The 70884-nt window shown below is 45.3% G+C and overlaps 5 protein-coding genes across 5 annotated transcripts in view; all 5 read right to left on the bottom strand.

Annotated features, from left to right (window-relative positions):
• Window positions 1–1362, bottom strand: part of LOC100413399 (uncharacterized) — a 1672-nt gene extending 310 nt beyond the window's left edge. Inside the window, exons 1-2 of the mRNA XM_008984417.5 lie at window positions 1322–1362; window positions 1–289 (exon numbers count right to left, since the gene is read on the bottom strand). The exon at window positions 1–289 is cut by the window's left edge and continues 310 nt beyond it. Of these exons, the coding sequence (XP_008982665.1) occupies window positions 1–270 (270 nt within the window). The 5' untranslated portion in view covers window positions 271–289; window positions 1322–1362. The remainder of the gene's footprint in view (window positions 290–1321) is intronic.
• A 14067-nt stretch (window positions 1363–15429) lies between these two features.
• On the bottom strand, window positions 15430–17469 carry SPRR3 (small proline rich protein 3). The gene is made up of 2 exons (XM_002759963.7): window positions 17425–17469; window positions 15430–16202 (listed from the first exon to the last, which is right to left on the bottom strand). Exon 2 carries the CDS (start codon window positions 16181–16183, stop codon window positions 15743–15745), a length of 441 nt encoding a protein of 146 aa, XP_002760009.3. The 5' UTR covers window positions 16184–16202; window positions 17425–17469; the 3' UTR covers window positions 15430–15742.
• A 14281-nt stretch (window positions 17470–31750) lies between these two features.
• SPRR1A (small proline-rich protein 1A) lies at window positions 31751–33507 on the bottom strand. The gene is made up of 2 exons (XM_008984416.5): window positions 33463–33507; window positions 31751–32366 (listed from the first exon to the last, which is right to left on the bottom strand). Exon 2 carries the CDS (start codon window positions 32345–32347, stop codon window positions 32066–32068), a length of 282 nt encoding a protein of 93 aa, XP_008982664.1. The 5' UTR covers window positions 32348–32366; window positions 33463–33507; the 3' UTR covers window positions 31751–32065.
• Window positions 33508–46027: 12520 nt separating this feature from the next.
• On the bottom strand, window positions 46028–48450 carry SPRR4 (small proline rich protein 4). The gene is made up of 2 exons (XM_017966179.3): window positions 48409–48450; window positions 46028–46718 (listed from the first exon to the last, which is right to left on the bottom strand). The coding sequence occupies exon 2, from the start codon at window positions 46696–46698 to the stop codon at window positions 46465–46467; it is 234 nt and encodes a 77-aa protein (XP_017821668.3). The 5' UTR covers window positions 46699–46718; window positions 48409–48450; the 3' UTR covers window positions 46028–46464.
• Window positions 48451–70004: 21554 nt separating this feature from the next.
• Window positions 70005–70884, bottom strand: part of SPRR5 (small proline rich protein 5) — a 2087-nt gene continuing 1207 nt past the window's right edge. Inside the window, exon 2 of the mRNA XM_054247956.2 lies at window positions 70005–70745. Within this exon, the coding sequence (XP_054103931.1) occupies window positions 70380–70727 (348 nt within the window). The 5' untranslated portion in view covers window positions 70728–70745 and the 3' untranslated portion in view covers window positions 70005–70379. The remainder of the gene's footprint in view (window positions 70746–70884) is intronic.

Genomic DNA, 70884 nt, shown 5'->3' with positions numbered 1-70884 from the left:
GGCTGGTGCTGGAGTGACTGTTGAAGGGCAGGGCTCAGGCAGCTTGGTGGGGCAGGGCTCTGGAACCTTGGGCTGGCAGGGCTCAGGCAACTTAGGGTGGCAGGGCTCTGGAACCTTGGGCTGGCAGGGCTCAGGCACTTTGGGGTGGCAAGGCTCCTTGGTTTTGGGGATACTTGGTTCCTGGGGTGGAGGCTGGCAAGGCTGTTTCACCTGCTGTTGCTGGAGCTGAGGGGGTGGGGCGCAGGGCTGCTTCTGCTGCTGGGAGCTCATGCTTCAACAGTGGCTGGTCCTAGAAAAAGAACCGATGATTTAAATGGAGAACAACTAGGGAAGAAGCCATGGTAAATAGCACTTCAGGACCCTTAAAAAGCAAATGTTCTTTCTTTCCCCTTCTTGACCACAAAGAATACTTGATTAATTTCTGAGTCTTTGAAAAAGAGGAACTTAAAGATGATTTGCTCCTATTCCACTGGAGCAGGGCCTCTCCTGGTGCCCTTTTTCTTCCTACACAGCACAACAACAGGCTTCTAGCAGGAATATGAAATGCTGGATCATTGGAAATGTGAGGTTATTTAAAAAAAAAATAAATTCAATCTACCCACTCATTTCTGAAACATAGCATGGCTTATCACCTATTGTATAACTCTGACCTCTCTAGGACCCCACACAATTCCACCTCTGGCCTGACTCAAGTGCTCCTCAGTCTTAAATGTTTTCCTTGTTCCTGCCTGTTCAAGGACTAACCAACCACCACATTATTTCATATGGGACTTTTAGTGGCTTCTCTAGAGAAAACCTTTCAGAAATCTCTGTATTCCCAAACTGTTACAGCACTTGCCCTGATCACCTGGCACTGATAAGTTACTATTACACATTGCATTTTAGCTCCCATTTGCTGAATGAATTGGAGTATCATAGAGAACATTTTCTGCTGCTTAAATTATTTATTTGTAACCAATTTGCCAAATATAACAAGCTCTCATTAAAGTGTCTGTTTAAAGAATAAAATTCTCTGTATTAAAATTATAAATAAGAAGAAATTATAATATCAGGGAAAATGCTGTGGACCTGGGTTCAACCCCCTGCTTGCTGACACAGAAAGAGGAATGAAGAACTGATATATCTGAAGTCTTTCAAGCCCACAGTATGATTACTTTTAAAACAAGGATATTCCTAGAGGTTATAATTCAACTGAACAGCCTGCATGGCTATGACCAAATTCAATAATGAGGGAAAAAAAGATACAAGAATGCCAACGAGACACTATTAGAAATTAAATACCTAGAATGGAAGGTAAAGAGTTCCAAGTAAAGAGACTCACCTGGTGTGCAGAGAGGAATAGTCCGTATGCCCCTCAACGCTGGAATGGTGTTCCCAGCCAACTGGCTTTTTATGCAGGGAGCAAACCCTGCCTCAAGGAAACAGGATCTGTCTGGGCTGCTGTGCCTTCATTCTTCACCTGTCAGACATGATTCACCCCTCTTCCCTCATCCACCTGTTGACTCAACTTTTGTGATGAAACTTGTGGCACTTGCTGTCTGACAAGGATGTCACCTGGGCTTTATCCCCCTGAGTACGCTTTGCTCCCAAGTGTAGTGTTTACAGGAAGGGTGTGGGCTGAAAGAGAGAGAAGGAAGACATTTTGGGACTGCTGGAACCAGAAACAGTCATATCTTCTGGAAGGGTCTAATCTTCAGCACAGGTGACACTTGTGGGGATATTTAATATTTGAAGTGGATGTAGAGATAAGCAATAGGTATTTCTGGGAGGCCAAGGGCATGGTGACCTGAATTGTCCCAGGTGTAAAAAAGTAATATTCTGTTACTCCATCGCTCAGTATACTCATGCCTGGCTGGGGAAAGGAGAAGCTAAAATGATTCTTTTGGTTCTAAAAAGCCTTTTCTCCAAGGAGGAACTCAGAGTAAACAGCATAAGGGCGGGCAGACCTCAATCCATGAATGAGAGTTCCAAGCAGTGAAACTCTGGGAAGAACAGTCACATTCGGAAGCTCTGGAGCAGCTTGGCCCTTTCAGCCCATCCATTTATTCTGTCAAATGTGACAGCAGGCCCTGAAGACCCTGGCTCTCATGGGAATCCTGCAGTCAACATGGGAACGAAGGAGCTGGAATTCCCTGAGCCCTTATATCAAAGTTTACTCTCCTCAAGATGAGATGAAACTTAGCTCACTGCCCGCAGTTTGCAACCTGTTGCAAGTATGGTCTTTGGAGAATCCAAACTATCCTTGAAATCCAGGTGTTGAGTGGTTCCTCCCTCATTATTTCCTCTTTTTTTTTTTTTTTGAGCTGGAGTTTCGCTCTGGTTACCCAGGCTGGAGTGCAATGGCACGATCTCAGCTCACCGCAACCTCCGCCTCCTGGGTTCAGGCAATACTCCTGCCTCAGCCTCCTGAGTAGCTGGGATTACAGGCACGCGCCACCATGCCCAGCTAATTTTTGTATTTTTAGTAGAGACGGGGTTTCACCATGTTGACCAGGATGGTCTCGATCTCTTGACCTCGTGATCCACCCACCTCAGCCTCCGAAAGTGCTAGGATTATAGGCGTGAGCCACCGCGCCCGGCCTCATTATTTCCTCTTACTTGAATGTTTGTAGAGCACCTGCTGGTTGCACAGCTGTGTCACTTCTAATAAACTTGAGCTCAGGACCAGCCAGCCACCACTAGAGGTTCCTCTGCTTAGCCTTGTTCTACCTTCCATCCTCACGTGATGCTTGGTGTGTGGTAGCTGCTCAGAGAATTGACAATTATAGAATAAATGAGTAAACAGAGGGATGGAGAGATGGACGGATGATGTTATTTGCAAACAGACACCAGAGGCTGCTTTGAGAACTAGCAGGAAATTTTTTATAGGGGAAATCCTTCCTTGCAGCAGGCTCATGAGAAAAAAGCTGAGAAAAGCTGTAAAAGCTTAGCAAGAGACAGATGTTTCTGATACTTTATCCATTATGATTTGGCCGTGTCCCCACCCAACTCTCATCTTTAATTCCAACATGTTGTGTGAGTGACCTGTGGGAGGTAATTGAATCATGGGGGCAGGTCTTTCCGGTGCTGTTCTCATGTTCTCATGATAGTGAATAAGTCTCATGAGATCTGATAGTTTTATTTATTTTTGATTTTTTTTGATCTGTTGGATTTAAAAAAGAGGAGTTCCCCTGTGCAAGCTCTCTCTTTGCCTACCGCCATCCATGTAACATGTGATGTGCACCCGGGCGCGATGGCTCATGCCTGTAATCCCAGCACTTTGGGAGGCTGAGACGGTTGGATCACGAGGTCAAGAGATCGAGACCATCCTGGTCAACAAGGTGAAACCCTGTCTCTACTAAAAATACAAAAAATTAGCTGGGCATTGTGGCTCACACCTGTAATCCCAGCTACTCAGGAGGCTGAGGCAGGAGAATTGCCTCAACTCAGGAGGCGGAGGTTGCGGTGAGCCGAGATCGCGCCATTGCACTCCAGCCTGGGTAACAAGAGCAAAACTCTGTCTCAAAAAAAAAAAAAAAAAGATGTGATGTGCTTCTCCTTGTCTTCTGCCATGATTGTGAGGCCTTTCCAGCCATGTGGAACTGCAAGTCTATTAAACCTCTTTCTTTTGTAAATTGCCCAGTCTCTGTTATGTCTTTGTCAGCAGCATGAAAATGAACAAATACATTCACTTATCTATTTCTCTCTCTGCTTGTTTAAATAGTCACCTCGCTTTGGTCTGTGGCCACCGCCATCACCATGCCACTTGCCTCAGTTGAGCTCTTCTTTAGACTTGGACACAAGCCTCTCCTCAAACCTGCTCCCTGGAGACCCTACTAAGGGAATGATAAGCATACCCTGTCTCCGATATGGTGGGATTATCAGGCCCAAGGCAACCTGCTTCTGCTTCTCAGTCCTCCATGCCAACAGGCCTGGGACCTAACTAACCTGAACCTCAGCTCTGAGGCTCTCATGTCTTTCCTAGATCCATATGTCTTGGAGGAACTTTCATTCAAGATGCCCTTTAGGTGTTGACCTGATGCACCCACTTGACTTATCTCCTCTCCCTCAGTCAGCACTGCTCTCATTCTAGCTTCTAGACCTTCTCATTTTACTCTTCTGCTGTTTTGTCTAAAGACCCCCACCCACACCATGCCCCCAGCCAGCTTTTTTTTTCTCACTCTACGAGAAAGCTCAATTTCCTCATCAGTACTGCTGAATCAGCCATGGATGTGCTGGGAAGCCATATGGCTGCTGATTGCAACTAATATCTCCCCATATGCCTCTGACTTTCATGTCTGTCCTTCTCAGGATGAGAGAATTCTGCTAATTGTTTTTATTAATAGCAAAGCCTGACCTTTCTTGGACTTGCTGATTAACTATACCTGACACCTCCTGGATATCCCTACAAGTTCTCTCTACCCTACCTGTTATTCATACACTGTCATATGGCCCTTTTCATGCAGGCTTGGATGGGATTTGTACAGGAGATACCTGGTAAAGTTGCTCTTCAGGACCATACTGCATACCTCTTTCTTTTTGGTCTGGGGCTCCTATGATACTGCAGTACAGGGCACTCATGGAATGCTTTTGTGTGTACAACTGGGAGGTGTAGGGGAGTCAATGCATATGGGTCCAGACTTGACAAATGACGATAGTGAAGGGAAGTGAAAGAAGACTATGGATAAATACTTCCTGCCTTCATCTCCAGGACAGAGAGTTCTGAGCCTACTTCTTAAAGATCACCAAGAAGTCCCATGGGCATTTTTTATGGCTGCATGCTATTATGACATATGTATATGTACCATGTTTTCTTTATTCAGTTCCACTGTTGCTGGGCATCTTCACTGACTTCATGTCCTTGCTAGAATATGTTTTGCAGTACAGATGAAGCTGAAGGCCATTATCCTACGTGAACTAATGCAAGACCAAAAACCAAATATGACCTGTTCTTACTTATAAGTGGTGAAGCATTGAATACACATGGACACAAAGGTGGGAACAATAGATACTCAGGATTACTTGGGGGAAAGGTGGAAGGTGGGAATGGGTTGGAAGGCTGTCAGGTACTGTGCTCACAACTTGGGTGATGGGTTCATTTGTACACCAACCCTGAGCACATGTAATTTATCCATCTAAGAAACCTGCATGTGTGCTTCTGGAACCTAAAATAGAAGAAGAAGGAGAGGAAGAAGAAGATGAAGAAGAAGAAAAAGGAGGATGAGGAGGAAAGAAGAAGAAAAAGAAGTAGAAGAGAAAAAGAAGGATAGAAGGAGGAGGAGGAGGAAGAGGGGGAGAGAAGAAGAAAAAGAAGAAGCAGAAGGAGGAGGAGGAGGGGGAGGAGGAGGAGGAGGAGCGAGAGGGGGAGGAGGAGGAGGAGGGGGAGGGGGAGGGGGAGGAGGAGGAGAAACTACTATATGACCCAATTAAAAAAATGGTAAGACACTAGTTTCAGCATTCAATTTGTAGTTTCAGTAAGAAAGTACGTAGTTAGAGGAACTAACCATTGTTGAGCTATGAGTAGAGCACCATATTAGGTACTTTATGTTTGAGAAGTGACTGTAAAATAATGGTTACAAGTGTGAACTCTGCAGCCAGACTTACTGAGTTCAGGTCCCAGCTGAGCCATTGCTGACTGTGGGCAAGTTATTACCCTAACCGGTGTTTTAATTTCTTTGCACATAAAATGAACAGTAGTCGCTATCTCACAGTGTTGCCGGGAGGGCTAACTAGGTTAATAAGAGTAGAATATTTATAAGAGTAGCCGGTACAGGGATTGTTCAATAATCATTAGCTGACATCATACATGCTCATTAAGTTACAAAGTCACTCTCTCTCCCTTTTCCCAACACCCAAGGTTGTATAAGGCAATGTCTTTGTAATTATAACTGACTAAGTGCTGAAATGAAAACAATTCTATTGTTACAGTCCTAAAATAAGTCAATAAATTTACTGAGTTGCTGTTAAAAAAAAAAAAGTCCCATGGACTTGACTGTCAGTCGTTCTTGCTGATGTGCAAACTGGTAATGCCTTCTTGAATGAACCTTCCTTCTCTAATTTTACTTTGCGCATTATTCCTCTTCCTTGGGATCACATTTCCAAATAAACTTCCTGCCCATGAGGCATGAGTGTCAGGCACAACTTACTGCAACAGTCAGGTTAAGACAACCATGAAAAAGGCACATAATTCAGGAAGTGGATAGATAAACAAAATCATTATAAGGATGGAGTCAATGCCCAGAGCACAGAAAGTTGGATAGATCACTGTAAGAAAGTTGAACTTCATCTAAGCTCCTTCTTTGGAGACTCTGGAAATGTTGATGTGACTGAGGCTGGTCCTTTCCTGGCTTACCCCTGGAATGTTGCATTACAATAAATTCAGGAAAGAATCCTTCTCTGTTCAGCCTCATCCCAGGGAGATCAGAAGAGGCCTTCTTTACCATTTCAGGCTTCGAAGAACATTTGATGGAGAGTCATAAAAGGGAAAATCCATTTGTCTTTGTGATGTTTTGGCCCTGCCAGCTTCTGAGACTGCTTTGGGGAATGTGTTGCTGTTGGCCAGATGAAAGAGGCTTCAGGCAGACTCTGTCTAGGTGGTTACTGAAGAGGTAGACACTGAGGAGAGATAGTGTGATGGTGGACAATGGTGAGGTGGGCTTTGTGGAAATGTGACAGGTGCTGGACACTTGAAGACTATGTCTCTAGACTCCACGAAGAACATGTCACAGGACATGCAGGTAAGATTATAGGAGCTGGCTGGCAAGGCTACTGCTAGAAGAACATTATTTTTGTTACTTAGCAATATCTGAAAGAGGTGAATATGTTGATAGAAGATCTCTCTTTCATGAGAAGAGGAAAGTGCTCACCTACTAAGCCAGGGAAGTACTTATTCGACCTGGGAAGATATTCAGGTTTAGCTCCTAAAACCATCATGATGACATCAATTGTTTCTGCTTCCTCCTTATTTAGCATTTTTCCTTTCTTTTTCTTTTTTTCTTTTTTCTTTTTTTTTGAGATGGAGTTTCACTCTTGTTACTCATGCTGGAGTGCAATGGCGCGATCTCGGCTCAATGTTCACCTACTAAGCCAGGGAAGTACTTATTCCACCTGGGAAGATATTCAGGTTTAGCTCCTAAAACCATCATTATGACATCAATTGTTTCTGCTTCCTCCTTATTTAGCATTTTTCCTTTCTTTTTCTTTTTTTCTTTTCTCTTTTTTTTTTGAGATGGAGTTTCACTCTTGTTACCCACGCTGGAGTGCAATGGCGCAATCTCGGCTCATCTCAACCTCCGCCTCCTGGGGCAGGCAATTCTCCTGCCTCAGCCTCCTGAGTAGCTGGGATTATAGGCACACGCCACCATGCTCAGCTAATTTTTTTTTTTTTTAATATTTTTAGTAGAGACGGGGTTTCGCCATGTTGACCAGGATGGTCTCGATCTCTTGACCTTGTGATCCACCCGCCTTGGCCTCCCAAAGTGCTGGGATTACAGGTTTGAGCCACCGTGCCCAGCCAGCATTTTTCCTTTCTAGAAATTTGTTTCACTACAAATACTTTGTATAATATTATTATATTTGCATAATATTATTCAAAGAAAATGTATGTTTTCTTATGCAATAAAAAATTGGATGAATTAAGAAAAAATATTAAGAAAGTCAGACCGAATTTTTGAAATTGTGATTACAAGAATTTTTTATTTCCCTTATCTACCAGGAAGTTCATTTTAACTAAACAGCCTCTGGTAATACGACAGGTGCTGCTAAGGGAGAATGACCAAATTTAATTCCCTCTTCTTTGAAATTAACATGGAGGAATTCTTTTTCAAATGGAGACTCTTTATTCTCCTTCATTTTGACATCATCGACCTTTCTTCTCTATGAGGATTTCAAAATGATGTGTTGTAAAACAAAGCAAAATCATCTTATAAAATATCTATACCTTCTCCCGCCACATGAGAAAAAGCACAAAAGCATCAAACCTTCTTCTTTTTTCAGATTCAAAACATAATCTTATTGTTCCAATATAGACGTGAATCTCAATAACTCAGGCTCAGCCACGTAGGAGATTGCATTCCCATATGGCGGAAAGTGGAGTTTTCCGAGAGTGAGCAGTATCAGTTATTTCTCAAGTTAAATATAAGTCACCTGAAATGACACATCACAAAACATCCGGTGATGATGTGTCCTGGAACTCCCTGCTGGAATATGTGCTCAGTGCTGAAGGACTTGCTTAACCTTACAGTGACAGCTGCTTGCTGGTGGTGGAAAATTTGAGGATTCTCCAGCTCTAGATAAAGATACTCCTTCAATTCATTCATTCCGCTGATTACTGAGTGCCTACAATATGTCATATCACATCCTAGACACTTGGGATGTGTCATGAACAATAACAAGTATCTCTGACCTTATGGAGCTTACATGCTATGGGGAGGATGGAAATAAAGAAACACAAAGACCGTGTAAATTATATATTAAATATACTATGAGAAAAGGAACAGTAGTGTAAGCAATTGGAGTACCAAAGAGGTGGGGGTGGTAGTTGCGGATTCTCTGTGAGAAACGATTTGACTGGAAACAAATTGGAAGCCTGCGAAATTTTTGATGAAATTGTTTTGTTTAAGAAACCATGAGCCCAGGCTACAAAAGAGTGCATTTCAAAGTCCTAAAGTGACATTGAGGCAGGAAGAACAGCCCAAATTTCACTGTTCCAGAGGAGGGCACACAACCTACTTCAGGGGAGGCTAATGAGAAAGGAACAAGCCTCGGGGAACAGGATCACCTTCCAGAGAGTAAATCAATATCATATCAAAGAATTTTCACCATATCAGATAAAAGGGTAGACTTCGGCCTGCCTTCTCAGAGGGATTTCAGAATCGCTGTAGATCAGATACTAGTTATCCCACCTTCTTCTATTTCTTTCTTTCTCTTTTTTTTTTGAGACGGAGTTTCGCTCTTGTTACCCAGGCTGGAGTGCAATGGCGCGATCTCGGCTCACTGCTACCTCCGCCTCCTGGGTTCAGGCAATTCTCCTGCCTCAGCCTCCCGAGTAGCTGGGATTACAGGCACGCACCACCGTGCCCAGCTAATTTTTTGTATTTTTAGTAGAGACGGGGTTTCACCATGTTACCAGGATGCGGTGGCTCAAGCCTGTAATCCCAGCACTTTGGGAGGCCGAGGCGGGTGGATCACGAGGTCAAGAGATCTATTTTCTCTTGGAAGTTTCTCCTGAGGTTACCCTGTTTCTGCTCCACTATTGCAAATTGGATTGTGGCAAGGATGAAAAGGATCGATCCTTTTACTAGTTTACTAGTCTAAGAATAGCCCACATGAAGAGAATATGATGGAGAGATTTGTATATCACCCAGAGATCCTGAACTTGGAAGTAGATGCAGTGACTGTGTTGGTCCTTGTGTTGTCTCTCTTGGGGAAGAGGTGAATGTGTCTGTGTGTAGAAAGAAGAAAGTAAATAGACTTTTAGCAAGCAGAAGGCTCAATGTGATAGAGAGGTGAGAGTTTGCAGACAACCGACTCTCATTTATTTCTGGCTGACATTTAGCTAATGTCACTGGAAATGCAGCGTGTTGTCTCCATATCCAGAAAGTTAAGAAACAGTGTGCTTGCCCCCACCTGCCATTTCTTTCCCTGCCTGCACAGTAGAATGCAGCAAGAGTGCCTGTTGATGGTGACGAGCCATGGAACTGAAGAAATCCAAGTCCCTGCCAACCCACAATAGACTATGGCACACACAAAACACAGAGTTCTATTGTTTGAAGTCACACACATTTCCGGGACTGTTGTCACAGAGGATAACACACCCTGACAAGCACATGTAACATGAGTAGTAAGTTTTGTTTGATTATTATGTATTTCTTTGTTTTTGGACCATTGCTTTCTAGGGTGTGATAAAAATGTTAAATTGAAAAATAATTATAGAAACTATAAGTCTATCACATTTCCTGAATTTTTTCTCTGTAGGAAACTGGTACAGGGGTCTTCTGTTTTCAATCCCTATTGTTTCCACAAAATTTATGTGGGCAATGGGCAAGCTCCAATTTAAGATCACTCCAGTTAGATTTGGGAGAGATAACCTGCCTTCAGGTTGCTTCCAGTCTTCTGGAAGATACAGGACACCTCCTTCCAAGGGAACTGCAGGTGTGGATAGGAAACAGCAGGTGCTTTGCTGTTATGAGCCTGCTGCTTTAGATTCATAGGGAGGAGAATGAGATTTGGGAACGATTAGGCTCAAGGCATTCCCAGAGGGCAGGTGGGTTCTGGGTTCAAAAAGTGTAGTGCAAATGTTCTCTGCAAATCCACTGCATTGTTCGGTGAAGGAATTATATAAAGCTCTCAACATCTCAGCCGACATTAAATGAGCTCCTATCATTTGGCAGGCAGAAGGCTGGGCACTGAGTCTACAGAGAAATTCTGAGGAAGACAGAGAAGTTTTTTTTTGTTTTTTGTTTTTGAGACGGAGTTTCGCTCTTGTTACCCAGGCTGGAGTGCAATGGCGCAATCTCGGCTCACTGCAACCTCCGCCTCCTGGGTTCAGGCAATTCTCCTGCCTCAGCCTCCTGAGTAGCTGGGATTACAGGCACGCACCACCATGCCCAGCTAATTTTTTGTATTTTTAGTAGAGATGGGGTTTCACCTTGTTGACCAGGATGGTCTCCATCTCTTGACCTCATGATCCACCCGCCTCTGCCTCCTAAAGTGCTGGGATTACAGGTTTGAGCCACTGTGCCCCGCCGACAGAGAAGGTTTTTTTTTTTTTTTTTTTTTTTTACCCTTGCATCCTTATAGCTTTGAAATCTATTTTATTAAGTGTGAGAATTGCAACTCCTGCTTTTTATTTATTTATTTTTGCTCTCCATTTGGTTGGTGAGTTTTTTTCCATCCCCTTGTTTTGAGTCTTTGTATATCTTTAGATATATCGTTAGATTTTGTGGATAATGTATATTTTGTGTGTTTAAAATGGAGAGCTCTATTGAGTTTATTTGTTCTGGATCTTAGTTCCAGTCCCGGATATCGTTATCAATTTTCTGTCTCGTTGAATCTAAATCTCATTATGGGTCTTATGTATCTGGGTGTTAAGATCTCTTATTATTACATTAATCCTTTTATCCTTGTAGCTTTGAAATCTATTTTGTCAAATGTGAAAATTGCAGCTCCTGCTTTTTATTTATTTATTTTTGCTCTCCATTTGGTTGGTACGTTTTTTTTCCCAACCCTTTATTTTGAGTCTATGTATATCTTTGGATATACCGTTAGATTTTGTCTGTATCTTTTGATTGGGAGATTTGGTCGATTTAAATTTAGGGTTGCTGCCGTTTGATATTAACTGGCTATTTTGTCCTTTCCTTGATGAAAATTCTTCTTTATGTTAATGCTCTTTACTTTTTGGTGTATTTTTAGAAAGGGTCATACTGGTTGTTCCTTTCTGTGTATAGTGCTTCTTTTAGAAGTTCTTGTAAAGCAGGCCTGGTGGTAATAAAATCTCTGAGTACTTGCTTGTTCCTAAAAAATTTTATTTTTCCTTCAAATGTAAAGCTTAAATTGGCAGGATATGAAATTCTGGGCTGAAAGTTCTGTTGATTAAGTATATTGAATATTGGCCCCCACTCTCTTCTAGCTTATAGGGTTTCCGTTGAGAGATCTGCTGTAAGCCTAATAGGCTTACCTTTATGGGTAACTTGATCTTTCTCTCTGGCTGCCCTTAATATTTTCTCCTTCGTTTCGATCTTGGTGAATCTAACGATTATGTGCCTTGGGGTTGGTCTTCTTGAGGAATATCTTTGTGGTGTTCTCTGTATTGCCTGGGGTTGAATAGTGTCCTGCTTTGCTAAATTAGGAAAATTTTCCTGGATAATGTCCTGGAGAGTATTTTCCAGCTTGAATTCATTCTCTCCGTCACATTCAGGTACACCAATCAAGCGTATATTAGGTCTTTTCACATAGTCCCATATTGCTTGGAGACTTTGCTCATTCCTTTTTATCCTTTTTTCTCTATTCTTGTCTTGTTGTTTTGTTTCATTAAGTTGATCTTCGACCGCTGATACCCTTTCTTCTGCTTGATCCAGAGAAGGTTTTTATCTTCATGCTTCATGGCCCAAAGTCAGATGTGAGTCCAGGGATCTTGGGTGTGATGGATACATGGTGTGGGAAGTGCAGGGCAGTTTGGCATAGGCCGCTGCACATCTGGCTAATTTCCTAGGTTTGCCAATTGGTGCTTACAGAGTATATGAGGTGGCAGGTGTGAGGTGGTAGATTGAATATAGAGCATAACAAAGAACAGGCAGATGAGATGGAATAAAAATGAGAAAATTAAGCTGGAGGCTGGCAAAGAATGAATTGGAAAAGTGGTTGACCTAGACCTGCCTTGAGAGTTTCCTCAGCCGGAAATATGAAAGTACAGGAATTCTCTTAATAGCTAGTTTTTATCTGAGCTAGAAAATTTTCCAGCAATTATGGAAGTCATAGCCTTAGGAGGAGGAAGAAACATGAAAGTATAAAAATTAAGGAAGAACATGAAGAGAAACCAAATGCATGTTTATTTATCTGCACAAATTGAGATCAGCAATTAGGATGTGAACCTGAAATTTGCCAAACTATGCATAGTCTTGACTTCTTCGGTTCTTCAGACCTTCACGAAGAAGCAGCATGCTGCTCCCTAAATGGCTGGATCAGTGGGATCCTGCCAAGCTACAGAGGAGGAGAAAAGATGAGATGAAAGAAGCAGCTAAGACAAGACATCTACTTGCAAAGTCAGTGGACAAGAGGTGACCTGGGCTGTCAGGGTGAATAGGATGTTGGGATATTCCAGGGACCCCAACAGAAGATCAGGCATTGGAATGGGATGTGTGGAGAGGAGAGACACCATAATCAACCTCAAGAAGGAAGAGGCCCACACCCTTAGGATGCTCATACAGGGCCTGTGCAGAGCCTCAGGAAGGTTTGTATTGGGTAGAAAACATATTTTTCCTCTAGCCCAGCAACATCTTGATTAAATTCTATTTTTTAATATTATAATAGATTTTATGAAAATAAAATACTATTATATAGCTGGATGTGGTGGCTTATGCCTGTAATGTCAGCAGTTTGGGAGGCTGAGGAGGGTGGATCACCTGAGATCAGGGGTTCGAGACCAGCCTGACTAACATGATGAAACCCCATCTCTAGTAAAAAATGTACAAAATTATTTGGGCATGGTGGTGCATGGCTGTAATCCCAGGTACTCTGGAGACTGAGGCCAGAGAATCGTTTAAGCCAGGAAGACGGAGGTTGTGGTGAGCCTAGATTGAGCTTGAGCCACTGCACTCCAGCCTGGCTGACAGAGCAAGACTCCATGCCCACCCCCAAAATTATATAATTCATAATGTGGAAAACAAAGAGCTATTAAAATGAGCACTAACATAAAACAGCCAGAAATAACCACTGTTGATACTTTGCTGTATTTAGTATCAGGATTTTTTTTTTTTTCAGATGGAGTTTCACTCTTGTTACCCAGGCTGGAGTGCAATGGCATGATCTTGGCTCACTGCAACCTCTGCTTCCTGAGTTCAGGCAATTCTCCTGCCTCAGCCTCCCGAGTAGCTGGGATTACAGGCATGCGCCACCATGCCCAGCTAATTTTTTGTATTTTTAGTAGAGACGGGGTTTCACCATTTTGACCAGGATGGTCTCGATCTCTTGACCTCGTGATCCACCTGCCTCAGCCTCCCAAAGTGCTGGGATTACAGGTGTGAGCCACTGCATCCGGCCAGTATCAGGATTTTTTTTATCTTCCATCAACCCACATGCATACACATGTATCTTAACAAAGGCACACAACATTGTAAATGGAATGAATACCAAAAAAGCACACAGAAAAATGCTTTAAATCACCATTTTTATGTGGGAGATATATTTTCCACAGTAAATATGTATTTTTAAAAAGCAGCTTCAAGCAACGGGAACAAACAAGTGCACGACTTCACATTCATAATAGCCGTGGATCACAGAGTCCACTTCCCCACCCAGAGTCAGCCTCCTTAGCTGTGATTGGTCCTGAAATTATCTCTAGCCTTTCTATCATAGAATCAGCAGTAATTTGAAGCCACCTCATCATGTGCATACCTAACAGACCCAAGTGACATCATTCTCTCCTGCCAGTTTGTCAACTTCTCATCACTTCGTAATGATTCTTTGGAAAATTTTTGTTTTATCATTTTCAAACATCTCTGAGGTCTTGCAAAACCTATTTGTAGTACCTGTGTATCATGCAGGCGCAACCTGTCACCTGCGTCACACTCCTTTGATATTACTCCGTGAAACTTCTCAAGAAATGGAGTTTGTTCCCCAGTGATTATTTTAACCCTTCAGAAGTTTTGTTATTCGTTTCGCTGTTAGAGATCATTCTGCAATGTCCCAGAGCCACTCAACACAGACCTGAAAACCTGTTGGTCATCCCCAGAATTAAAAAGACAAGGCTGCAGGAGAGAGGGGGGAGCTGGGAGTCTGAGGAATTATGCTCCAGGATGATGCAGAAACACAATTTTGGGGTTATTTTAATTAATTTTGGGAGCATCGATTTCCTTATTCAATAAATGGAGCAGCTCCACTGGGTGCTCTGTAAGTCTCCTTTCACTTCCGAGGTTTTCTAGCTCGATTACCTGCTCTTTCCTAACCTGGTGGCCAGTTACTCACCTGGCCTAGATTGTGTAATCCTAATGCCTGCTTAAAACCCATGTCTTGCTTGGAATTACTGCATAAGTCTGTTTCTGTGAGATTATTCTGGGGCAGAGAAAGAAAAAAAGGGATGGGGGAGAGAAAGAGAGAGAGACCGTATAGTGTGTATTTGTGTGAGAAAGATGCGAATGTCCTAACTTCCAGACAAGACTGCAAATCATGCGACGGGGCACTGTGTATCCTCCTCCCCTTTTGCTCCTGCAGCTTCAGACCTCCTTGCACATGGCAGATACCCAGAAAAAGGCAACATTGCCTTGACAGCTTGTGTGAGTGATTATGTGAGTATGTGAGTAAAATGAATCTCCCTCTAGTGAGTGTGTGTGTGTATGTCTGTATGTGGGGTAGCTGGAAGGTAAAATGAATAAAGAAAAGTAGAATATCAAGTTCAGCTTTCTAGGAACAGACAGGAAATTAGTGGGAAGGATACTAAGGATTAGAGGTGGCTTGGAGCAGGCACCACGGAACTCAGGCATAGCTCAGTTCAGTGCAAGAGGAGAGCCTATGGCTGCCCAAAGTGACACTCTCTATGCCCCATCACAGAATACCCATTGCTATTCCAGGAACAACCCCCAAGTGTACCCCCCCCACACACACACACGTAGAAACACACGGTACTGGGTTGAGATAGGTGACTTCTAACCAACTCCTCTCTGTCTATAGGTCCTGACTCACAATGAGGAAACAAGGAAGGAGGAAGATTCAGCCAATGACACACATAGCCAAGACTGGAATTAAAGGTGATTTAATGAGGACAGAGCAGGAAACATGCATTTCTTTTCATTCAAATCTTCAGATGGACTCTTAGCAGCTAAAGACCAGAAAAGCCACTAAGACTTTCTGCTTAATTCAGGGGCTTACAGGATTCTTCAGAGTGTGTGTGAACAAAAGCTTCCTAGTACATATTTTTAGGTTACAAATAAGAGGGAGACTACGACTCGGGGTGACAGTATACTGATTACAAGGTCTACAGAGAAGCAGATGGAAAGAGGGTGTCCAGTATCTGGTGGTCAGCTTCTCAAGGGCTTGCCTGTGCACCACATTACTTCTGCTTGGTCTTCTGCTGAGCTGGGCCTGGAGTGACCACTGAAGGATGTGGCTCAGGGACCTTGGTGCAGCCTGGCTCAGGGACCTTGGTGCAGCCTGGCTCAGGGACCTTGGTGCAGCCTGGCTCAGGGATCTTGGTGCAGCCTGGCTCAGGGACCTTGGTGCAGCCTGGCTCAGGGATCTTGGTGCAGCCTGGCTCAGGGACCTTGGTGCAGCCTGGCTCAGGGACCTTGGTGCAGCCTGGCTCAGGGACCTTGGTGCAGCCTGGCTCTGGAATCTTGGTGTTTCCAGGTTGCTGTGGAACCTTTGGGTGGCATGGCTCCTTGGTTACGGGAACAAATGGTTCCTGAGGTGGAGGCTGGCTGGGTTGTTTCACCTGCTGCTGTTGAAGCTGAGGGGGTGGGGTAAAGGTCTGCTTCTGCTGGTAAGAACTCATGCTTCAAAGGATGCTGGACCTAGAGACAAAACAGCTGATTCAGTGCTTTGATTAAGCAGAAATGAAGCCCAGTTTAATGACAAATATCTCTCATTTCATTCTCCTTCAGAGCTGAGAGCCTCTCTTTTCTTTCTTTTTCCCTGAATTTGAGATCATCGGATGCTTTGATGATCCCCGCATATCGTCCAGGGAAGCAGGTGAAGTTGATTTGTTCCACATCCTGTAAGTGGAGGCTTTCTCTGTGCTTCTTTTCTTCCTGGTACATCTAAAAACTCTATGTACAATGTGAAACACATGCAAATATGCAAATATATACTATGAAGCTTTCACTTACACACTCTCTGAAGAATCCTCTAAGCCCCTGAATTAAGCAGAAAGTCTTAGTGGCTTTTCTGATCTTCAGCTGCTCAGGGTTCACCTGAAGACTTGAGTGAAAAGAAATACCTGTTTCTTCCTCTGCTCTGATTAAAACCCATTTAATACCACTCTGGCTGTGTGTCATCGGTGAAATATTGACGTGAGACCTCAGGTTTTCAGTAATTTGGAAAGATGTTAAAGTCAGCGGTCTAGAATCTCCTCACTCATGTCTTCCTCATAGAGTGTCGTAGTTCTCCCAGGAAAACCCTTATGTAAACATCCCCCCAAGGCTCCCACAATGCCGCTCTGAGCCTCTGTTCACACCTTGCCCACTGCACCTCCTCTTTGACAGGCTCTCCACACCATCACTGCCTCTCCACATGCTCCCACCTCTCATGGCTGTCCTCCCTGATGCTCTCACCTTCCTCATCTGCCACAGCATAGAACCAGCTTTCCCTCTGTACTAATCCCTCCCCATGCTGTGAGTTTGCAAATTTTAGCCAAGTATATGTTTTCTGATGGATTATACATTCATAGAATAAAGAAAAACTTATCTTTTGATCATCAAAATTGCCAATGCAGTGTCTTCCCTATTAAAGATTTTCAATACTTATTGGAGAGAACAAAATGTCACTACAAGTACTCTTGAATGGAGACATATTGTCTTGCTAACTTAACAAATCTTTACAGAAATCACTCCCCTTTTCTGATCCCAAGTTCTACAGCTGTAACCTGAGTTGAAAGTCAAAATATGCATAAGGTCGCCTCATACAAAAGTTGTTACTGCATTGAAAATAAATATATTCATTGCATGGCTAAGAGGTCTCAATCAAAACGGAGTACTGATGGGAGACTATTAAAATGTTCCCCCTGGGGAGACTCACCTGCTGTGCAGAGAAGGTCAAGCTGGTCAGCTCCTGGGATCTGGTGAAGAGTCTCTTGTTAGCTGGCATTTTATACAGAAAATGAGCCCTGCCTTAAGGAAATTGGATTTTTTTAAAAGACTGCTCCACCTTCATTCCAGCTTTTGTGATAAGTATCTCTGGCTTAACATTTTTTGTCACTTAAGCTCTGACAGTGATATCACCTGGGCCTGACCCACTGTCTATTCTTTGTGGTGTGGTTGCTGTGGGCAGTGGACTTCTTGAATGATAATGGATTAAATCAGGGGGAAGTTCCAGACTGCTAGGACCAAAAACAGCCATACCTCTTTGCCTGGGCCCTGATCTTTAGCCAGATTAGTCTTATTGGGCTTCTTCATGATTGAGGTGGATGAATAAATAACAATAGACATTTCTGGTTCTTCTGGGAGGCCATGGGATGGTACAGAATAAGTGAATCATCTGAGTTTCAATCTCTTAGTGGATTCAGACCTGAGAGGGGCAATGGAAGGCAAAATGCCTGCTTTGGAAACATGTTGCTTTCACTCTGAAGGGAGCCTTAAGGTGCCGTGTTGACCAGGGATAGCAGATGTCGTTGGGATGGATGGGCAGGATTGACTGGATCTGTGTGACACTGTGGCTCAGCCCTGAAGACCCTGCATCTTGTGGTACCCTTCTTCTCCAGGGGTGACATAGTAACAGGAGAGTGCTGATTCCCTGGATTCACACACCAGCCATTTCCTCTGAGCACTATAGGATGAACCTCAGGTCATTAACTCAGAGTTGCCCTCAACAGACTCTCTCTTACTAGGTGTGGCCCTTGGGAAATCCAGACATCCTTAGATTTCAGGCATGTGAACAGCTCCTCCTTTCCCACTGCTCCACTGCTGTTACTCCCCTGAACCTGATGCTCAGGCAGAGCCTCCACCATCAGCTCCTTCCTCCAGAATCTACTTTAGCCTCACACACTGCCTGCTTGTCGTAGGTGTTAAGGCAGTGGATGGTCATTGGTTTCCTGAATAGAGCTGTAGGTTCATGGAAGAAAGAAAGGACGTGAGAAAGAAGCAGATAGAAAAAGAAGAAAGGAAGGAAGGAAAGAAGGAATAAAGAAAGAGAGACAGACAGAAAGAAAAGAAAGAGAGAGAGAAACAAAGAAGGAAAGAGAAAGAAAGAGGAGGAAAGGAAGGAAGGAAAGGAAAGGAAGGAAGAAAAAAAGGATAAAGGAAGAAGGCAAGGAAGGAATGGGAAAGATAGAAGGGGAGGGAGGAAGGAAAGCAGGAAGCCACAAGGCACCTTCTTGGACATGATTCACTGTCCTGTGCCAAGCCTCCTGGTGTAAGCTGAGAAGAGAGTGAGAATTCAGGAAGGAGAAGAGGCTTCCCCTCCCCTCCACACCCATCTCCTTCCCTCTCTGTTAGCCTTTGTTTGACCAGCCACCTCCCTCTGGGATGGGGCCAGGGCCACTGACATACCTAAGCTCTGGACTCTGGCATCACCTTAGCTCTTTTTCAGGGTTGGGTCCAAGTTCCTCACCTTAGCAAATCCACCTCTCAGGAGCCACAGACCCAGGAAGCTCTGGCCAGACCCTGCTGCTCCACCTGGGATTTTCCTCTCCAGAGGAAGCTACCTGCTGCTCCTCTATGAATCCGGGTCTCCCTCATGTTCTCCCTCGATTCTGCACCTTGGTTCTAGAGGAAATTCCTTTCTGATTTCCTGTGTCCCTTCCCTGGGCGGGTTCTCTCCTGCCCTTCTCTAACTGGTGCCTCATTCACCCCCACAAAAGCGTCTCTGCCATCAGCTTATTGAAGATCTCACTTAACCCAGCGCTGTTATTCCTGTTTAGTCAAACACACTCAGTGCCTGAACGTTAAGCCTCTTTCTGCCTGTCCGAGAAGCTTTGTCTTTTCATTAGCAGTGCGGGGTGTGCTGATACGTCTGGCCCTAGTGTTAGAGAGGGGACATTGAGTGGCTTCTGAAGGTGAGTCCCACCTCCCCAGGTACCTTAGTCTTTCCCACTGGCTCCTTCTCTGTTGGCAGGAGGCGGTGAGTCATTCAATCGCACTGTCTTGGCACTTGCTCAGGGCTTGTGGGTGGATGGTCCTGGGGGCCTGTTCGGCACTCTCCAGATCTGCTGGATCTTGCTCTGGTTTTCTACCATGGCTATGTGGAGCAGTCACACACACTGCCTAGGTTCCTGCCTCTCCTCTCCTCCTCTCCTGACCCGAGGGTCTCTGATGCCCCAGCATGAGCCATCTGTGAGACTCTGTAATGCATTTATGGGTATGCAAGCTTGAAGTTCAGTGTTAGCATCTAATAGCCACACAACCTATGGAGGACATGAGCTGGCAGACGATGCTCTCCTCTTTCATTTCTAGGGAAAACCCTTCTGTGACATAATTCCCTCTCAGCTCAGAACTTGGAGGTCAAGTTCCAGGTACCCTTACTGGTTGCCTACTTAGTAACATATTCTTTGTAGTATGTTGATTTTTCCTTTTGCTTAGCTTCACACCCCCTCCCTTTTATTTCATATTCCCCTTTTCTATCATTACATTCTCAAAGAAACTAGCTCCGCATAAGATATTGTCTTAGGCTCAGTTTTGGGGGAACCCAGGCTACGGCATATTATGAAGCAGATGCCCATTTAAGATACAGAAAAAGAAACACATTGCTCAGTGATGGAAATCACTGCCTAGGCCAAGGTCAGAGGAATCATCTGGCAGGTAAATGTAAGGAATTTGGAACTGATGTAAGGCCTGTCTTTGGAGACCGTGGAATCAAGCTGTGCGATAAAGTAGGCACTAGTCATATGTGAACACTCAAGTGTAAATGTGTTGATAGATATTTGGGATCTGGGTTGTGGAAGAACAGTGTGGCAAGACAAGATCTTGGCCACGCTGAGCAACTGGAACTCTGGTGTGGATCCTGTTATCGGATATTGATGAATGCTCCTCTAAACAGGATTTTCTGATTCTGATTTATTTTTGTGGAGTTAAAAACCCTGCCAGCTACTCAGGAGGCTGAGGCAGGAGAATTGCCTGAACCCAGGAGGCGGAGGTTGCGGTGAGCCGAGATTGCGCCATTGCACTCCAGCCTGGGTAACAAGAGCGAAACTCCATCTCAAAAAAAAAAAAAAAAAAAAAAAACAAACCCTGGAGTTAGCCTGGCAAAAGTAGTGCAAGTTGACATCATGATTTAAAGGAGATACGTGCACTGGCAACGTTAGGTCTGGGTTATGTGCAGATGCTCAGGCATGAGGCGAGCTCAGGGAGCTAAGCCTTGGCTCTCTGTCTCTGAAGCATGCTCTGTGGCCTAATATCAATATCCCTGTTACCATCAGCATCTCACTACTGTTCTTAGTGAAAATGGCTTCCACCACCCAGCAGGAATCTGATCACCAGTGCCTGGCTGCCCGGCAATGATGGATGCACAGCCTTTGTAAGGTGACGTGTCCACCAGGATCCCATGTTTCAGATGTTAGTGGAAATTGAACAGCATTTGATAACGAAGTGGATTATACAAGTAACTTTTTTTCTTTTTGAGACAGAATCTCACTGGAGTACAGTGGCATGATATCGGCTCACCGCACCCTCTGCCTTCTGGGTTCAAGTGATTCTCATGCCTCATCCTCTGGAGTAACTGGGATTACAGATGTCTGCCCCCATACTCAGCTAGTTTTTGTATTTTTGGTAGAAATGGGGTTTTACCATGTTTGCCAGGCTGGTCTTGAACTCCTGACCTCAACTAATCCACCCGCATTAGCCTCCCAAACTGCTGGGATTACAGGTGTGAGCCCAGCCTGTACCAATAACTTGAGTGCTTCCTGCACTGCTCACTCCGCAGGACTCGTAAATCAGATGTAGATGAAGTAACACCCTGCATTGTTTACTAGTACAGCTTCGTGTTAGTGCCTTGGTTCTTGCTAAAGTGCCGGATATTTGACTCCTTTCCCCCATTTATAGGGAGCCTTCTGTGCTATATGAGCAAAGTAAAAGACAGACTGTCTTATTGTTACCTTGTTGTCAGTCTTGATATCACAGCCTCCCTGAGAGGATCTCAAGGATCCCTGAAAGCCTGCAGACCACGCTTTGAAAAACACTGATCCAGCATAACAATGTCAGCGTGCCTAGATTTGTAAAATGAAGGCAATTCCGTTGTTGGCCCAGCCACACTGGACCTTGAGGCAAGGTAACATACAAAAATCTTGAGATGGGAAATACCTGAAAACTATACAATTACTGTCTCAATACTTTTTTTTTTTTTTTGAGACGGGGTTTCGCTCTTGTTACCCAGGCTGGAGTGCAATGGTGCAATCTCGGCTCACCGCAACCTCTGCCTCCTGGGTTCAAGCAATTCTCCTGCCTCAGCCTCCTGAGTAGCCGGGATTACAGGCACACGCCACCGTGCCCATACATACTAGAAATTTTTGTATTTCTAGTAGAGACGGGGTTTCACCATGTTGACCAGGATGGTCTCGATCTCTTGACCTCGTGATCCACCTGCCTCGGCCTCCCAAAGTGCTGGGATTACAGGCTTGAGCCACCACGCCCGGCCAATTACTGTCTCAATAAAGTAGCCTGCCTGGGTGTCTTACTCTGGAGAAGGATTAGGTAGAAGAAGGACTAAAATGACTACTGAGGATTTGAGAAATAAGACAAATTACAAAGAGAAAAAAGCTCATCTTATAATCCACTTGCATGCCCTGACCTCACAGATATTAGGAACTAGTTGTTTGTCATTTTTGAATGCAGAAATCTGATATCTACAAAAAAGCTCGCCGGGTGCGGTGGCTCAAGCCTGTAATCCCAGCACTTTGGGAGGCCGAGGTGAAACCCTGTCTCTACTAAAAATACAAAAAATTAGCTGGGCATGGTGGTGCGTGCCTGTAGTCCCAGCTACTCAGGAGGCTGAGGCAGGAGAATTGCCTGAACCCAGAAGGCGGAGGTTTCGGTGAGCCGAGATCACACCATTGCACTCCAGCCTGGGTAACAAGAGCGAAACTCCGTCTCAAAAAAAAAAAAAAAAAAAAGAGAGAGAGCTCATAACTGTAAATAGGCAAGGCAGCCTCAAAAAATACTGAATCTGAGAACCATAGAAACCCTCACTGTGGAAATCACTTTCCCTGTTCAATCTTCCTGTTTGAATTTTCAGTCATTGCAATTTTCATTCACTTATTTGCAGTTAAAATAATGTCAGTTCCAATTAAGAAAGTTTTTGAAAAGAGAGTAAAAGTCATTAAAAAAAATTCACCCTTTAGAAATGTTTTATCATCAAATGGAAAATACACATAAAGTTATTTTGCTGCATTTCAAAGTACAATGGCTGTCCCCAGAAAAAGCATTTGTGAGACTGAATTTTGATCTGAACTAGCTATTTTTTATAAAACGAAATTTTTACTTGAAAGAAGAACTGCCAGCAAACTGGGTTTACTCAGACTTGGGTATTTTGCAGACATTTCCTTGAAAATGAACTTCAAGGAAAACAACTGACAGTATTTGTGGCCGTGAGACCCTACGGGGGCCCCAGTGGCCTCCTTCCTGACATTTATGGTTTTATATCATCCTGTGTGTGATCTGCTTTTTTGTTTTGTTTTCTTTTCTTTTCTTTCAGACAAGGTCTTGCTGTCAGGCTGAGTGCAGTGGCTGGAGGGTAGGTCACGATCACAGCTCACTGAAGCTTTAAACTCCTGGGCTCAGGTTATCCTCCAGCCTCAGGCTCCTGAAGCGAGGGGGTTACAGGCGTGAACCACTGAGGCTGGCCTCCTTCTAATCAACAGGCTGTAACAAACGACAGGATGTCACTCCATGATTATGTTACCTAGGCAAGACTGACAGCAGGCAGGCTGGAGCCAGGGAGTCCCCTTGCAGGCTTGATGATATAAGGGCCATGGAGGAAATGTTTGCTTCACAAGGATTGTGGGCTGCCTCTAGGCACCGCGGGTGCATTCTGAACCTGAGGGAGGACTTTAGTGGGAAGCTGCAAAAAGTTGGAGCCCTTGGTCGTTGAGCTACAAGGAAATGAATTCAGGCAACAGCTTGAATGAACTTGGAAGTGGATTCTTCCCCAGTGAAGGGTCCAGATGAGAATGCAGCCAGGCTGACACCTTTATTGCATCCTTGTGAAGAACCCTGAGCCCCTGACCATGGAAACTATGAAATAATATGTGTTGTTTTAAGATGCTAAATTTGTGATAATTTATTATACAACAATAGAAAACTGGTACAATATTTATTCCCAGTGAAAGAATGCAAACTTTCAAACAAAAATTATAATTTTGAAAGACTCAATTAGTTCATTGCAAGTTTCACAGCTTCCCAATACAGAATTAATTTTCTTATGAGATTGGTGTTGGGTTAATGAATGTGATCTTTTTCTATTGTATAAATAAATGTGGCAACATTTGTGAGCTCTGTATAATTCAGTGAACCAATATTTTCAAAATGACCAATTCGTGATGCTACCAAATCAGGTATAGATGATAGGTAAAAGTGCAATATGGAGCAATTAACTAAAAAGCAACTGGAAAAATTTTATTTTGAAGTTTTATATTATTTCTACATTAATACCTCCTCTAATACTTTGTAATCAGTTTATTCAATTATTTTCCAGTTTTGCAGATCTCGTCAGTATTTTGCTAGATTCTTATGTCAGTTTCTGCATTCAATCTGTTGCTATAAGTATTTACTTTTAATTTTGAAGTAATTTTAGATTCATAAGAACGTACAAGAAACGTACGCCTTCACCCCACCTACTCATCTTGCTTAACTGTAGAGCACCACCAAACCCAGAAAATTAACATTGGTACAATTCATTGAGCCAACCAGACTTCACCAGTTATATATGTATGCTGTGTGTGTGTGTGTGTGTGTGTGTGTGTGTGTGTGTGTGTGTATGGCTCTGTGAAATTTTATCACATATGTAGCTTTGTGTAACCACCACCTTTATCATCACCTCTAAACTCCCTCATTTACCCTTTTACAGCCACAGGAGAAGGGGGACTCCTCCTGCATCTTGAAACACTAGCAACTAATAATCTGTTTCTCGTTTCTATAATTATGTTATTTCATGAATATTATATACATGGAATTGTGCAGTTTGTATCCTTTTGAAATTAGTGTTTTTCTCCACTCAGTATAATTTCCTTAAGGTTTATTCAAGCAGTCATTTATACCAATAGTTTGTTCTTTTTTGTTGTTAAATAGTATTTCGCGGTGTGGATGTACCACAGTTTGTTTAACCATTTCTCCTTTGAAGAACATTTGGCAAGGTTCCAGTTTCCAATGATTTCTTTCTTTTCTCTCTCTCTCTCTCTCTCTTTCTTTCTTTCTTTGACAGGCTCTCACTGCCACGCAGGCTGGAGGTGCAGTGGTGTGGTCATAGCTCACTGCAGACCTTCTGGGCTCAAATGACCTTCCTGTCACAGACCCCTGAGTAGCTGGGACCACACGTGTGCACCACTACACCAGGCTAATTTTTTAATTTTTCATAGAGATGAGGTCTCATTATATTGCCCAGGCTGGTCTCAAACTCGTGGGCTCAAGTGATCCTCCCACCTATGCCTCCTAAAGTGCTGGGATTATAGGCATGAATTATTATGCCCGATCCAGTTTGGGGTCATTTCTAATAAAGCTGCTTTGGACATTCATGTGCAATCTTGTATCTGAAAATAAATAAATTTTATTTCTTTGAAATATATGGCCAAGTGTGTAATTAATGGGTCATATACTATATGATAATTTTAAAAGCAACTGCAAAATTATTTTCCAGAGAGGTTGTACTATTTTATATCCCACAAACAATGTGTGAAAGACTGTTTTTCATGTCCTAACCATAATGTGTCATTGTGGTTTTAATGTATGATTTTTTTTTTATTTTTTTGAGACGGAGTTTCGCTCTTGTTACCCAGGCTGGAGTGCAATGGCGCCATCTCGGCTCACCGCAACCTCCACCTCCTGGGTTCAGGCAATTCTCCTGCCTCAGCCTCCTGAGTAGCTGGGATTACAGGTACGTGCCACCATGCCCAGCTAATTTTTTGTATTTTTAGTAGATACAGGGTTTCACCATGTTGACCAGGATGGTCTCAATCTCTTGACCTCATGATCCACCCGCCTCAGCCTCCCAAAGTGCTGGGATTACAGGCTTGAGCCACCGTGTTAATAATCTCTAAGAAACGATGTACTACTTGCTGAATTAGTCATAGTGTCAAAGAATATCCATAATTATACAAAAAGGTATTAATCTGTTTTTCAAACTTTATCTTTATTAGACCGGTTTTTCTTTATATACTTTAACCAAAATAACATATTACAACAGACTGGATACAGAAGATATAAAAATCCAACTAACATAACCTAAGGATGATGCCACCTCAGGCCATACCAGGCTTTGAAGGAAATGTGTTCATTTGGAACTCCCCCAAAGGCAAGCACCATTTATGTGTGTTGTGTTTTGGTTCTGCAAGCTTTTGAGGCTTTTCTTGCTTTTGGGAGGGCAGCTAAGCAGTTGAAGGTGCTTTCCCACTGGCTGGCACTGTGGGGGTGGGTACTGCTGGGTGAACACTGTGTGAGAAACAGTGGGGACATGAGCTCTTCAGAGTCAGGCTCTCCATAGGTGGACATCGAATGAACAAGTCCTGGCAGTGGCAAGGTGAGCTCCATGGAGGTGTGTCAGGTACTGGGCACAATGTCTCTAAGCACTGGAAGGGACCATGTAGGTAGAATTCCAGGTGGCAGTGGAAAGGGCTGTGCTGCCCCTACTTTTCCTCGAATTCAGGATATTCTCAAGGAAATAGGTGAAGGTGTTAGTAGAGGTAAGATAAATCAATGCTCATATAATGCTGGGAAATTCTCCAATCTAAGAGGATAGTCTAATCATCCCCAGATTTAGATAATCAGCTAAACAATGTAAATGCCAAGTAAGAAGTCAGCGCCGTTTATTATCATAATCACATATTTAATCACCTAATCATCTACCATAATCATCTAAATCTGTGATTGTGATGATAAATGCCTGTGACTTCTTAGTTGGCATTGTTTTTTCTTTTCAGCGATTTATTCTATGTTATAAAGATCCTCACCACTCTTATCCACCATTTAGAGGAAATTCTGATTTCCTGAAACAACAAATGTTGGTTCAAATTCTGGATTGTGTTAGGAAGAATTATTATCATTGTGTACCATGAAACTAAAGTGCTCTAGCAAATGGCTGGGCGCGGTGGCTCACGTCTGTAATCACAGCACTTTGGGAGGCCGAGGTGGGCGGATCACAAGGTCAGGAGTTCAAGATCAGCCTGGCCAACATGATGAAACCCCATCTCTACTAAAAATTCAAAAATTAGCTGGGTGTGGTAGTGTGCGCCTGTAATCCCAGCTACTTGGGAAGCTGAGACAGGAGAATTTCCTGAACCCTTGAGACGGAGATTGCAGTGAGCTGAGATCTCACCACTGCACTCCAGCCTGGTGACAGAGCAAGACTCCATCTCAAAAAAAGAAAAAAAAAAAAAAGGAAATGATTCAGATGCTGCCCCAGGATAACTTTCTTATCTCATATTCTGACCTTTTTTTTGTATGTTTTCTTTAAAAAAAAAAAAAGTACATAGGCTAGGCACGGTCTCACACCTGTAATCCCAGCACTTCAAGAGGTCAAGACAGGTACATCACTTGATGCCAGGAGTTTGAGACCAGTCTGGGTAACATGGTGAAATCCCATCTTTACTAAAAATACAAAAATTAACTGGGTGTGGTGGCACGTGCTTGTAATCTCAGCTATGTGGGAGGCTGAGGTGGGAGGAACACTTGAGCCCTGGAGGTGGAGGTTGCAGTGAGCTGTGATTGTGCCACTGCACTCCAGTCTGGGCAACAGAGGAAAACTTCATCTCAAAAACAAACAAAACAAAACAAGGCCAAAACAGACATGAATACCAAGAATTCTGACTTGCTTGCTTCTCTATTACAGATCTAGAATCTAATTTTAAAAGTGGCAGCTATGAGGAATATCCAGTTATAGGGTCAGGCAGCCTTGGTCATAAAGAAGTGAAATAGCCTGGGATTTCCTGACTAACGCAGAAACCCTCTGGAATTCCTAAAAGGATCAGGCAGCCACAATGCTACACTGGGGCAAAGGCTCAGGATCGGAGATCCCGCTTCCCCTGGCAATTTGAATTACTGTAGCAACTGGACATTAAAGATTCTTTAATTAGAGAATTCTTCAATTTCAGGTCAATGAAGTTCCCTTTTAGTGTGTTCATTTATAAAATTTTCTGTACATCCACAGTGTCCCACTAATTGGAATACGTGAGTGAAGAAAAACAACATTCCCTTTTCTCCTGGAGCTGAAATGCTAGTGGTAATGATAGAAGATTAAGTGGCAATAAATAATTACATGAAATTATAAAGCAAAAATATATATTACTGCTATGAAAAAGTAGTATGAGTAACTGCAAGAATGAAAATGGGTGGACTGGGTTGCTATGACTTGAATGTACTGTCAAGTTTGGCCTCCTTGAGAGGCTGACATTTTGGCAGAGAAAGGAAGTGGGGAAGTTGAGATATGTGGATGTTTGGACAAATAAATATTTAGTCGAAGAGAATTTCTAATAAAACAACCTGAAGGCAGAAGCATGCCCGGCATGTACAGAGGCCAGAGTGGAGAGACGGGAATGGGTGAAGGAGTGAAAGGGATAGGGAAGAATTCTGGGGTTTTACTCTAGAGGCTGAGGGTTCTGCGGTATCTGCCTGGCACAGGGAATATTCAATGATATCTCTCCTATGGATCCTGCTTTGAGCTGCTCAGTCTGCCGAAGCAATTAGCTCAAAGTAAAGTGCACTAAAGAATGTCTCTTCAGGCCAGGTGCAGTGGCTCATGCCTGTAATCACAGCACTTTGGGATTCATGAGGGCAGATCACGAGGTCAAGAGATCGAGACTATCCCAGCCAACATACTGAAACCCCTATGCTTTCGATTTCTTCAAAAATCTTTGTCCACACTAATGTCCTGTAGCATTTCCCCAATGCTTTCTTCTATCAGTTTCATAGTTTCAGGAATTGTATTAAAGCGTTTAATCCATCTTGAGTTGATTTTTGTATATGATGAAAGACAGGAATCTATTTTCATTTCTCTGCATATGGATGCTCCATTTCCCAGAACTATTTATTGAAGACATTGTCTTTTCCCCAGTTTATGTTCTTGGGGTCATTTTTGAAAATCAGTTAGCTGTGAATACGTGGATTTATTTCTGAGTGCTTTATCTGTTACACTGGTTTTCATGTTTTGTTTTTTCTTTCTGCCGATACCATGCCTTTTTTGTCACTGTTACTATAGCTTTGTAGTATATTTTGAAGTAAGGTAGTGTGAAGCTTCCAGGTTTCTGTTTGTTCTTTTTGTTCAAGATTGCTTTGACTATTATGTGTCTTTTGTAATTCCATGTGAATTTAAGGATTGTTTTTTCTATTTCTTTCAAAAAAACGTCATGGACATTTGAGAAGGATTGCATTGAATCAATTGATTGCTGTGGGTGATATGGTCATTTTAACAATATTAATTTTTCCAATCCATGAACATAAGACATCCTTCCATCTTTCTGTATCCACTCTCATTTCTTTCATCAGAGTAATGCAATTTTCATTTTATAGACCTTTCACTTCCTTTGTTAAATTTATTCCTAGGCATTTTTGGTGGCTATTTTAAACGGGATTGCTTTCTTGATTTATTTTCCAGGTGGCTCAGTATTGATGTATAGAAATGCTACCAATTTTGCACATTTATTTTATATCCTGTGACTTTACTTGTTCATTTATCAGTTCATAGAGTGTTTTGGTGGAATCTTTAGGTTTTTTTTACTAAGTATGATCATGTCATCTGCAAGCAGGGATAATCTAGCTTCTTTCTTTACATTTGGGATGTTTTTATTTCTTTCTCTTACCTCAGTGCTCTGGCTAGGGCTTCCAGTATTATGTCAAATAGAAGTGGTGAGGGTGGGCATTCTTGTCTTTTTCCAAATCCTAGAGAGAAAGCTTTCAGTTTTTCTCTATTCTGTATGATGTTAGCTGTGGGTTTGTCACATATGGGCTTTATACATTGAGGTATATACATTCTCTACCTAATTCGTTGAGAATTTTCATTGTGAAAGGATGCTGAATTTTGTGAAATTTTTTATGTGTCTATTGAAATGATCATATGGTTTTTGTCTTTCTTTCTGTTAATGTGATGTATTACATTTATTGCTTTGCATACGTTGAACCATCCTTGCATCCCTGGAATGAATCTCATTTTGATCATAGTAAATGATCTTTTTAGTGCGCTGTTGAATTTGGTTTGCTAGCATTTTTAGGGGACTTTTGCACCTATGTTCATTGAGGATTTTGGCCTGTAGTTTTCTCTTTTCTTCATGTTCTAGTCTTGTGTTCATATTGGTATAATGCTAGCCTTATGGAATGATTTTAGAAAAATTCTCTCTTCAATTTTCTGAAATAGCTTGAGAAGAATTAGTGTTAGTTCTTCTTTAAGTATTTGGTAGACTTCATCAGTAATTCCATCTATCACTGGGCTTTTCTTTGTTGTGAAACTTTTTAGAGCTGCTTCAATCTAATTACTCCTTATTGGTCTATTCAGGGTTTCTGTTTGATCTTGGTTCAATCTCGGTATGTTGCATGTGTCCAGAAATTTATTCATTTCCTCTAGGTTTTCCATTTGTTGGTGTGTTGTTGTTCATAATAGTCTCTTATGATGCTTTGTATCTCTGTGATATCAGTTGTAATAAATCTTTTATCAATTTTGATTTTATTTGAGTCTTCTCTCAAAAACCTCACCTTTATTTCATTAATCTTTTGTAAAGCTTTTTCGTTTTTATTTTATTTGTTTCTGCTCTATCTTTATTATTTCTTTCCTTACACTAATTTTGGGTTTGGTTTGTTTTTGCTTTGCCAGTTCTTCGGGATGCATATAAAGCTCTTCATTTAAAGTTGTTTTTGTTTTATGCAGGCATTTATTGCCAAAAAAACCCAAAACGAAACAAAGCAAAAAAGCCTTTTCTCTCACTATTGTTTTTGCTGTGCTCTATACGTTTTGATATCTTGTATTTCTATTTTTATTTGTTTCAAGAAATTTTTAATTTTTTAGTTTTAATTTTTTCTATTTCTTAATTGACCCATTGATCATTCAGGAGCATATTGTTTAATTTCCACATATTTGCACAGATTCTAAAGTTTTTTAAAAATTATTTATTGATTTCTAGTTTTATTTCATTGCTGTAAGAAAATATACTTGGTATGGTTTTGAGTTTTAAAATTTGTTGAGACTTGCTTGTGGTCTAATATATGGTCTGTAATATTTGATGTGCTGATGAGACAAATGTGTATCTTCTGCAGCTGGTGGATAAAATATTCAACTTTAATGTTTTACGTACAGAAGTATGTAAACATGAGTGTGTGCTCATGCATGTGTGTGTAGAGAGGGAAGAGTGTGTTTGTACTTTTTTGAGAGCTTATGTTTGTATGGGAAGGAGACTGATGGTCACCTCTCTTAGGCTTCTTCTGGGGCAGATGGTGTGGATTCAACTCTCCTTCCTGCCACGGCAACAGGCACCTTCACAGTGGGCACTCGATGAAAAAAACTAGGACTAAGATGGTTAAGTTAGAGCGGGGGAGAGAGAGAGAGAGAAAGAGAAAGAAGGAGAGAGAGGAAGGGAGAGAGAGAGAAAGAGAGAGAGAAGGGAGTGTATGTGTGTGTATGTCAGTGTTGGGTGGTTTGGGAGATCCAAATGTGTGAAGTGGTGTGTGTGTGTGAGATCTACGTGTGTGTGTCTGTGTATGGGAGTATTTCCTTGTGTGTGAGTGTGTGAGTGGATGTGTGTTTGTGGGTATGAGTGTGAGTGTTGAAGTGCTTGGCTCCATGTGTTGGGGGGGACTCAGAAAGGGAAGATGAGTGCAGAACAGATCACTAGGCTGGACTATGCACACACATTATTTCTCTGTAATCATTTTTAAAAAGGAATCCACTAAACAAAATGAAGATGATGATGGTTTGAAGCAGGTACTATCTACACCCAAGTGTGACTCACTGTAGATCATTAAGATATAAATGTTAGGATGAAAATTAAAAGCCTTGCTCTAGCTGTGCCTACCCAAAGTAACAGATTGGTTGGATGGTCCTCAATGTGCTCCCATTGCCAGCCCAGGAGTGTCCCGTGTGTACAGCAGCTATACACATTCACACACATTCTCAGTGTCGGGATTGGGCACCTTCCGACTACAGACCTCACAACCAGCCCTCAGAGTGTTCGTTCCGGTTCACTCTGAGAAAGCAACAGAGATTTAATCAACCAGTGACACACACAGTCAGTTAAAAGTTATTTATTGAGGGAAGACCAGGGATGGTTCACTTGTTCCCTCCCCAAATCCCTTCTCAAATGCACCCTGAGCAATCAGAAAACTAGCTCAGTCAGTGAGACTTTCAGCCTTGCTCAGAGGCTCAGGAGCCCTCCAGATTGAGGGTAAGGGACATCTTTTTAGAGGTGCAAAGGAGGGATTATGATTCAGGGTGACAGCATGCTAACTGCAGGGTCAATAGGCAAATGGGACTCATAAGCAGAATGGGGTAGGGTGTTTGGTATCCAGAGGCCGGCTCCTCCAGGGCATGGCTGGGGACCACATTACTTCTGCTTGGTCTTCTGCTGGGCTGGTGCTGGAGTGACTGTTGAAGGGCAGGGCTCAGGCAGCTTGGTGGGGCAGGGCTCTGGAACCTTGGGCTGGCAGGGCTCAGGCACTTTGGGGTGGCAAGGCTCCTTGGGGTGGCAAGGCTCCTTGGGGTGGCAAGGCTCCTTGGTTTTGGGAACGCATGGTTCCTGGGGTGGAGGCTGGCAAGGCTGTTTCACGTGCTGCTGCTGGAGCTGAGGGGGTGGGGCACAGGGCTGCTTCTGCTGCTGGGAATTCATATTTCAATTGTGTTTTTTTCTAGAGACAAAAAGTTGACACAGTGATTCAATTAAAGCAACATGGATACAAATTCAATGCCATGTAGATTTCATTTCAGGCCCTTCTAGAAGAGAAAGCCTTTCGTCTCCCCTAGCTCCCCCACTACATTTAAAAGTGAAATAAGCTTTGATAATTTTCAGGTCCTTTTAAGAGAAGGAGCTTTAAAGGCAATTTCTTCTGCTCCATTTCATTGGAGTCATTTTCTTGGCTCCCTTCCTACCCAAAGCCCCTTATATCTCTTCCAGAAAAATACCCTAAGAAAGCTGGCTTCTGAGGGATGTGAGGCGGGCCCACATATTAGGTCTTTTGGAAAGTGGCATCAGACCCCTGCAGTCTGTCCTCTCCTAGTACCGTGTAAAAAGCCCGCAACTTATAGGATGGCTTTATATCAATCTAAGCCCCTACGGTTTTGCTTCTCGTCATTGCTTACACAGTCCCTTCTGAATGCTTTTCTTCCCATCTCTGCTTGTCCAAATCCTCACCCATCACAGCTCACATCACTTGCCAACCCCCTAGGAGGCTGTTCTTGAGCAAGGTTCCCCGAAAGTGCACAGCCCTTCCCTGTCCCTCTCCCTCATACCGATTACCAACTATTTTGTATTTCATTTATTAATGTGCATGTATTACCTTCCTGCTAGGTTTTATGTTTGTTAAGTAAGTTCGTTAGGCATTGATTTTTCCAAAGTGCCTAGCGTACTGCCTTAAATGGAATAAATGCTCAGTAGAGATGCATCCAATAAATTAAGATTTCTATAAATAGCCTATCAGGGGAAATTGTGGTGTTACTGAGAGTGCTCTGGGCCTGAGCCCTAGTTCTGTTATGAACTTCTCATGGGTGCTTGAACAGTCTCCTCCCGGACTCCCAGGTCAATGACTATTTATTGAGGTGGCAGCCCTAATCCTATCTCTAAGGTCCCTTCAAATCCAAACTGTAATTTAACTTAAAGATATTCCACTGTTCTCTAACTCCCACTGAAACCCTGCATTAACCCTCTTACACATGCTTGACTTTGGCTAATTTCTAATAATGAAAAAATAAACTAGAATTCCCAATTTGTGGCAATCAGAGACTCACCTGGTTTACAGAGCAGACTGGGCTGTGTGGTCCCTTGGGTTTGGTGTGAAGGCAATAGCCAGCTGGCTTTTATAAGATGAATGGGCCCTGCCTCAAGGAAATAGAAGCTCCTGGGCGCTCTGTTTTCATTCCTCACCTGTCACACATGATTCACACTACCGTCCTCATCACCCGTTGGCTCAGCTTTTGTGATGAATACCACCTGATATTTTTTGGCACTCGCTGTCTAACAATGATGTCACCAGCCTAGTACTCACTGCCACCCTCGCCCTCAGACCCAGGTGCAGGGTTTGCCTTGAGGGAGAGATGAGCAGCAGGCTTCTGGGAGGGTTTGATGAGTTAATCCTGGGAGGAGATCCGAGTCCTATCGAGGCCTTGCCTCCTGCTGTCCTTGTCACTGAGATGGTTGTTTCCCCCATGTTCTGTGGGACAGAGCACTCTTGCACACATGAACAGGTGGGAAAGGGTGGGAGAGCAGAGGAGCTGAGGTGGGTACTCTTTGTCTGCCTTAGCGAAGGTGGAAGTTAGAAATAACGAAATTGACTGATTATAGACCCCTTGTCTCAGAGTCCAAGACCATTTCCCCCATCCTTTCCCAATTCCATTAAACTACACACATTCAGAATAATTTATTTATGACTCTCCTCCCCTCCCCTCCCTCCCGCTGACTGGTTGCTGACCTGGGAAAACCTGCTTTGCTTTCACCAACACACCTTTACCTTCTCCTACTGCAGGGACTTTCAGGGGCTACTCCCTCTTCTGGGATCACCTTTTCCCTCCACTCCACCCAGACATCTGGCCCTGGCCTTTTCCTCCTCTTTAATCAGACTAGACTGCCTCCCACCTGAAAACCCAAAAGCCTTTTCTACCTGCCTCCCCGCAGCCCATCCATGGAGTCCTCAATGCTGAATCCTTCTCACCTTTTGCCCACTTCTAGCTCCAGCCTCAATACGTAGAGATCCTGCTGGCTGCAAGGTTTTCCTCTTCCCTCTGGCTCTGTATCTCCTGGGGGCCTTCTGAGGGTCAGAGCTGTTCCTGCTCAAACTGATGGTGTCCCCAGAGCAGGGTTTGTTTCCTCATTTATTCAACAAATCTCAGGGGGGAGCCTAACATATGCCAGCCGTGCCTGTCATTCCAGGAGCTCTCTGACGAGGAGTCTCACTTTCCCCCTACAGACCACGGACTCTCCAGGGTGAGAGGCACTGTGCAGTTCAGAGCCACTGAGACTGTGGATCTCAGAGAGGCCTTAGTCCGCACCCTACAGACCACGGACTCTCCAGGGTGAGAGGCACTGTGCAGTTCAGAGCCACTGAGACTGTGAATCTCAGAGAGCCTTTAGTCCGCACTCCTCAAGGGATGATTGGGGCATCTGAGGCCACAAGACATGAAAAAACTCACCAAGGTTTAAAAAAAACAAACCCCAGGAGGAAAAGAATTCTACACAGAAATCCCGTGTTACCCCTGGTTTTGATTCCCTGAGACTCCCTAATGTCTATGGAGGAAATTAAGCCCAGGCAGAAAATTGATTAGAGGTGGAAAGGGGAGTCCTTCCTGGCTGAGAGCTGGGTCACTCGCAGTTCTGGAAAGTTGTGAGGAGTGTCAGGGTGAGCACAAAGAAAGATGCTTGCCTTGTGGGTGAGCCTTAATCGGTGTGAAGATAAATCCCTTTAAGTAGAAATAAAGATGCTTAATATTTGAATGACTCTAAACAGTGGGTGTTTCTGGCTCTGCTAAGGTAGGAAGGGCGTGAATTAGAATTGGTGGAAATAAGCTTCGGTTTATCCTCACTCAGGGACCAGGGTCAGAGAGAGGAAGGGAAAAGCCAAAACACTAAAATGCCTGCTTCAAACACGAGTTGTTTTCACTCTAGAAGAACTGGAGTGACACCGTGACATGGCTGAAGTGAAGGCACTGGGGCCGGCAGCAGGTGATCAGCCCCCTAGTGTACATGCCCTGGCTCTCCTTCTCTCCATGATGGTTGGATTCTGAAGAGTCTCCCTGCCAAGGAACTTCTCTTTCCTGGGGACACAAGAACAGGGGTTCCCTCAGTCCTTCCATCAGCAATTCCCATGAAACTGAGTTCCCTGATGCGGAGCTGCACTCAAGACACAAACTGTTACTAGGCGTGGCCTTTGGAAAATCCAAATCATTCTTAAAACTCAGGTGTGCAGATGGTTCCTCCTCCTCCTCATCTAACCCCTCCTATACCCAAACACACACCTAAGTGTTTGTGGAGCACCTGCCAGCTCCACAGCTGGTGAACTTGAGGCCAAAGTCAGCCTCCCGCTGTGTCCACACAGTCATTAGTCCCTATCCATCTCCATCCTCACACAGTGCCTGGCGTGCGGAAGCTGCTCGGTGGCTGGCAATCACAGACTGACTGCCTGCCTGCCTGGCTGGCTGGCTGGCTGGCTGGCTGGCTGAATAAATGAATGAATGAATGGTGTTATTTGGAAAGACAGGCTCAGAATCTACTTTGAGAGCTGCCTAGAAGCTCCAGTATGGAGTGTACCCACTGCCCTCCCCACCCATCTGCTTCATTGTCAGTTTAATGTCCCACCCAAGCCTGAGCTCCAAGCCTCTTGCTTCGCTTGGTTCTCCTCTAGGTTCATGTCCAGGTCCCCTTCTTCACCAAATCCCCACCCAGGAGCTCTGACAGTGGGGCTGCTGGCACCTGCTGCTATGTCTGGTAGGATTATCAGCCATGGAGGAGCCAGCTGCCTGCAGCCTCTGTCCTCTGGTGTCACCCAGCTTGTCTCAGGCCCCGGATGATCTGAGACCAGCTCTGAAGCTGGTGTGTTCTCATGCCCTCCCTGGAGCTTAGCTCTGGATGCAAAGGAATTTCCCTATCCCTGGATATCAGCTCCTGACCAGAGAGTCCTGCCTGCCTCAACATGTGCTTCCTTTACTCTACTCAGGCCTGCTCAGGCTCCAGACTCTGGAACTTTCTCTTGGTCTCTGACTTTCTTCTTCCTATGTGTCTGAAGCTTCCACAGTGAATAGTGTTAATCTTCCCTTAGAAGCTTCATTTCTCTGCCACCAGGGTTGGGTGAGCTGTTGAATCAGGCCCCACAAACTCCCACATAAAGACAGGGGAAACTGGGTAACTTGCAACAGTAAGTACAGCTCCCCGGATTTCCCAGCCTTAGGGTACAGGAGCCGCTGCTCTTCTGACATTGAAAACTTCCTCTCATTTGTCCCTGGAACTTCCATTGACTCTGAGCATTGCCTCAGCTTCGTCATTCTCCGAACAGGGAAGACGGATGGCTCTAAATCTAATCTGTGATCAGGCTATTCCCAGCATAGATTACTCTCTCCTTCCCACTTCCCTGAAGCCCAGGCCCTGCAAAGAAGGTCATGCAGAATTTCAGCTCCAGGCCTTTTCCTGCAGTGGTTGTGTATTTTACGCAAGGTAACATTTAGAAACACGCAGTATGAAGAGTTTTACCTTCCTCTTGAGAAGCTAGAGAGACCCCAGAGTGTCAGCTGCTCAATTCCGGCCATAATAATAATGATTAAAAAAAAGTCTCTCTAACACACAAGGTCTTCACCTGAGAAAGGGCAGGTAAAGGGAAAACACCAGGTCCCAGGTGGTAGGAGCCTCCTGAACATTTTGGTCCAGCAGGGAAGAAAAGCTAACGCTGCAAATGTGGATGCACAGGTGGAGGGAGGACATGAAATAATAGCACCAGAGAGCCTCTGCTTAGCCCCTCATCCCATAGAGAGGGAAGGAACTGGTGAGGAGGAGGAAGGAACTTATTCTAGGCTTCACAGTCTCTTTTGTGGCCAAATCAGAACAAAACCTGGGATGCCCTCTTCCCTTTCCCTTCTACCATCTCTCTAAGAACAGAGCATGCCCCTCACACTCACTCTTTTTATTTCTAGTCCTTGAAGGGATAGATAAAAATTTAAACCTGGCTTCTCTTGCTTGAGGGATGTAGAAATAAAAGGACCCAGGCTTCATGTCTGGCCCAGTTGTTTCAAAGCCTTGCCATGCCCTTATTGGTTGGATGACCTTGGGCAAATCGCCTGACCTTTCTGCACCTTAGTGTCCTCATCTTTAAAAGGAGAAATTTACATTATACTTCACAAGGTTGCTATAAGATTAAATGCAATGATGCTTCTAACACTTTAGGACAAATGAGCTAAATATGTCTAATATAATTCCTGCTAGTCTGTCTCATTCTCTCCTCTCCTTCCACTTGAAATCAGATGGGAAACTTCTTCCTTTTGACTGTGAGTTTCCTTTTTTCTTTCTTACTCTGTGTGTGTGTATGAGAGAGAGAGAGAGAAGGAGAGGAGAGAGGAGAGAGGAGAGAAGGGAGAGGGAGAGAGGGAGAGAGCACCCAAGGACAGGGCATACTTCTTCAGTGGAGCAGCATTCTTGGTCTTCGTGATTGCTGTATCTCCCTTCATATTTTTACATGTCAGTTTTAGGGTTACATATTTACCAAATTATACCTTGAGTTATTGAACAGTGACGATGACGACACAGTTCGTGTTTTATAAGTGTTGGGGCATGAGAGATAGCTAAAGTTATTGGTGATTATACAGAAACCTGGACATGCCTTAGATAAGGGAACTGAGGCAGAAAAATGTTGAGTGACTCTCCCAACATGTCCTAAAGGTCTGATGTGCTAGGATACAGTCCCTTGAGAACTGTGTTGAATTGCTTCTCAAGACTAGTGGGACACTGTATAAACCAGAGGGTGACTCTTAGAAGAGACACTGACTGGATCCCTACAATCTCACACATCTGAGCTGGTCGACTGTCTATGTTCCACTACAGATAGAGCTTCTCTGAGTATAAACGATCAAAACACACAGACATATTTTAAAATGGAAAGTACTGGAATCCGGGACGGTTCAGACTGATGTGTTCTCCCTCCTATCACTCATTGCCTTCTGTGCTGTAGAGGGGGACAGAGGAACAAGTGCATGGCTAAAAATTTTCTATGGAGAATCTAAACCCCACTGGAGGTGGCTGCTGTTTGTGTAGTTGTCAGTCCCTTCTGTTTGCTCAACTGCACGTGCTTTGTCTCTGGTCCACCTCTGACAGCACATCCTCCAGAGAGCAGAGTGAACTCTGCAGATTACAGGTTTGAAACATGAGGTCCTGGGTTCAAATCCTGACCCTACTACTTACTAGATGTGTGTGTGATACCAGAGAAGTTTCCTCATAAAAACAGCTACCATTTCATTAGCTTCTGCAAAGTGTCAGACCGTGTTCTAGGTACTTGACACTTGGTGTCACAATAGCAGTACAAGAACCAGGTCATTAAACGTAGTCTATAGATGTGGAAGCTGAAGCACAAAGAATACGTCACTTGTTCAAGTTTCCGTGGCAAGTATGCGGCAGAGCCAAGATGCAAATCCAGTACGGTAACTCTGAAGGCTTTATGAATCTCAGCGTATCTTACCTGTAAGATTTGTTTTTAGGGGTACTATTAAATGAGATTGCCCATCAGGCACGGTGGCTCATGCCTGTAATCCCAGCACTTTGGGAGGCTGAAGCAGGTGGATCACCTGAGGTCAGGAGTTTGAGACCAGCCTGGCCAACATGGTGAAACCCCATCTCTACTAAAAATACAAAAAAGTAGTCAGGTGTGGTGGTGGGTGCCTGTAATCCCAGCTACTTGGGAGGCTGATGCAGGAGAATCGCTTGAACCCAGGAGTCCAAGGTTGCAGTGAGCCGAGATCACACCATCGCACTCCAGCCTGGGTGACAAGAGTGAATAAATAAATAATAAGATGACATGTGCAAAACAGCTACTGCAGTGACTAAACATAGTAGATGGATAATAGATGGAAATTTATCTTCCGTGACTCAGAAAAATTTAATAATTTTTGAAGTAGCCAGTCAGTCATTCATTTGACACATTTGCTGAATGGCAGTCAAATGTCAAGCACGAAATCCCAGCTTTATGAAGTCTAGTAGGGAAGTAGGTAATACTCTTTGAGCTTCAGAGATCCAAACCCCATCAGTCATGAGGGTTTCCCCAACTGACCTAAGCGTAAGAATCACTTAGGATGCTCCTTCCAATGAAATAGAAATCACTGTTGGAAGGACCTGGGGATCTGTATTTCTAAAGTACATCAGGTGGTTTTTAAAATCAGACAAGTTGGGAAACACTAGATTCTCAACACAAGGGCTTTTCTACCCTGATGGCAGTTGACATCATCTGGTGTCTTTAAAACAATTTCATGTCTAGCCTCCACTCCAAAGTTTCATTTAAACAGTTGATTTTTTTGTAGTCCTCAGATAAAACCAGGATTGAAAAATCACTGCTCTGCTAAAACCAGGATTGAAAAATCACTGCTCTGCCAGACTATCTCAACTTCCAGGACCTGAATCTAACTGGAGAGTCGCAGTCCTATGAAGAGGTGGAAGGAGGTGCAGGTGGGTGCTGAGATACCTCGGCAGTTATTGACGTCAAGGCAACTAGATGCTGATGAATGTGGGTGTTTGGCTTGAGGATACTGGGAGCCTTGCACAGTAATTAAGTCCTATCTGAGGCAGGCAAAGTACACACACCCTTGAACGTCACCCTTCCAACCAGGGATTCACCAAAGGGCAAACTCAGACTGGCACGGCAGGCCGGTCCTGGGGCCAGGAGATGATCCCATGTCACCTTCTCGGAGATCGTCATGCACATGGTATGGAGACTTTTTGGTGGGTTAAAGGCTCATGCTTCCTACCTCCAGGACCTCTGGTAGGGCCAAATTATGACCTTTGGAGGCACAAAGTACCAACGAAGTATACTGCTGTTGAGGAGAAAAACTTTTTGTCTGTCCTCTTAGGTTCAATAATGGGGGCCTGCAAATTTGACTGACAGGATAGGAGAAAAGGTGTGTAATTTATATTGATGTCAATATTTTTACATGCACAGGCACTTGACAGAAAAGAAGTGAAATGTTTAGGTTTGGGAGTCTGTATATTCTTCCTAAGAAAGAAAAAGGATCTGGGCTTCAAGAGATAATAAATTGTGGAAGATGACTAGGAATTATATGGGGAAACTTTTGGAATATAAGGGCTACTTTAGTAAGGTTTATTCATGCAGACTCATTGCACTGCTGGCTCTCCATCTCAAGTAATAAGAATTGGTCCTCTCTTTCTGGGCAAGAAAGGGGAGAAATTTGTGCTCTGCTTTTAGGCAGATAAGTGGAAGGCAGAAAACTCTTTACGTCGACTGACTTCAGCTCAAAATAATCCTTGTGCCAAGTGAAACATTTTAGGAAGGCATATCCTGATCCCTGCCACTGCCCTTCCCTCCTCCTCTGCCCATCTGTATAAGATAAATCTTTACTTTTCAAAATTACCTTAAACTCATAGTTACCACTTCTTTTTAAATTTTCTAGTTACCGTAGCCTGAAATTGTTCGTGGAATCTGATCTTCGTTTATTCGTTTACTTACTCTCTTATTTTCTGAGCTCTACTCATGCCCAAAACACATTTACTTTGCTTATTAGGAAACCACCAGATCCACCCTCATGGGGGTAGAGAGGATGGGGTATGGAATAGGACCTATGCAAATGCAAAAACTCAAAAGAATTCTTAGATCGACCTAAACTTAAGGCAGAAAAAAAGGCATCCAACTCAACTTCTCATTTTCTGGACTGAGGTTAAGGAACTTGTTCTAGGTCACATATTTATTCAATAGCAGACCCAGAACTAGAATCCAAGTCTTCTCTTTTCTAGCCTGGAACCTTCCCAGGTTGGGAAACAGACAACAATTACTTATTAGCACAGAATCCTGAGCCACAGGAAAAATACTTCCACAGGGTCACCTTCTACTTCTAGGCAGAGGAGTGTGGTTAGCTTTGGCAGGCAGCTTCCCCAGCTGCAGATGAAATCAAATCAGTCATTTAATAAGCATATGCTATATGCAGCCACTTTCTAGATATTATCACCAATCCTTCCCAAAACGCTGCAAATAATTATTAGACCCTGACAGCTTTTCACATATGAGAAAATAGGCTTTGGATCTACGTGATCCAGATCACACAGCCAGGAAACGGAGAAGCTGGGATTCAACTCTGTTCGGGCAAAAGGAAATGGAATGTCAGAACACTGGAGAATCTCCAGTGCAGATTCTCAGGCCTGCCCACTCTGCCTCTGAGGGCCTCCTGGCCAGAACAGGAGGTGGCAGGGAATTTGAGCCTGCTGGGTGTTTGTGACAGATAGATTAGGTGGGACAATGTTCTGTTTCTGGGGTGTGGAGAATTTTCTAGGTAATAAAATGGTGAGAAGGAGGAATAGTGGGAGGAGAGTGTACTGAGCTATCCCTCCTCCCCTGGCAGTGTTTGGAGGTGTTGTAAATAAAATCTCCTTTCCTCAGAAAAACAGGCATGTTTTAATTGTGTTGATATGTCGTGGACAGGCTTTGAGGATATGATGGAGAAGAAAATGGATTAAGGTACGCACACAAATAGTGAGAAAAATAATTGTTCAAGCCATTCAGGATGGAAATATTGCCTAAGTACTTTTAAAAGTTATATAACTATTTTTTAAGAAAGGAAATATAATGCTATTATAAGGAAAATGTACACAGCTCAATGAATTTGTGTGACCACATCTATCTAATCAGTTCCCAGATAAAGACACAAAACTTTTTTTTTTTTCTTGTGTGTTTTCTTTTTTTTTTTTTTTTAATTTTTTATTGGATTATAGGTTTTGGGGTACATGAGCAGAGCATGCAAGACAGTTGCGTAGGTACACTCATGGCAGTGTGCTTTGCTTTTCTTCTCCCCTTCACCCACATTTGGCATTTCTCCCCAGGCTCTCCCTCCCCACCTCCCCCTCCCACTGGCCCTCCCCTTTTCCCCCCAATAGACCCCAGTGTTTAGTACTCCCCTTTCTGTGTCCATGTGTTCTCATTTTTCATCACCCACCTATGAGTGAGAATATGCGGTGTTTCATTTTCTGTTCTTGAAAGACACAAAACTTTGTCAGATCCCTGTAACGCTTACCTTACAGTCATTCTGACTTTATAAAAATAAATGGAATTATAAAATATGTGCTTTTAATATCTGCTTTCTTTCTCTCAACATGGTGTTTGAGAGATTCATCCATGTTACGGTGCACATTTTGTTTTAATCTCACTGTGTTGTGGTATATCCCATTGTATGAAAATTCACAATTAATTTATGTATTCCACTTTTAATGGATATTTGGAATATTTGTTATTTTGATTTTTTTATAGTAGCGTTATTTACAAATAACGCTACTATAACTTTTTTCATACATATATTCCAGCGGTTCTATGTACACATTTCTGTTGTGTATAAAATGAAGAGTGAAATTTCTGTTGTGTATACAATAAAGAGTGAGATTGATCCATGTGATCAACTTTAGAAATACTGTCCAATACTTCTCTGAAATTGTTGTCCAATTCACACTACCATCAGCAGTTTATAAGAGTTCCTATTTATCCATATTCTCACCCATCTTATTCGTTTTAGTCAATACGTTGGATTGTGTAGCAGTATCACACTTTCATTCTAATTTGCATATCTTAGGTCAATTTAAGGATAATTGACATCTCTACAAAATAGTCTTCTAATACATGAACGTGAAACGTCTCCTGATTTGTGAGTTCTCTTTTAGTTTCTCTCAATAATGTTTTATATTTTTAGTATAAGTGTCATATCTTTCATTAAACTTATTTAAGATAATTGATGCTATTTTAATGATATTTCTATTTTTATTGAGGTTAAACTAAAAAAAGAAAAATGCACGGATCAGTTGAGCGTATGTTTTGATATATGTATAAACCCAGGTAACTGCCACCCACTAGACTGATAACGTTTCCAGAATCTCAGAGAGCTTCATCATATCTCCTTCCAGTAGGTACTGTCCTTAGTGGTGGCCATGATTTTGACTTATATCTAACAGACTAGAATTTCCCCTGGTCTTACAGCTTTTTAACTCTATCTGGTGTGTTTGTCAAAGGCCCTCCACCTGGCAGGTTGCAAACTCCATTCATTGTTTTATAAATCTGCTAAAAACTCCGCTCGACTTTTCAGAGACTTTCTGCTTAGGTATTTAATATCCTGACTTGACGGTTCCTAGAATTCATTAAATGTTCTGAGTTGAATATCAACCACTTGCTTAAAGACTGCCCCCCAGGGGACCTATGAATTCTCCTGGTCTCTCTGTCCCCAGCAAGGGTCCTCCACAGTAGAAAGCTTTGGTTTTCATTCTTCTGCTCATGCCCAGAATCCACAGATTATCCCAGGTAAACATTTGTTGGTCCACCTCTCTGAGACTCTCCTATCTCAGGACTTGCAGTCTAGATAGATGTACACTACACTGCTGGCTTGCCACAGGCTCTCCTAGTCCATTCTGAAGCAGTTTCTTCTGTACTTTTGAAAAGCTGGTCAATGTGCATTTGGGGATAGTGAGGTAAACAAGACCCCAGTGCTTCAAGGGCTCATAATGTAACTTTTATTTCTTTAATTGTGGCTGGGATTTTGACATAAGCCAATATTGCTTTGTGAACCTTTGAAGGGTGGAATTGCATAAAAGAATTTCTTCATAAGGGAGAAAGGATGCTCACTTACTCATGCAGAGATGGGACTGTGTCCTTGGCCACTGTGGAAAGCATGGGTATCTCCCCTTCCCCATCGAGTTAATAGCCTGAGACACAAATCACAGCAGAAGGATTTATTGTTTCAGTCACCCCTGTCTATCCAATTAGCTGAACACGATGCAAATCTATCAGCCTGGGACTCAGAAGTCTGTGGGAAGACTTGCCAGGGCCTTCCTGGGAGACATAAAACTGACGTGAAGACCCTGAAAAACAGTGTGTCCAAGAAACTGTCCAGGGCTTGGGTGGAAGGAAGCCAGGAAGGGGGCTGCTAGGACAGACCAGCCTTTCTACTCCGCAGAGGGAAGTTACTGTAGGAGGCAGGGACTGGGGCACAGAAAGGCTGTCAAAAAACTCTTAGGGTCAGAAGCATTCTTTTTGAATCCTAATTGCTTTTATAAACTTTGTCTTCCCTGGTTAATGTCGGTCCCCATTAAGTTTTAAATAATTACTACTTGGAAATATCAGCCATGGATAGCTACATTAAGGGGAAGGAGAGAAAGTGGTTATGTTTTCCTTTTAGTCCTTGTATGTTAAGTGAGGAAGCAATTTATGATTGATGGTGGCAACTGAAACCGAGTGACCAAATCCCAGGAAAAGAATAAAGCTGAAGGGGAGGAAATGGGACTCTGTGTTCAGCCGCTTCATCCCACACAGGGTCTCTTCTTCAAATGCTTGTCTATCTTAACATCTAGGAGGTTTGCTGACTTCTTTCCAGTATAGGCAGCTGGTCTCACACGTGGGTTAGGAGGATCAGGAAGCCAGCTGAAAAACAGGCTTCTCTTTCTTTCTTTCTTTCTTTCTTTCTTTCTTTCTTTCTTTCTTTCTTTCTTTCTTTCTTTCTTTCTCTCTCTCTCTCTCTCTCTCTCTCTCTCTCTCTCTCTCTCTTTCTTTCTTTCTTTCTTTCTTTCTTTCTTTCTTTCTTTCTTTCTTTCTTTTTGAGATGGAGTTTCGCTCTTGTTACCCAGGCTGGAGTGCAATGGTGCAATCTCGGCTCACTGCAACCTCCGCCTCCTGGGTTCAGGCAATTCTCCTGCCTCAGCCTCCTGAGTAGCTGGGATTACAGGCACGCACCACCATGCCCAGCTAATTTTTTGTATTTTTAGTAAGGACGGGGTTTCACCATGTTGACCAGGATGGTCTCGATCTCTTGACCTCGTGATCTACCCGCCTCGGCCTCCCAAAGTGCTGGGATTACAGGCGTGAGCCACTGCGCCCGGCCAAAACAGGCTTCTTTCGTAAGCTGTGTAGCGTCAGATTGACTAACAAAACCAGGCCCTGTATACGTTGTATAGACTGTTTGTACGTGGCTATCCCTAGAACAACATTTCCCTGTGTAAGAAAATGACTTTGACTTCTAAAAAGTACACTGAGACACAGGATAAATTGACTCTGGATAGCTCTGGAAATCCAGCATGGCAGAGTGGGAAACTAAAGTCATTCTAGAACTTGCTAAATATCAGATGAGTAAGTAGGAATCAGTAAGAGAATGAGCGTGAATTGGTGAATGAACAAAAAATAAACCAAATACATGAAAAAGTCATTTGCACATGTTTGTAGACATGTCTTGCAGGACTGAGGTCACTTATGTATGCTTTGTGTGCTTTTTCAGAATGACAACTTCCAAGAGGAAAAAACTGCGTTCATCAGGTAGGCTGAGTGTCTAATGGCAGGAGCTAAATTTCCCTCCCTTTTGATCCTCCCTAGATGGGATTAGTTAAGCAAGACTCTATTAACCTTCTGCCAATGAGTTGCTGAGCTGGTTTTCCATCCTCCTTTACTGAGATATGTCTGGATCTGTTTCCCCATTGTTGGTTCCCAGAGAGTAACTGTGTCCATAAGGGTGACTTCCTTGGCTCCAGGGCCTGGGTGTGCTTGTGCCTTCACTTCTCTAACATGTTCCCTCTGAATGAATGAATGAATCGCAGAATGGGACTGGGAGTGGGGAGGGACAATTAGCCCAGGAAGCAGACACATTTATTACATGAAGCACAATTTATTGGGGAAAACAGGAAAGAAGCCCAGAGAGGGGGGCGTCATGGAGAGGAATGAGGCAGAAACTGTGCACCAGATTCTGCGACCCTGCTTGTCAGGGTGGAACCCCAGAAGAAGCCCAGACACTTTCCTCACTTTGGGGAATGGGTGGGACTTAGCTGTGGCCAAGCAGGAGCCTGGAGAGGACGAGGTCTCTCTCATGCCCACCTGGGAGAGCATCAGGGCGGGATATAGAAGCCAAGGTGGCATATGGGGGGAGGGGTGCGATGGGAAGAAATCCTTATAATGCTTCCTTAGATCTTGGAGGAGATGAGAGAGGAGGGTAGACCCAGGAGCTGGAGGGGAAGAGAAGAAGGAAGAAGAGAAGATTCCATCTGGTAGCCTGGATGGTGGATGGGTGGTAATATCTCATCCATCTTTACTTCTGTTTACTCTTGGGGGCTTGCTGGGCTAAGGGACACTTCTGCTGGGCTGGAATGACATTGCCCTTGGGTGAGCATTGCTTCTTGGCCTGGGGAGCACATGGATCCTTGGTTTTGGGTGCACATGTCTCTTGACATTTGACGGGGGGTGGCTGACAAGGCTGCTTCACTTGCTGCTGTTGGGCCTTCTGGGGTGGGCACTGGTGCTGCTGTTGATGCTGGGAAGACATTGCTCCAGGAACAGGTGAGCCTAGAGGAAACCAGGCAGGGACATCATGAGAAGCGTTCCCTCCATCTCCCCTCCCTCCTGCTTCCTAGAGGCGTGTTTTCCTCTGATAGTCAAGGACAGACTAAGTGATTAACAGCATCCAGTTGATGAATGGATTGATTCACACACACTCATTTTGGTCTTTCTCTCTCCGTTTCTTTCTTCCCCTATGCTGTTCTGATTTCCTATCTTCCTGCATCTTTCCATGCACTCCTGACTTACCTAAATACAGATATTTCTCCATCTTGCCAGGAAAGAAGGTGGAATGTTGAGCTGATGACTAAAAAGTAGCCCAGACATTTTACAAGGTCAAAACTGCCATCTTAGTTGACAGATCTGGACAATGTCAACTGACTCCCTTGAATAATACACACAAGGAGAGTGGGCAAGGATGTGGGCGCATGGGGAGAGGACAAGAACAGTCTCTGTCTTACAGGGAAGCATCATGGGGTGCATGTGCGTGTGTGTGTGTGACTGGGCTGGAGAAGGGGTATACTAAGAATGTGGAAGCCTGATCTCTAATCCCTGCTCCCCCGCTGACTCATCATGAGAAGGTAAGGCAAGTCCTATGTGGCTATACGATAGTGGTTTCAGCCCTCCATAAAGAACTGGGAAGCTTGAGGGCCAGCCAAATAGATCACTGGAGGCAAAGGATGACAGGGGGTTGTTCTACCCAGAGGCAGTCTGGTTCACAGGAAAGCGCACTAGAAGGCTCAGGCATGGGTTCTAGGTCCATCCCATTCACTGCATGGGCAACCTGCCTTCTCTGGGCCTCTGCACCTTTATTAGAAGGATGCTGGTCAGGAAGTTCCCTGAAGCCTTCCCAGCTCTGATGAGGGTCTCTGGCTATCATTGTAGGCAGTGTTCCTTCTGTTCTAAGTAAATGAATAAAGATGGGAAGTGCAGGCCTCAGAAAGTAGACAGGTGGCAATCAGAATAGGGAGGATGAGAGTCACACAGCATTGAATTCGATGTTCAGTGTACCTGTTTCCATACACCTGGAAGCAAAGTTTAAAGCTTACTGGTAGGGAAAATGCAGAATAGGGTATGAGAAAGCTTTAAACAGGACTCAGAATGCTACAAAATTCTTTTTTTTTTTTTTTTGAGACGGAGTCTCACTCTTGTTACCCAGGCTGGAGTGCAATGGCACGATCTCGGCTCACCGCAACCTCCGCCTCCTGGGTTCAGGCATTTCTCCTGCCTCAGCCTCCTGAGTAGCTGGGATTACAGGCACGCGCCACCATGCCCAGCTAATTTTTTGTATTTTTAGTAGAGACGGGGTTTCACCATGTTGACCAGGATGGTCTCGATCTCTTGATCTCGTGATCCACCCGCCTCGGCCTCCCAAAGTGCTGGGATTACAGGTATGAGCCACCGCGCCCGGCCTGCTAGAAAATTCTATAGCTCCAAATATCTCCTCCTTTCACAAGAAAAATCTTCTTGCTAGGGAGTTAAACCCAGGATCAGGAAGTAAGTCATACTGAGCCACGGTGTGGAATGGAGATTAAACTTTCTAGTAACGATTAGTGTGCCATTTCTGTAATTGTCAGATTTGTGTCACTTCCCTGATTACCCAAGGATAGAAGAGGAGCTTGGCCTAGCAGCTTAAAGGAGTTAAATGAGAAGGAAAGAGCCCAGCAAATCCCAGGAGAACAGATGTGTTCCCACTTACCAGAGGCAGCAAGCTGGACCCTAGGAGAGGAGGCTGAGCCATGGTCCATAGGCCGCCACTCCAGGAGCCTTTATAGGTCCCCTAGGCTGCCCCGGCACTTGGTGTGGTCCTGATTACCACCTCTCAGGGAATTCCTCACCCACTTCTCCCACCTGCACTTCCTCTAGGAAGTTGCTTAGCTGGCCTGTTTTGATGAAAACCACCCACCATATATTTTCAGCACCCCAAGTTCCTGCACCTGAGCCCATTTAACCCACCAAAGGTGTTTGCTCAAACTCGGGGATTCAAGATCTTAAAATAGAAAAAATTGAAGGAGCTGTTTGCAGATGGACAGTTATAAGAAACGTTGAAGAAGGAAAAGAAAGAGGGAGAGGACGGGGTTTGGGGCGATTCTGACGAAAATGTGAACTTAAGCTTTGCTGCAAACTGCTGTCATATATTAAGCACGCACTGTGAGCCTAGCAACAGGACCATGCATCATTCTTATTATTTCATGTCATCTTTTTAGTCCCTCTAGGGAAAGTGTCGTTGTTACCAATTTACAGATGAGAAAAGTGAGGCTGGGAAAGATTAAACAGATAATAAACAGCAGACACGGGGTATGAATCCAGATCTGGATGATTAACGCCTTGCCTCAAGTATCACTCATCCCCCTTCCTCAATACACAGTGCAAATGTCCTTCCTAGTCCAGGGGACTGTTCACGGAGTGTCCTCTGAGGCTTCCCTAGGGCACAGGTAGAAGACGTTGTGAATGGTACCCCAGCACATGGTGGTGCAGTCCCCACTTGCCCATCGGAAGTAGGGTGCTAAAGGGTATTTGTGGTGGTCACAGAATGTGGGATAGAATTGGTCTTTGTGGTAGGCTTGCCACGTAAAACATGGGACATTCCGTTAAATTTGAATCTCAGCAGAATATTTTAAAAGCATAAGTGTATTCCAAATATTGTATGAAACATACTAAAAATTACTTGTAATTTATATGAAATTCAAATTTAACGGGCAGGCTCTATTTTTATTTGCTAAATCTAGCACCCCTACTCAGGGCCGTATCCAGGTGGGAGGAAAAAGCCCTGGTCCTCCATTCAGCCTCCTAGGCCCTGGGATAGGGAAAGGCAGGGCCTCTGGGAAGCTGGTCCACCTCTAGCCCTCTAATCCAAAGATCTACCTCAGGACCCTGCCCAGCACGAGGCCACGCAAGGGCTCACTGCTGCCGTTACCAGAGCAAGGGGTAGGATGGTCTGAGAAATGAATGATAGGAATCCCTCAACGTACGTTTCAAGGCATTTTTCAAACCCTTTGTCTCCTTTGATCCTCGTGACAATTTTTCTGACAGTTTAAAGAGGCAGGTCGAACGAAGTTAAAGGACCTGTTGAACCACATGCAGCTGCTTGGGGCGGGGCTGCGTGGGGGCCTGGCCTGGGGCTCCTCTCCACTCCATCACTGGGTCAGTGTCTCCATGGTGGACAAGTCACTGTCACTGGGTGGAGACCATGACTAATAATGTCTCCTGAGCTTTCTGTCATATGTGGATGAAATACTGCTCATTTTTCAGGGTCAGACTCAGTTTAATCAGTCTCTTAATTTTCCCTCCAGGCCAGGCCTCCCCCACTTCCTCCTCTCAAGACTATCAACACTAAGAATGTAATATTCTGGGTTCCGATTCCAGTTCTGCATTCCACCTCCAAGAAGAACACCTTCACCTGCGCCCTCACTTCCGCACCCCCACCTTCTTCACCTGCGCCCTCACTTCCGCACCCCCACCTTCTTCACCTGCACCCTCACTTCTGCACCCCCACCTTCTTCACCTGCGCCCTCACTTCCGCACCCCCACCTTCTTCACCTGCACCCTCACTTCTGCACCCCCACCTTCTTCACCTGCGCCCTCACTTCCGCACCCCCACCTTCTTCACCTGCGCCCTCACTTCCGCACCCCCACCTTCTTCACCTGCGCCCTCACTTCCTCGGCCCCACCTTCTTCACCTGCGCCCTCACTTCCTCGGCCCCACCTTCTTCACCTGCGCCCTCACTTCCGCACCCCCACCTTCTTCACCTGCACCCTCACTTCCTCGGCCCCTGGTCTTCTGTGCTCTTGCTGATGCAAACTGCCTGCAAGGAAACTATGCAGCGAGACAGATTTGCATGGACCCCGAGCAAGGCTTTTCATCTGTCTGTTGCCTTGAAGGCACCAGTATGTGTGTGTTTCCTGTGACTAGATGGGCAGCTCCATCCCTCATGTCCCAGTCACCCGTGTGAGTTTACTGCAATGGACTTTACTCCTTATTTTTCCCAATTTGATCATTGCCCTCTTATTTTATGGATAAACAATCCCTGCTTAGTTTTGAAACATATTCTGTCATGTGATGAAACCCGGCTTGTAAAACAGCCGTTATCTCAGAGAGTACTCCAGGGGTGGCCAGGTTAGAGACCTAAATATGGCTGGCCTTGAAGGGGCCATGTGCCGTCAATCATAAACATTCAAGACCCAGTCAACCTCATCTGCATTCAACAGGTTACACCTTTCCAAACCTCCACATTCGACATCCCTGTCGGCTACATTATTCCCATTTTACAGAGAGGGAAACTGAGACTTGGAATGAGGCCACGCCTGGCCCAAGGTCACATGAGGGCTAATGTCAAAGCCAGGGTGGAATCACAGGTCTCGTGACATCGCAGTTTCTCTCAGTCAGTTGACAGGAGGGAAGTACTACTGGTCAGCTTCTTAGCAGAGGTTGCACTGACGACAAATGAGGAAGCTGCTTGTGGTGGTCTCTTCTTACCCAGTCTTCCTCCTGATTTCCCCCCTGGAAGCCAGGTACTCTCTTTCCCTGCTAGAGCGTCCTCCCTCCCTCCCTACGAGCCCTTCCCTGATCCGTGTCACCCACTGCTAGGCACAGGCACTCTTTTTCATTAGTTAATACACCTTATCAAGCACCTCCATATGCAGTGTTCACAATACACTATGAAGACCTAAGCTAATTGTGTTATACATTTTATATGTGAGAAAACTGGCTCTGATGGTGGCTGGATCCAGAATCCAGGAGGGAGGGTTCACCCAAGTCTCTTAAATGGGTAATAGCTGATTTCTAAACACCCTGACCGGCTAGGGCAGTGGATTATGCTTTCAAAGGAGAGGAGAGACTTCCTGGCACCCCTCAAATCAACCCCTCCAGATAAGGCGGGCCCTGGGAAAGCTATGTGGAATGGTGACTGTGCAGTCACCCCTCCCAGCCCCACTGCGCCAGCCTAGCCATGGGACTGTGTCCTGGCCAGTCTGGAGTTCTGCATCTATGCTCTCATCTTCAGAGGACCATGTTGTATTGAAACCAGAAAGCCAGGCTCTGCATCTTCCCCCTCAGTGGGGCAGGCACCTGAGAGTGGGTGCATGCCTGTGACCCCATCAGAGAAGGGAGGGCACAGGCAAGACTCATCTCTGAAGCTGAGTCAAAGCTTGAGAAACCCCAGCTCCACCCTGCAGGCAAACAATGGGGTGACTGGGAAGCAGAGACCTGAGCATTGGGAGGGGACCTGCCAGAGACGGTGTTTTGTCTCTGGATTTTGAAGAAAAGAAAGGTTGATAATGCCTCCATCTGAAGACAAATGGAACGTATTTATTATGCCATTTCCAGGAATGAAAGCAGAAAACAAAAGGAACATACCGGGTTAATCACAAGCGGCTTTTGGGGGAGGAGGACCATGCTTAGCAGAGAAGATAGTGGATGTTTGGGGCTGCCAGCGTTCCTGCGTTTTAGCTGCCTTTCCTGTAAAGTGAAAATTCAAAACCGAGCAAGAAGCATCTCATTTTAACAATTAGATTTAGCTGGGCACGGTGGCTCATACCTGCAATTCCAGCACTTTGGGAGATCCAGGCAGACGGATGGCTTGAGGCTAGTAGTGTGAGACTGGCCTCGGCACCATGGAGAGATCCTGTCCCTACAAAAAGAATTTTAAAAATTAGTCAGGCCTGGTGGTGCACGCCTGCGGTCCCAACTACTTGAAAGGCTGACACAGGAGGATCACTGGAGCCCACCGTGATCAAGCCTCTGCACTCCAGCCTGGGTGACAGAATGAGACCTGGGTCAAAAATCAATCAAATCAAATCAGAATAATGTCACATTTGATTTATCTTAATTTGGGGTTGATATTTAACCTGCAGTCATTCACGTTTCTCCCTTCCGTAATTACTTAACAATCTTTCAACAGACACTTGAGAAGATGTTACCTTGTAACTTTGTTTTAATGGAGGAAGTTTATTTGCAAAATGAGTCATTTCACCCCCTAACTTATCTGTTTGCATATGAGATGTTCTGATACTAATGTGAGGTATTCTGTATGATAGCATTAAACAAAGTCCTTTTCACAGAGGGACTTCCTTGGAGGGAGAGCAGTGAGAAGAAATCTCCAGAAATATGTGGTTAACTTATCTCCTCACTCTACCCCTTATGCTACTATGATACATTTCTAGAAGACCCTAGGCAATACTGGGAGTTTAGGGGGAAACCAGCCCTGGACCTCATGTGAGACACCAGTCTCCATGGAACATCCACAGACTGTGCCCTTGGAAGCAGAGCACTGGCAGTGGAAGGGAGGGGTGAGGAGCCAGATCGCCCACCTGGGAAGTGTGCCAGGATCTGCCTCCTGGAAGCCATGTGGATCTGAAGTATTAGTGCCCCTTTCCTGTAACGTGACACAGTTGCAGTTAGAGACGGGGGAAGGAGCCAAGGGAGGAGGGAGATAGCTCGGCAAATACCCGCCCCTCACTGGCTGTGAAATCTTGGGTATATCCCTTAAGTTTCCTGGGCCTCAATTTTCCTGTTTTCCGATATGAAGAGATTGGCCAGCATTATCGCTAAGATCCCGTTGGAAGCTAAGGGTCTATAAAAAGTATGATGAGGTCAGGGAAGGCGGCCTTGTTTCATCCTGATGGAACTGACAGTGAATTGAGGGTACTGAGGTTGATTTCAGGATCAGTGGGTAAGAGTGCCTTCTTTGGTGAAAGGTGTCTGCTATGAGAGGGGTGAATGGTCACAAGCATGCAGGTACCCACCATTCCTGATTCTGCCTGAAGCAGGGAGTGGTGTGCTAGAGTGTGTACGTAAGAGTCCTTCATGCACTTGAAGAAGGAGAGGGAATATACATTGGTTAACGATCTTGCATAAGCTGCCACCACCTAGAATTCCTGTTTTAGCTCCCTTAAGACAGTTCCAGACAAAATTATTCCATTTTCCAAAACTTGCCTGATACTTTCCTGCCTCATACCATTTAATCTATAATGGTGCCCAACTCCCAGATTTCCAGGTGAAATTCAGTCTTCAGGGACCCTCTTAAACACCACTTTCCCCACAGTCCCTTTCCCCAATCTTTCCCAAAAGATGTGCTTCCCTCCTTTGTTCAATATCCATAGCTTTTAACTTACGCTATTTGGGTGTTTCTCATCTACCCTTCACACTAACCAACCACGTATTATATCCACTTCATACATGTCAGTCAACACATGGACACATGAATGAACGAGTGGATGATATAGAAATGAATAAGCTGAGAGTTCAGCCTTACAGGCAGAACTTATGAAGTCTTAGCCTGTGTTTTGGACTAATTTATCTTTTCAGGTTCAGGTCGATGCTTGAGTAGCTTTCCCTGTTTATCCTAGTTATACATCTGGTCCTTCCCTTCCCTTCTTCTACATTGGAGATCTATGCTGCAATCATCCGTCACCTGTAAGAGGCCTAATACCTAGATGTTGATACATGGGCATGTGTGTGTGTGTGTGTGTGTGTGTAGTGGCTCTTTATATCCACCCAGAGTGCAAGCTCCCTAAGGGCAGGAAGGATGCTCAAGACATAATTTACACCCTGGTAAAAATGAATGCTTGGCCAGATAACAAACTAGCTAGTGGGTGAGTGGGTGTCCGGTGACTAAAGGATGCTGGCGAGTGAGCAAGTGAAAGACGGAGGGAGGGATGGGGAGGTAGGTGCATAAGTAAGACACGAGCTGATAGACTAGCTGCCCAACTGGCCAGCTCACTGAACGACTGACCAGCTGGCTGGCTGAGTGGTTGACCAACTGATACACTGATTGTTTGGCTGGCTGGCTGGCTGATGATTCATTTTAAAAAGCAGGTCCTGGTATAGTAGAAGAAAGAAAGCCCTATAGAGGATTCGGGGGCTGAGGGTAGAAAACAAAAAGAGAATGCTCTGCAAGATGCTGGAGAGGATGTGGAGAAATAGGAACACTTCTACACTGCTGGCGGGAGTGTACATTAGTTCAACCATTGTGGAAGGCAGTGTGGCGATTCCTCAAGGACCTAGAAATAGAAATCCATTTGACCCAGCAATCCCTTTACTGGGTATATATCCAAAGGACTATAAATCGTTCTATCATAAGGACACACGCGCAGGAATGTTCATTGTGGCACTGTTTACAATAGCAAAGACTTGGAACCAACCCAAATGCCCATCGATGATAGACTGGACAGGGAAAATGTGGAACATATACACCATGGAATACTATGCAGCCATAAAAAACGATGAGTTCGTGTCCTTTGTAGGGACATGGATGAACCTGGAAACCATCCTTCTCAGCAAACTGACACAAGAACAGAAAATCTAACGCCACATGTTCTCACTCATAGCCGGGTGTTGAACAATGAGAACACATGGACACAGGGAGGGGAGCATCACACACTGGGGTCTGTCAGGGGGAACTAGGGGATGGACAGCGGGGGGGAGTTGGGGAGGGATAACATGGGAAGAAATGCCAGATATAGGTGACAGGGAGGAAGGCAGCAAATCACACTGCCATGTATGTACCTATGCAACAATCCTGCATGTTCTTCACATGTACCCCAAAACCTAAAACACAATAATATATATTTTTAAAAAAATTTTAAAAAAGAAGTGTATCATGTGAACTGGACAATTATTTCCCCCACCCCCCTATTTTAGAGACAGAGTCTCACTCTGTTGTGCAGGCTGGAGTGTAGTGGCATGATCTTGGCTCACTGCAACCTCTACCTCCTAGGTTCAAATACTTCTCCTGCCTCAGCTTCCTGAGTAGCTGGGGCCACAGGCATGCCTCACCACACCCACTTAATTTTTGCAATATTAGTAGAGAGAGGGTTTCACCATGTTGCCCAGGCTGGTCTCAAACTCCTGACCTCATGTTATTGGCCCATCTCAGCCTCTTCCAAAGTGCTGGGATTATAGGCGTGAGCTACCGTGCCTGGCCTGGACAATGACTTCCTAATTTTCTTTAATTCTTTCTCTTAGGAGTTTCCTGTGATTTTCATTTCAAGTGTCAAAGAAAAAAAATTTCAATGACACTTGTTGCCTTTGTTCAGGAAAGAGTTTATTCGGGACCATTGTGACAGATAGGGACCATTGCAGTGGGATGTTTTTCAGTGGCGGGGAGTTTTAGCTCAGTTCCAAATGCAGCATGGGCAAATGAGAATCTATAGCCAAGGAGCAGGGTGGGAGTCAGTGGATGAAAAGTTACTGAGAGGAAACAGCAGAGCTAAGAGTAATTGTGGTTGAACCAACCCAACAGGATTCTTGCTTAAGATAAGCCAGGGTGATCAGACTTCACATCGGGGGTGGAGTTCACAAAGAACCTGATTAGATATCATGGGTGATCAGAAATTGAGAGTGGGTGGTTCTTGGTAAACTTAGTAAGGTTGGTTCTTGGCTAAAACTGAATTTACAAGCAAGTACACAGGTGAGCCTCAGAGAAGGTTCAGGAGCCTGACTAAAGTTTGGTCAAGCAAAGAATCTTTGTCACTGGTCAATCACGCTCAGCAGATGTAACGTCAACTAAAGACCAGCCAGAGCAGCCATGGAGGAAGACTAGCTTTCTTCCTGGAAGAAGATGGTTGGGAAAACAGGACATTTCCACCGATGGCACTAACCAGCGGGAGCCTGATTATTCCCCAGGCTTTGGGCCCTGGAAATGAAGAGCTGGGGCTCCGATTGCCACTCAGGTCAGTGATGGTGGCTGAGATAGGGAACCAAACCAGACAAATTAGCTGATAGCATAAGCTGGGCCAGTCTGTGAAGTCGGTGCCCTTACCTCTGACCAGCAGACCTCCTGGGGAAGCAGCTGCAATGAGCACAGGCTGCCAGAGTCAGTGCCATGTAAGCACTGAGACACAGAGTTCAGCACCAGGACCCAGAGCTCTGCGCAGCTGCTACTGGGCATTGAGATTGGCCTTGGATGTAGTCAGTAGGCTGAAATACAAATAAACCACGTGTTGAATTCATGCCTCCTAAGCTGGATGAGAGGGGAAGAGGCAGGGCGATACCTTGTATCTATGGTAAACAAGCCACTCCAAGCCTAAACCCATCAGTGACTCCTTCAGACCTCAGAAAAAAGTCCACAGTTTTTGACACGGTGTAAAAGGCCCTTCACACATGGCCCCACTCTGAGAAGACTCATGATTCAAATAAAAAAAAAAAGAAGAAAGAAAGAAAACTATAAACAATTTACTGGCAACAAGCCCTTCCCTCTGTCCAGACTGTATCCCTAATCTGTGCTTGAATAATCCTCTGAACACTTCAAAGGTGGGATCATTTCTTCCCTGAACGCCCCCCATTCCGTGTTGCCTAGGTCCCCACCTCCGTTCAGGAAGCTCCTCTCCTAGCACTGAATGCCCTGTTTTAGAATCGAGCATCCCCTGGTCTGCCCCTCTGTTAACTGTGAGCTCCTTGAAGGCAGAACACTCCCTAGTTTCCATGGACTTCTATGTGTAGTATAAGTACCTGACCCATAAGATATACACAATGAATATGTGTTTGAAAAATCAGGCTGGGCGCCGCGGCTCAAGCCTGTAATCCCAGTACTTTGGGAGGCTGAGGCGGGTGGATCACGAGGTCGAAAGATCGAGACCATCCTGGCCAACATGGTGAAACTCCGTCTCTACTAAAAATACAAAAAATTAGCTGGGCATGGTGGCGTGTGCCTGTAATCCCAGCTACTCAGGAGGCTGAGGCAGGAGAATTGCCTGAACCCAGGAGGCGGAGGTTGCGGTGAGCCGAGATCGCGCCATTGCACTCCAGCCTGGGTAACAAGAGCAAAACTCAGTCTCAAAAAAAAAAAGAAAAGAAAAATCAAATATGTGGTCAGTCCAGAGAGTACATGTAAGTGTAGGCTCTCCCACGACGTGGTCGTAAAGGAGAACTTAAGCCTGTTTGCCTGGTGTGGAACAGCACAGTTTCCTACAAACCTCTGGGGCCCTTCCATCCCCGTGGCTCATGGAAAACGTGCCTCTAATGTGTTTCATTTTCAGTCTGAGCTTCTCTTCCTTACTCAATAGTGAGCCTGTGTGCTGGGGTCCATCCCACAGACCCCCAGATGCATGATGGATGAATAAATGCACTCAGACACAAATTTCCAGTCCACGAGTGGGACAAGGGGTCAAGAGCCACTCACAGAGAGAGATCGCAGCTACACAACACCGACTACTTTGCCCTCTCTCCATTTATTCAGCATAGATTTAATTACAGGGGCTTTAAGTCAACACGCTTGTAGAGACAGATTAAAGGCCAAGTTCTGATGTCCAAACAAAACGCCACTGGAGGGTAATCTCCCTGGTGGACCTCCCCCTGAGAGAGCCGCCTGGCTTAAAGTTACCTTTTAAGACTGCGTGAATAAACAAGTCAGTTAGGCAAACTCCTGCGTTCCTTTGTCTTTGTGCCCTAATCTCTCTGGCTCCTGCAAAGAGACTCTGGCTGCCTTTAGCAGAGAACTACAGAAAAAACCCTTAGGCCTCCCACAAGGGTTTGAGACTGTATTCTATAACTTTCTCTATTATTTTCCCCTTGATATTTTTGCCACCACCCCGAGGGAATTCCCACACCTGTGAAGAGCAGGGGTCTTTCTCACTCTTAACTCTCTCCTTCCACTCAGTGCCTTAGAGCCACCGACACATGGGAGATGACAAAGGTTGCTTGTGTTGTCTAGGGTGACACTCACAGTTCAAAAAGAGGCAATGCAGCTGACCCCAGTAAGTCTGAAGGCAGATAAAGCAGAAATCTGCAGTGGGTGAGGTAAACTGTCGTATTGCTCATAAACAGTTTGCCGCCTGTGCCCTCTTCCCCAGGAGCACGTTTTCCTGCTGCATTGATGACGGCGGCCCTGGCATGTGACTTGCTTTGTCCATAAGATGTAAACCTTAAGAGGCATGGTTCACTACGTTCTCTTTCCTCTCTGCTATGAGAACTGACCGTGTTCCAAACCCAGCCTGCTCTGTCAGTCTGGATCCTGAAATCCAATTAATGTGCAGAAGGGCTGCAGCTGACCCTCAGTGCACATGCAGGATAAAAACAAAGGTGAGAAATAAGCCTCTGTTTTAAGCCCCTGGGATCTGTGGTTCATCGGTTACTGAAGCATAGCTTATCCTGACTGACGCACTGACATATACAAGCACTGACTTTTTTCTCCCAACAAGATTTTCCTCCTAGTTTTGCTTGACATTGGCCAAAGGGAAAGTAAGTGCTTAACTCCAGTGTATGCTACCAGCAGCCAAGCCAGAGACTTAGGTGTTTGTATGCACCCACGTGTGTGTGTGTGCACATGCACATATGCCTATGTGACCGTGTGTGTAGAGGTGGGGGATCTAGGAGGAAGGAGAGGAGAAGGGAATATGGAGGATCCGGCCTGGGAATACACAGTACATGACAAAAACTATTTGCGGGCCGCTGACATTTTTCTACTAATAACTTTTTGTCTGTGGTTGGGAGGCTAAATAAACCATCTCCTTCCTCACTGACTTCAGGAAACCTTGCCCCAAACCACCAGTCAGCCCTCCAGGCGGTTAGGGCAGAGCGCCACCTGCTGGGCATGATGAGCCTGTGCACCTGCTTCTAATTTCAGCCGAGTTCTTGCTGCAGAAGGCTGTTGGCTGACCCACAGGACCGGGGACCCTTGGACCCAGCTGAGATCTTAGTGGTCTCTGTACCCCACTGTACAGACAGAGAAAAATAGGGACATAGAGCCCTCAGCTGTCATTCCTCCTCCTCCCACAGCCTTTCAAGCAGGACTACACTCCTCTCGGAGGAGGCACCAGTAACCTCCCCACTGGAACCAGTGCGTTGGTCCCTTTGCCAGGTACTGGTGGCCCTGGGGCTTGATGTACACAGGCTGGCTTCAGTCATTACAAGTGGGGGGGGAGTGAAGAAGGGTTCCGTGGAGTTCAGGAAAGTCAACCTGGGTGGAGAGTGGGAGCTCTCCCTGCAACGGCTTCCATTTACTAAGCAGCTACTGCATAAAATGCAAGGCTCTCTACATTGCAGCCCCGGTCTCTGTAGGAGGAGAAGCACCACCTCTGTTTAGTAAATGAGAAAACTGAAGCCCACAGAGGTTCAGTAACTTGTCTCAAGTTGTGTAGCTGGTAAATGAATCAAGCCTGAGTCAGTTTGGCTCAAAGTACTTAGACTGAGTCACACTGTTTCTCTCGGAAACCATAAGGTCTCCATGCCTGTCGACTGCACCTTCCAGCACAGGGCATGTGGACAGGCAGGGCTCAGGAGGCACAGGCCGCATGATGCCAAGAAGTTCTTTGGGGAGTGAGTGAGCTGCCGAGACGGTGGGGTGCAGGAGAAAGGGGTTGCTGTGCAGACAAATGGTGTATACAGAGAGCAGGCCTTGGCCAGAGGCTGTGCGAGGGAAAGCAGCTGTCCCCAAGCTAGGGTGAGGCTACTTCCTTCTAACCTGGCGGAGGTTCGAACATCCAGGTTCTCCATTAGTACGCCTGTAAGGACCTCTAAGTGTCACTCCCTGTGTTTGGGAAACAAACAGGTGGTGATTGCAACCAGGGGACAAGGGACTGAGTGATTTAGACAGAATGTGATCGTTCCTGGCCAGCTAAGTGCAGCTTACTACTAGACATCACCCAGGGAAGCCTGTAGGACACTTAGATCTCCTCTGGGCTTCTGGACAAGGTGATACCTGAGCAAAGATCTCTGCTGTCTTTTCTCTTTAAGAATTATCTCTATCAGCTGGGTATAATGGCTCACACCTGTAATCCCAGCACTTTGGGAGGGTGAGGTGGGCAGATCATGAGGTCAGGAGATTGAGACCATCTTGGCCAACAAGGTGAAACCCTGTCTCTACTAAAATACAAAAAATTAGCCAGATGTGGTGGTGCATACCTGTAGTCCCAGCTACTTGGGAGGCTGAGGCAGGGGAATCACTTGAACCAGGAGGCGGAGGTTGCCGTGAGCTGAGATTTCACCATTGCACTACAGCCTGGCCAAAGAGCAAGACTCCATCTCAAAAATAAATAAAAGAATCACCACCATCGCTAACCACTGTTGGTGAAGGAGCAGGGAGACAGAGGAAGTGCTGTTCTAGCTTTGGAAGGCCGGGAGACGCTTCCGTGTGCTCTTGGTGGCTCTGCCGCGTGAAGGCAGGACAGTGGCTTGCCAGGAAGTCACCCTTGCAGTGAAGCTTGTGCTGGAAACGAGCGAACCATGCTTATTGACCAGACGATCTGGACACATGCCACTTCTGTGTCCATTGACCTTTGCTTGTGACTGAGCCTTTGGTATGTTTTTTGTTTGAAAGCTATTCTGACTTCATTTTAGTTCTGAAGCAAGGGCTTTGACAAAGAAGAAGCCACAGTTAGCAAGAAATCTCCAAGCAGAAGGTGACTCCTGAGAAGAATGAATTTGCCGAAGGCCCAGAGATCCTGCCTGTCTCAGAGGTGATTTCCATCGCCAGCCTGTGAGGATTATCTTTAAATTATCTAAGTTAGTGGCGAGTTCTCACAGAGGCTGCTGTAATTACCACTCAGATCTTTGTCTTCTTCTTGCAAAGATTCCTCTGGCTTCTAGCCCTGGGCCAGACAGCCCCTCTTGGCCCAATCTAGAGATAGAAGGAGCTTGTTATTAGCCCCTGTGAGCTTCAGGTGATCTTCTATCGGCATCTGCAGGTGAGCCATGCGGCTCTACTTGGCCTCAGTGCACCTTCTTTACAAGCTGCTGGTGTTATAGGAAAGGGGCCCCAATCCAGAAAGGGTTCTTGGATACTGTGCAAGAAAGAATTCAGGGTAGGTCCTCAGAGTAAAGTGAAAGCAAGTTTATTAAGAAAATAGAGGAATGAAAGAACGCTACTCCATAGAGCAGCCCCGACGGCCCCAGGTTGCCAATTTTTATGGTTATTTATTGATCATATGCTCAACAAGGGGTGGTTTATTCATGCTTCCCCCTTGAAGGGTAACTTCCTAACATTGCCATGGCGTTTGTAAACTGTCATGCGCTGGTGGGAGTGTAGCTGTGAGGACGACCAGAGGTCACTTTCGTGGCCACCTTGGTTTTGGTGGGTTTTAGCCAGCTTCTTTACTGCAAGCTGTTTTATCAGTGACGTCCTAATGACCTGTATCCTGTGCTCACCTCCGAGCTCATCCTGTGGCTTAGAATGCCTTAACTGGCTGGGAATCCGGCCCAGTAGGTTTTAGCCTCATTTTACCCAGCTCCTATTCAAGATGGAGTCGCTCTGGTTCACACACTTCTGACACTGGTGCCTGCTGTTTGATTTGGTCTCTCCTACTTTACCCACTGTTCTCTGCTACCTGCCCTACAACCACGGGTCACCTGTCCCCTGGGATGGCAAAGCCAGCACTGTTCTATTGACTGCTCCCAGTCTGTTCTGAGGAGAATCAAAATGAACGACTTAAAAACAAACAAGCAAAACAAGATTCTAATTTAACAACTCTCCTCACAGCGGCCCCAGTGGTAACAGGGCATGATGGAAGACCAACGGGAAACTATTGAGATTATGGTCGCTGGTGACCCTCTCCGACCTCTCACAAAGACAATAGTATGCACGTATACATGTGCACACACAAGAACATGTGTACAGGCACACACATGCATGCACACACACCTGTACACACACAAGAACATGTGTACACGCACACACATGTATGCACACACACCTGTACACACACACACAAGAACATGTGTACAGGCACACACCATGCATGCACACACACCTGTACACACACACACACAAGAACATGTGTACAGGCACACACCATGCATGCACACACACCTGTACACACACACACAAGAACATGTGTACAGGCACACACCATGCATGCACACACACCTGTACACACACACACAAGAACATGTGTACAGGCACACACACATGCATGCACACACACCTGTACACACACACACACAAGAACATGTGTACAGGCACACACCATGCATGCACACACACTTGTACACACACACACAAGAACATGTGTACAGGCACACACATGCATGCACACACACCTGTACACACACACACAAGAACGTGTACACGCACACACACCTGTACACACACACAAGAACATGTGTACAGGCACACACATGCATGCACACACACCTGTACACACACACACAAGAACATGTGTACAGGCACACACCATGCATGCACACACACCTGTACACACACACACACACACACACACCCCTTGCTCTCGGGGAGCCTAGGCAAAGGCTACCACCCAGATCATCTAGTCTCATGCTAAGAATGGAGCAGGAACACTCCATGAAGACAAAGGGAGTGCGGCTTACTGCTTTCATCACTCTTGAAAATCACTGGCGTCTCACCGTCTCCCATCAGAGAAGCCCTAGCATGCAGACTTGCCTTGCGTTTATATTTTATTTCCTCTAGGCTATGAGAAGCAAGATAAAGGGCTTCTGGCCAGCCCCACAGAGGCCGTACCCTGCATTTGGGCATTGCATTAGGCATACCCAGAGTTTTCTTTCAACTGCTGCAGTGGAGTGTGGATGAGAAGAACTCAGCCTTGCCTGCCCTGGAAAAGCTTCGGCTTAGTTATGGGGACCACTGTCAAAAAGATGGGCCCGCATGAAAGACAAACTATTTGCTTGTTATTTTTAACAAACTTTTTATTTGGAATAAGATGAGGTTTGCAAAATAGTACAAAGAGGTTTTTATATATCCTTTTTCCAGTTTCTCTAATGTCGACTTTTTTCTTCTTTTTACATTTTTAAAGGAATTTAATTTAATTTATTTTAATAGAAAAATAAATGTGGTATATATTTATTGTGCACAACAGAATGATTTGAAATATGCATCTATTGTGGAATGGCTAAATTGAGCTAATTAATATGTGTTACTTCGCCTCTCTTTTTTTGTGGGGAGAACACAAAATCTACTCTTAGTGATTTTCAAGTGTGTAATACATTGGTAACGTCGGTCGTCAGTTACAGGATAGAGCTCTTAAACTTCTGTCAAACTGAAATTGTATACTGCTTTGACCAATATCTCTCCAGTCCTTCCCCAGTACCCTGCCTCTGGTAACCACCCTTCTACTTTCTGCTTCTGTGAGTTTGATTTTCTAGGTCCCACATGTAAGTAAATCATGTGGTATTTGTCGTTCTGTGCCAAGAATGATCTATGTTTGACTCTCAGTTCTTTCCGCTGGCAAAGTTTGTAACTTCTTGGTTCTCGCTTTCCTCATTTGCAAAATTAAAATTTTTACTGATATGGTAGTAATGTATATTATAGAAGATAAGTATTAAGATTCCAGTATAGTGCCTTGCTGGTAATAGTAACTGCTGCTTAAACACACACGCACACATACACACACGCACACACACGTGCACACACGCACACATACACACGCGTGCACGCACACACGCACACACACACGCACGCGCACACACATACACTCACACGCACACGCACACACACACGTGCACACACACGCGCACACACACGCGCGCGCACACACACAACTGGCCCCAGACTGTGGATGTATTGGTTCCCTGGAGGGAGGAAAGTTAGTCCTCAGCCCAAGCGCTCTTTAATTACAGATTCACGTTTTAGCCTAAGCTTTCTCTACGCCTCCATGCAGAAGCACCTGGCTGGCCTCATCCCCAAACTTAACTCTTTTAGGGGTTTCCATGATGATGACTTGTTAGGAGAAAAGATTAAATGAAGATTAGCGTGAGTGGCCTCACACAGAGTCAGAACTGAAGGAAGCTTAGAAATAGTTCAGCAAGTCCAACATTGTCATGCACAGGTGAGGGCACTGGGGCCTAGAAAGAGGGAATGACCTGTCCGAGGTCCCACAGGAGAACAGCGGAATAACCAAGACGATACTGAGCTCTCATATCCTCTGTCCAGTGCCCCTCATTCAGAGCTCCAGTGTCTCCTAAGTCCACTGAAGATGACATTCACGTCACGCAGATCATCAGCCCTCTGCGGCAGAGGAGACTCGAGCCAAAGGGCTGCCTGGAGAGCCCAGGACAGAGAAATCCTTTTAATTTTATTTAAGAGTGAGATGGAAGCTGACATTGTGTAATTCCTGATACCTGACATAAAAATTCTGGAAGACAGAGGACGAAATACCAGGAGTCGGGAGTCTGGGGTGAAAAAAATGACTGTTTTCTGTGCATGAACAAGACCCCCAGACACCAGCAGGACACTTAAACACGGCACACGGAATTGATAGCCCCAAAGTGACTGGGAGGAGTGTCTGCATAGCTGGGCATAAGTCCAGGGCGTCTTCAGTGCTGGGCGTCTCTGATTCCCCCAGGAATGTCAGGCTGCCAGGGCACACGTACAGACATGCAGGAGACGGTGGAGCACACTGAAGCTGGCTGCACCCACAGGCAGGGCTTCCTCCAGAGGATGACTGACTGCCGAGTGCTGACGCTCCTTTGCAGAAATCTGTCACCAGCTGGGGTCCCCCTGCTCCCTGTGCCTTGGGCATACACAGCAGGGTGTGCACCTAGCAGTGGGGTTCCCTTTCTCTGGGGCTTGTAGAGGAGGGCATGAGGAAAGGGTAGAACACCACTGCTTGTCAGAAACTCTGAGCTTCAAATTTAGGATTTGAAGTTTGAGTTACTCTCATCTTGTAGCTTAGAAAGGTTAAGTTATCCAAGATTAATATAAAAGTAAGGAGGAGGAGATTTGAGCCCCGGGCAATCAGACTCCAAGATGGGTAGGGGCTCTCTTTCCTGCAGCATACCATGCCGTCTTCCATGGAATTTCTTTGTTTGGAATAGGATAAAGAGAATATGTATACACACACTTCTTTGATGAAAGCACACCCCCTTCCAAGCCCTCAGCATCACACCTTTCATCCTGAGACCTCTGTTCTGTGGAAATTTCACTCAAGCCAGATGGTCAGACAGCCTTGCTGGAATGTGGCAGAGGCCTGGAGAAAGGGGAAAGGACACGTCACTAGGTCATGGGAGCAGAGCTGGCCTCGTTGTTCTGGGGCCATGCTTAACAATGGGAATGACAGTGGGAGTATGTGTGTGCATCTGGGTGTCTGTGAGTATGTGTTAGCGGGTGTAGTCATATTTGAGTGCAGTCGACAGCATGTGTGTGTCAGTGTGTGGTGAGCCCTCACGTGACGGTATATGAGTGCATAAGTGTGCGAATATGAGTGTGAGTGGGCAAACATGTGCATGTGTAAGAGTGAGTGTGGCAGGGCTGCTATTCAGAAGATACACACCGGTCTGCAGACGTGTTGCTGAACCCATGGTTTTTAAAATATTAAAAACACTTTTGTAATAGGCGGCCAACGGCTGCCACACCAAGTTCCCTGCCTGCCATGCCCTGGCACCACCCTGACTGCTTGCTCAGCCCCCCATGCCATGGCATTGCAGCAAGGGGCCTCTAGGACTTGACCCCAGCTTCCATTCTCAACGCTGAAGGTCAGTCTGGAAGGCGTAGACGTTATTTTCATGTCTACACCAAATGATATATGAACATGCATGAGTGTATATTCGTGTACATACAAGTGTGAGTGTGTGACTGTGAACGTGCCCAGCTCTGCCTTTCTATGAGATGGTGGATGGTAAAGCCTCAGAGGACAGGGTCCAGGCATGTTTCTCCCAGCCACTTACAGTGTAAGACCACTTGCTGTGTTGTAAAGAATACAGACCAGAGAGACAGCACACACTGAGTTTGAACCTCAGGCCTACCACCTGCAGGCCATTACCACTATGAACAAGGAAGGGACCTTGCTGATCCTTAGTCTTCTATCTGTCCTGGGAATAATGACACCTGCCTCAATAGGATGGTGCCACAATGCAACGGGCTGCTGTGTCGGTCAAGTCCCTGCTCCTGCAGGTGCTTCCTCCGCTTGTCAGCCTCAGCATGCCCTTTCTTTGCATGTGTCCTCCTGGTGGGCACCATCTCCTCCTGGTTCTGCATTGCACCCTTATGTTTCTTTGAATGGGGTGTGTATCTGTGCTGCAGAAGTCCCCCACATCTTACCCTGGTAGGAACCTTGTAAATGTCTGGGCATCTCAGAAGGCTCCAGGGAACGTAGCCTGCCTCAAAAAGGCACAGCTCACTTTACAAAGCAAAAAGTAAAAGTCACCATGAACCAGAGCCACCCAGGACTGCCTGGAGGTCAGGATTCATTCCACAAAGTGGAAGATTCTGAAAGAGAAGGGCAACCACCAAAAGGGATACTTATACTCTAGACTAAATCTTATTTCCCCATGAACACTTGCTCAGACCCTTGAACTGATCCTTGCCCCTTCCCTCAATGTGTGCTCTGCTCCCTCACACATTTGTGCCACTAGGGACATGGACCCCATGTCCTGAGGTTGGTGAGGATATGGGGAGGGTGCCGTCTTCAGGCTTGCTGCCCACTGCGGACATGGACCCCGTGTCCTGAGGTTGGTGAGGATGAGGGGAGGGTGCCGTCTTCAGGCTTGCTGCCCACTGCGGACATGGACCCCGTGTCCTGAGGTTGGTGAGGATAAGGGGAGGGTGCCGTCTGCAGGCTTGCTGCCCACTGCGGACATGGACCCCGTGTCCTGAGGTTGGTGAGGATATGGGGAGGGTGCCGTCTGCAGGCTTGCTGCCCACTGCGGACATGGACCCCGTGTCCTGAGGTTGGTGAGGATAAGGGGAGGGTGCCGTCTGCAGGCTTGCTGCCCACTGCGGACATGGACCCCGTGTCCTGAGGTTGGTGAGGATGAGGGGAGGGTGCCGTCTGCAGGCTTGCTGCTTGATCAGATCTGGAGAACGGTAGTAAAAGCGATAGCTAAAATCTATCCAGCGTCTGCTACGGTCAAGCCATGTTTACTTCCTCACTTCCATTGTCTCACTGAACACTCCCCGCCCCCGTCAACCCCAAGAGGCAGTTGTTTTCCCAGTATCCAGATGAGATAAATGAGACATAGAAAAGTTATGTAATTGGTTCCAGGTCACACGCAAAAGAAGGGTGGCTGTGGAATCCAAACCCAGTGTGATGGGATTCAAAGAGGAATCAGCAAGGTCATATACTTGTAGCCCTTTTCTCACCCGAGGTCGTTTCTAGCTTATGGCTTGCCCACTCTTGTGGCATGTGGGCACACACAGGTGCATGCATGCGCCCGTGCACACCTGGAGATTGTGATCATTAGTAGAGGTGGAAATCAAATGAAGCCTAGAAAGGAAAAAGTGAACCTCGTGTTAAGTTGCTCAATCAAGTAGGGTCAGAGCCTACATGAGAGAAATTTGGTAAAGATAACATATGGGGCTAGAGAGAAGAGACATTTTGGAGACTGCTCAAGGATATATCTGCATGTGGGGAAGTGTTAAAAACTTTACATCATTTTCTGGGAGTTCAGTTAAGATCTACTTAACGTTTCACTTCTCTGTATCTAAGACGAGCTTCTGTTAGATGCAACAGCTTGGGAAGGAGAAATAGGACACAAAACTGGAGCCATCCTCCAAATGTCTGTGGTTTACAGCAGGTATGAGCAGCCATGCTTTCCGACCGCTCGGTCCTGGGGCTTAGATACCTACCGGAGGGCTGGCGCTTCTGGGCACACCTGGGTCCCGCAGCATTAGCTCCTACCGTATCCAGTTCTGGGATGCTCTCTGTCCTGCCTAACCAAATCCTACTGTTCTTCCACTCAAAACTGCACCTTCTCCAGGTATTCATCACTGAACAGGCAAGTTCCTGGAGTTCCATAGATGCTATGACTACTGAGATGACCAGGTTCTCCTTCCTCCCCTCAACAGCTCTCATCGTTCTCGCTCTGTCTCTTCTGAATTCTGAGGGCACAAGTGAGGTGTTGCACCATCCATCATCCCTTCATTAGATGCTCCCTTTTCTAATTGTTCTTTACTATCTTGGGTGTCTTGGCTTGGTCTTCTTCTTTTTTTTTTGATATGGAGTTTCGCTCTTGTTACCCAGGCTGGAGTGCAAAGGCACCATCTCGGCTCACCACAACCTCCGCCTCCTGGGTTCAGGCAATTCTCCTGCCTCAGCCTCCTGAGTAGCTGGGATTACAGGCACGCGCCACCATGCCCAGCTAATTTTTTGTATTTTTAGTAGAGACAGGGTTTCACCATATTGACCAAGATGGTCTCGATCTCTTGACCTCGTGATCCACCCGCCTTGGCCTCCCAAAGTGCTGGGATTACAGGCGTGAGCCACCACGCCCAGCAGGCTTGGTCTTCTTAAGGGGATTGTTAAACCAAGAGACCCAGAGCCCTGTGCTGTGTGTCTGTATCTTCACAGCATCCATCACATTATAATCAAACAAGACAGGCTGCTTAATAGGGGGTGCTTTGATGCATGGTGCATGATGGATACATGGATGGATGGACGGATGGATGAATAGATGAGACCTGAAAGGTGTGGAAAGAGATATGATCGAGGAAGAAGAGCATACCCATCTGGGAAGCAACGCTAAAAGTTTTGTTTTCTAACTTTGCATTCTCCAGTCTGTAAATTTGGGATAATCTAAATTTTAACTTTATACTATTGTCTTCTCTGGCTTCCTTTGAGTACTTCTCCCAGTTATCAGTGGCTCCCTGGAACCCAGAGGCATAAAAGGGGAGGCAGGTGTAGGAGGACATTCCAATACATCCATCTGTGGACCATGAAAGGGGTCTGGTGGAGAGGCTTGGGACTGGATAGTTGAAAGAGTAGAAACCAGAAGCCTGGATTCCCGGTGGGTCCGCATTATCTGGTCACTTCAATCCTTCAGGAATTTAAAGAATTCAAAGTAGGAGGGCAGTGGGGGAAGCAGCTTAAGAGAATCCCCAAACAGAAATAACGGGAGCTGATATTTGGATCAAATATTTACCATTGGGTGTGTGTGTTGGGGATGCAGTATTTGCACAGGCTGTGTCCTGCTTACACATTTGGTTAGCTTGAAGGAACTTCGCCTTTTTCTTTTACCTATGGGAGGATATGTACGGCCCTATCTCAACTCCTTTTTGACCTATCCGCCCGTGGAATGTGCTCTCTGAGTTAGAACTTACCTGCCTCAATCCTTTTCCTCTATTGTGAGGGTCTTTTTGGTAGGCTCCCTTGCTCTGTCTGGGCCTAGGAGAACGCATTTGCCTTGTGCATGTTCTCTGGGTGGGCACTGTCTCCCCTGGTTCTGTGTTGCACCCTCATTTTCTATGAACATGGTGTGCATCTGAGTTGCAGAAGTCCTCACCTCTTCCTGGAAGGAGCCTCGTAAATGTCTGGGCATCTCAGAAGGCTCCGCCCCGTGCCTTCTTCTCCACCTGCATCCCACACCTGGCTCTTCTTGGGCTTTAGGTTGGAAGCAGGATAAACAATCTGCAGAAATGCTACATTTTCAAATGACGAAATCATCAGACTAAGACATTTATGCCAGGGGAATTCTATTTTAATTGTTTGAAAACAGGAGCTGAGGGGAAGCGCGATAGGAGAGAATGTCTGGGCATGCCGCCCACATTTCCAGCAGGCAATGTAGATACATATCAGCAAAAACGATTACATAGTTTAGAACCAGATCCTTGTCTGATGTGGAAACTGCAGCTGCTAATTAAGAAGAGTAGAGCTCGAGGAAGCCGCCAGCCTGGTCCTGCCTCTCCCCTAAGCGTGAAGTGAGGCTGCATCCAGCACTGGTGAGCAGGGGCTTTGCTTGGCTGATGAGGGGTGGGGGGTAAGATGCTGGCCCGGAAGGAACTTCATGATCTGTTTTTCCTGGGTGCTTGCCTCTGATTACATTCCCAGTGCTTACTTCTGCTTGGACTTCTGGCACTGCTGAGGGGGTGGGCACTTGGGGGCGCAGGGCTCCTGGCACTTGGGTGGAGGCTGGCAAGGCTGCTTGGTCTGCTGGGGTGGGGGGCAGCACTGCTGGGGTGGGGGACAGTGCTGCTGAGGAGGGGGGCAGCACTGCTGGGGTGGGGGGCAGCACTGCTGGGGTGGGGGGCAGCACTGCTGGGGTGGGGGACAGCACTGCTGAGGAGGGGGGCAGCACTGCTGGGGTGGGGGGCAGCACTGCTGAGGAGGGGGGCAGCACTGCTGGGGTGGGGGGCAGCACTGCTGCGGGGGAGCACACTGCTTCTGCTTCTGCTGAGACATTCTGGGCTGGACTTGCAACTGGAATGAGAAAGACACAGAAATGAAGAACACTTGAGCCATAGAGAGACCCTAAGCCGAGGTGAACCCCCTGCCACATTCATGTCTGCTCTGCTTCTACCTTGCAGATCCCTTAAATCCCTTCACAGATTTAAGAGGA

This window comes from Callithrix jacchus, chromosome 18, assembly GCF_049354715.1.
Source record: "Callithrix jacchus isolate 240 chromosome 18, calJac240_pri, whole genome shotgun sequence".
NCBI classification, from domain to species: Eukaryota; Metazoa; Chordata; class Mammalia; order Primates; family Cebidae; genus Callithrix; species Callithrix jacchus.
This window is presented reverse-complemented; position numbering and strand designations above follow the sequence as displayed.

Bases quoted from the DNA above. Each gene is read 5' to 3' on its own strand.
- SPRR3 (XM_002759963.7), bottom strand. From the start codon at position 16,183: ATGAGTTCTTACCAGCAGAAGCAGACCTTTACCCCACCCCCTCAGCTT.
- SPRR1A (XM_008984416.5), bottom strand. From the start codon at position 32,347: ATGAATTCCCAGCAGCAGAAGCAGCCCTGTGCCCCACCCCCTCAGCTC.
- SPRR4 (XM_017966179.3), bottom strand. From the start codon at position 46,698: ATGTCTTCCCAGCATCAACAGCAGCACCAGTGCCCACCCCAGAAGGCC.